Raw genomic sequence first — 53439 nt, 5'->3', positions numbered from 1 at the left:
TTTCTGCTTTGTCGCTGTCTCCCGCGTTTGCGAGGTAGCGCAAGGAAACAGACGAAAGAAATGGCCCAACCCACCCCCATACACATGCATATACACACGCCCACACACGCAAATATACACACCTACACAGCTTTCCATGGTTTACCCCAGACGCTTCACATGCCCTGATTCAATCCACTGACAACACGTCAACCCCGGTATACCACATCGATCCAATTCACTCTATTCCTTGCCCTCCTTTCACCCTCCTGCATGTTCAGGCCCCGATCACACAAAATCTTTTTCACTCCATCTTTCCACCTCCAATTTGGTCTTCCACTTCTCCTCGTTCCCTCCACCTCCGACACATATATCCTCTTGGTCAATCTTTCCTCACTCATTCTCTCCATGTGCCCAAACCATTTCAAAACACCCTCTTCTGCTCTCTCAACCACGCTCTTTTTATTTCCACACATCTCTCTTACCCTTACGTTACTTACTCGATCAAACCACCTCACACCACACATTGTCCTCAAACATCTCATTTCCAGCAAATCCATCCTCCTGCACACAACTCTATCCATAGCCCACGCCTCGCAACCATACAATATATATATATATATATATTTATGTACATATATGTATATACATGTATTTATATATGTAAATGATAATAATCTTAACATTAAGAAATCCTTTTTTCTCTTACTCACCTTGGAACGTTATGTCCAAAAAGCTACTGCAGAGGTAAACGTCCAGTGCTTAATATCCTCGAAGAACCACACACACTCAAAGGATGCCTCTGCATTTTAATTCTGAACAATCATAATTCGTGTATTATGCAAGAAGGTAAGTTTTTGTATTTCAACCTTGAGTGTATTGCTTATCCCATGAATGATTGCATGTGAAAATGACATACAGATTTCAATAAGAGGATGTTAAATGACACAATATCAATGAACTGTGCACGTGGAATGATTGCCTGTGAAAATGACATACAGATTTTAATAAGAGGATATTAAATGACACAATATCAGTGAACTATGCTTGTGATTTTAACATTTGTGCTGATATCAGCCTCAACACACAATTCGAGTATGACGCAGAGTATGATGTCAATGAGTTGGAGCTTCAAATGCTTGAATCATTCACTTTCATTTTCAAGCCTTTGTAAATAATCATGGAAATGGTCATTTAGGGAAAATTCTGCGAGCATCAACCAGGACTGAATGTACAAAAAGGCATACAATGACTTAGGTTCATAAACACTCATTTTTCTTTATTTTTTTTACACAATTGCTTCTCCCAACTTAGCAAGGTAGTGTCAGAAACAGACGAGCATCAGCCTCATTTGCTGGCATCCCATTCACTGATTCAATAATTACCATAAAAATTGCATCCATGTACTTACATGTGAATGGAGCAAATATTTCCTAACAGTCACAGAACAAAAGGAGTGTTTACATATTTTCAGTAGAATTCTTTTCTTTTTCATTTTCTTTTCCTCTCTTTATGGATATAAAATATTCATATCAAAATGTATGAGGTGCCTGCTTGTGGGTTGGGGGCTCTATTTCATGTGGATGCGAGCAAACAAAAGTATTTCTTCGTCTGTTCCTGCCACTACCTCACTAAACAACACGGATGTGAAAAAAATATGCAATTTTATATTTTCAAAATTTAACGAGTTATCTGTGGACAAGACACCTGACAGTCAAGATTGTAATATATAAACGGTAAATATAAAAGTTCAAAATGTTACTTGGTACCGCCAATAGGGGCACTGACAATTGCTTGCATGGACTCCTTAACAAGACCAAGATTCGTCCTCCAGCTGGTGAGGGTGTCATGTAACGCCTGCCACTGGCTGCGACCAAATGTGCGGTGGACTCTTGATGAAACATAAACCTTGCGTTGACTTTGGTCCATACGAGCACTTACTAATTTAGTCTTCAGAGCTGCAATAATCAAATATCAACCAGTTAACATTTACAATTAAAGGCTCTATCTCAAATAAAACGGAGGAAATGTATACAGTAACAAAAAGGTTGACAACTACCCACATATATTAATCATGGACTTGTCAACAAACCTCAAATCTAAAATATTTCTAATCTACATATTAAAAGAGTATTACTATCTGCTGCTGACCAATGAAATGGAGACTTCATAATCTGATGAATAGACAGCTCTAGATTACACGTTCTATAATATGCAACCAAAGTTACACTAATTAGAGTAATTAGCCAGATTTTTAGATTTTGTCCACAAATCATTCTTCAGCATAATAAATAGCATCTATTCTGACATTTTCAGGAAATTGCATGGTTAAAAACCCGCTTAATATTACGAAATGCATTTTTATGATTGAAAATACGTAATCACCATAAAAATAACATAATTTAAATTTTTCATGATGATGACAATCCTCACCTGGTCCCCTTCTCTGTTCCTTCTTTTGAAAGAAATGGCCCAACCCACCCCCATACACATGTATATACATACGTCCACACGCGCAAATATACATACCTACACAGCTTTCCATGGTTTACCCCAGACGCTTCACATGCCTTGATTCAATCCACTGACAGCACGTCAACCCCGGTATACCACATCGCTCCAATTCACTCTATTCCTTGCCCTCCTTTCACCCTCCTGCATGTTCAGGCCCCGATCACACAAAATCTTTTTGACTCCATCTTTCCACCTCCAATTTGGTCTCCCTCTTCTCCTCGTTCCCTCCACCGCCGACACATATATCCTCTTGGTCAATCTTTCCTCCCTCATTCTCTCCATGTGCCCAAACCACTTCAAAACACCCTCTTCTGCTCTCTCAACCACGCTCTTTTTATTTCCACACATCTCTCTTACCCTTACCATTACTTACTCGATCAAACCACCTCACACCACATATTGTCCTCAAACATCTCATTTCCAGCACATCCATCCTCCTGCGCACAACTCTATCCATAGCCCACGCCTTGCAACCATACAACATTGTTGGAACCACTATTCCTTCAAACATACCCATTTTTGCTTTCCGAGATAATGTTCTCGACTTTCACACATTCTTCAAGGCTCCCAGAATTTTCGCCCCTTCCCCCACCCTATGATCCACTTCCGCTTCCATGGTTCCATCCGCTGCCAGATCCACTCCCAGATATCTAACACACTTTACTTCCTCCAGTTTTTCTCCATTCAAACTTACCTCCCAATTGACTTGACCCTCAACCCTACTGTATCTAATAACCTTGCTCTTATTCACATTTACTCTTAACTTTCTTCTTTCACACACTTTACCAAACTCAGTCACCAGCTTCTGCAGTTTCTCACATGAATCAGCCACCAGCGCTGTATCATCAGCGAACAACAACTGACTCACTTCCCAAGGGCTCTCATCCCCAATAGACTTCATACTTGCCCCTCTTTCCAAAACTCTTGCATTCACCTCCCTAACAACCCCATCCATAAACAAATTAAACAACCATGGAGACATCACACACCCCTGCCGCAAACCTATATTCACTGAGAACCAATCACTTTCCTCTCTTCCTACACGTACACATGCCTTACATCCTCGATAAAAACTTTTCACTGCTTCTAACAACTTGCCTCCCACACCATATATTCTTAATACCTTCCACAGAGCATCTCTATCACCTCTATCATATGCCTTCTCCAGATCCATAAATGCTACATACAAATCCATTTGCTTTTCTAAGTATTTCTCACATACATTCTTCAAAGCAAACACTTGATCCACACATCCTCTACCACTTCTGAAACCACACTGCTGTTCCCCAATCTGCTGCTCTGTACATGCCTTCACCCTCTCAATCAATACCCTCCCATATAATTTACCAGGAATACTCAACAAACTTATACCTCTGTAATTATATATATATATATATATATATATATATATATATATATATATATATAGATTGGTATACATGGGGTGTTCAGTGTTGTAAATGGAAATGGTGAAGAGCTTGTAGATTTATGTGCTGAAAAAGGACTGGTGATTGGGAATACCTGGTTTAAAAAGTGAGATATACATAAGTATACATATGTAAGTAGGAGAGATGGCCAGAGAGTGTTATTGGATTACGTGTTAATTGACAGGCGTGCGAAAGAGAGACTTTTGGATGTTAATGTGCTGAGAGGTGCAACTGGAGGGATGTCTGATCATTATCTTGTGGAGGCTAAGGTGAAGATTTGTATGGGTTTTCAGAAAAGAAGAGTGAATGTTGGGGTGAAGAGGGTGGTGAGAGTAAGTGAGCTTGGGAAGGAGACTTGTGAGAGGAAGTACCAGGAGAGACTGAGTACAGAATGGAAAAAGGTGAGAACAATGGAAGTAAGGGGAGTGGGGGAGGAATGGTATGTATTTAGGGAATCAGCAATGGATTGCGCAAAAGATGCTTGTGGCATGAGAAGAGTGGGAGGTGGGTTGATTAGAATGGGTAGTGAGTGGTGGGATGAAGAAGTAAGATTATTAGTGAAAGAGAAGAGAGAGGCATTTGGACGATTTTTGCAGGGAAAAAATGCAATTGAGTGGGAGATGTATAAAAGAAAGAGACAGGAGGTCAAGAGAAAGGTGCAAGAGGTGAAAAAGAGGGAAATGAGAGTTGGGGTGAGAGAGTATCATTAAATTTTTTGGAGAATAAAAAGATGTTCTAGGAGGTAAATAAGGTGCGTAAGACAAGGAAGCAAATGGGAACTTCAGTGAAGGGCGCAAATGGGGAGGTGGTAACAAGTAGTAGTGATGTGAGAAGGAGATGGAGTGAGTATTTTGAAGGTTTGTTGAATGTGTTTGATGATAGAGTGGCAGATATAGGGTGTTTTGGTTGAGGTGGTATGCAAAGTGAGAGGGTTAGGGAAAATGATTTGGTAAACAGAGAAGAGGTAGTAAAAGCTTTGCGGAAGATGAAAGCCGGCAAGGCAGCAGGTTTGGATGGTATTGCAGTGGAATTTATTAAAAAAGGGGGTGACTGTATTATTGACTGGTTGGTAAGGTTATTTAATGTATGTATGATTCATGGTGAGGTGCCTGAGGATTGGCAGAATGCGTGCATAGTGCCATTGTACAAAGGCAAAGGGGATAAGAGTGAGTGCTCAAATTACAGAGGTATAAGTTTGTTGAGTATTCCTGGTAAATTATATGGGAGGGTATTGATTGAGAGGGTGAAGGCATGTACAGAGCATCAGATTGGGGAAGAGCAGTGTGGTTTCAGAAGTGGTAGAGGATGTGTGGATCAGGTGTTTGCTTTGAAGAATGTATGTGAGAAATACTTAGAAAAGCAAATGGATTTGTATGTAGCATTTATGGATCTGGAGAAGGCATATGATAGAGTTGATAGAGATGCTCTGTGGAAGGTACTAAGAATATATGGTGTGGGAGGCAAGTTCTTAGAAGCAGTGAAAAGTTTTTATCGAGGATGTAAGGCATGTGTACGTGTAGGAAGAGAGGAAAGTGATTGGTTCTCAGTGAATGTAGGTTTGCGGCAGGGGTGTGTGATGTCTCCATGGTTGTTTAATTTGTTTATGGATGGGGTTGTTAGGGAGGTGAATGCAAGAGTTTTGGAAAGAGGGGCAAGTATGAAGTCTGTTGGGGATGAGAGAGCTTGGGAAGTGAGTCAGTTGTTGTTCGCTGATGATACAGCGCTGGTGGCTGATTCATGTGAGAAACTGCAGAAGCTGGTGACTGAGTTTGGTAAAGTGTGTGAAAAAAGAAAGTTAAGAGTAAATGTGAATAAGAGCAAGGTTATTAGGTACAGTAGGGTTGAGGATCAAGTCAATTGGGAGGTGAGTTTGAATGGAGAAAAACTGGAGGAAGTAAAGTGTTTTAGATATCTGGGAGTGGATCTGGCAGCGGATGGAACCATGGAAGCGGAAGTGGATCATAGGGTGGGGGAGGGGGCGAAAATTCTGGGAGCCTTGAAGAATGTGTGGAAGTCCAGAACATTATCTCGGAAAGCAAAAATGGGTATGTTTGAAGGAATAGTGGTTCCAACAATGTTGTATGGTTGCGAGGCGTAGGCTATGGATAGAGTTGTGCGCAGGAGGATGGATGTGCTGGAAATGAGATGTTTGAGGACAATGTGTGGTGTGAGGTGGTTTGATCGAGTAAGTAACGTAAGGGTAAGAGAAATGTGTGGAAATAAAAAGAGCGTGGTTGAGAGAGCAGAAGAGTGTGTTTTGAAATGGTTTGGGCACATGGAGAGAATGAGTGAGGAAAGATTGACCAAGAGGATATATGTGTCGGCGGTGGAGGGAACGAGGAGAAGTGGGAGACTAAATTGGAGGTGGAAAGATGGAGTGAAAAAGATTTTGTGTGATCGGGGCCTGAGACATGCAGGAGGGTGAAAGGGGGGGCACGGAACTACGAGTGAATTTGGGGATCGATGTGTGGGTATAACGGGGTTTGACGTGCTTCAGTGGGTTGAATAGGGCATGTGAAAGGGTTCTGGTGGTCAGACCCATGGACGGTGTTAGGTATGTGTTATTTGCGTGTGTGGATCGCTACGGTGTAATATACATGTGTTAAGTGAGTATTATATAATATGTGCTATATACGTTAGAATGTGTAGTGTGAATGGATTGGATGGTTCTTTAGAGAGGTCGAATGCAAGAGGAGGTTGCGACTAAGAGGGGCAACGTATGCTAGATTGTTGTGATGAGAGAGTTTGGGGAAGTGAGTCAGTGTAGTTCCTGATGATACAGCTGCTGGTGGCTGATATACTCGTGAGAAAACTCGAAGAAAGCTGGTGATGAGTCTTGGTAAAAGTATGTGTGAAAGAAGAGAGAATAGTTAAAAGTAACTGTGAATAAGAGGAAGGTATATAGATAGTTATATATGATATATTATTTCTGCGGTGTCGCGTCAATCCCGGTGTGGCCGACGGTAGCGGCAAGGAAACAGACGAAAGAAATGGCCCCCCAACCCCCCCCCATACACATGCATTTACTACCACGCCCAACGCACACTCAAATTTAGCATCCTACACAGCTTTCCATGGTTTCCCCCAGACGCTCAATGCCCTGATTCAATCCACTGACAACACGTCACACCGTGAGAATACCACATCGATCGCCACAATTCACTCAATTCCTGCCCTCCTTTCGCACACTCCTGCTTGTTCAGGCCCGGGAGCACACAAAATCTTAGAGAGTCCTCCATCTTTCGCACCTGCCAATATGTCTTCCACCTTTGTCCTCGTTGCTCCACCTCCGACATTATATCCTCGTTTGTCAATGTTTTCCGATTGCTCTCAATGTGCCCAAAACCTATTTCAGAAACAAGCACCTCCTCTATCTGCTCTCCAACTATCACGCTCATTTTTATTTCCACACCAATCTATCTTACACCCTTACGGTCTACTTACTCGATCAAAACCAATCCTACCACCAACTATAGATTGTCCTCAAACATCTTCCTTTCCAGCAAATCCATCCTCCCTCGGCACACAATCTATCCATAGACACGCCTCGCAACCATGTACAATAATTATATATATATATTTAGATATTTATGTACATCTATGTATATACCTGTATTTCATTATGTTAACATGATAATATCTTAAACACTAAGAACATCCCTTTTTTCTCATACTAGGCCTTGGAAGGTGATGTCCAAAAAAAAAAGCTGCTGCAGAGGGTAATATCGTCCAAATTTTGTTTTTATTATAGTGACATTATATCCTCGAGAGAACCAAACACACTCAAAGGATGCTCTGCATTTTGAATTTCTGAACAATCTTAATCTGTGTGTAGTAAGCCAGAAGGTAAGTTTTTTGTATGATTCAAGCCTTGAGTGTTTCATTGCTTATCCCGTGACATGATTGCATGTGAAAATGACATACAGATTTCAATAAGAGGATGTTAAATGACACAATATTCAATGAATGATGGTGCCCGGAATGACTTGGCCTGTGAGAAATGACATACAGATTTTAATAAAGCGAGGATGAAATGACACATTCTCAGTGAACTTGTGCTTGTGATTTTTAGACATTCCTGTGCTGCATATCTAGTAGCTCAACACACTTATTCGAGCGCATGAGATTGAGTATGATGTCAATGAGAGTTGTGCAAAGACTTCAAATGATGCTTGAATCATTCACTTCTTTTCATAAAGCCTTAGTAAATAATCATGGAACTGGTCATTTAGGGTAGTGATATTCTATAGCCTCGAGCGATCACTCCCATGACTGAATGTGTGTACAAAAAGGCATTCACTGCCTTACGCGCTTGCCATAAAACACTAATTTTTCTTTATTTTTGTCTTGCACAATTGCTTCTCCCGCAACTCATTACATGTGGTAGTTTTCTCTGATTTAGAGTGTCAAGAAAAACAGCCACGCAGCATCAGCAGGCCGTCTGTTTTCGCTGGCATCCCTTCAGGATTCAATAATTAATTAACATAAATATAGGCATCCATGTACTTTCATTGTATGGAGGCACATATTGCTGATAAGTCACTGAACAAAAGGGGGTTTTACATATTGTTCTGGTAGAATTCTTTTCCTTTTTACATTTGCTTTTCCTCTCTTTATGTATATAAATATTCATTTGAAGAATGTATGAGGTGCCTGCTGTGTGGGTTGGGGGCGCTATTTCATGTGGATATTGCGAGCAAACAAAAAGTTTACTTTCTTCGTCTGTTCCTGCCACTTGTCGCCTGACTAAACACACGGATGTGAAAAAAATAATATGCAGATTTTATTATTTTCAAAATGTAGAACGAGTATTATCTAGTGGAGACAAATGTACAGGTGCGCAGTCAAGATTTTTAATATATAACCGTGTATATATAAAAGTTCAAAATGTTTACTTTGTACCGCCAATAAGGGGCACTGACAATTGCTGTGAATGGACTCATTAACGATGACTCAAGTAGAGTGTCAGCGTCCAGCTGGTGAGCGTGTCATGTTAACGGGCTGCCACTGGCTGGAGACATTTGGAAGCGGTGGGAATATTGATGATGACATTAATGGCAACTGAGAACATCCCACCCCCTCAACTATTACTAGGCTCCACTGCGAACGTAGTGTGGTGGTGAACTTCTCTCCTGAGCGATCGGTTGCTTATAAGCGACGAAAGAAGAGTACCTGAACAAGTGGAGCGTGACTCCCTATTTCTTCTCATACCTTCGGGCAGCGCTGCAGGATCCGACTACGCCGAAGAAGGCGGGGCATTTTTCCTCGGACTTTGCTTTTTCATCCCTCCAGCGAAGCGGCAACGAACTGGTCGGGACTCTACTTCCTCGTACCCTTGCGCTTGACTATTGGTCCATACGGAAAAAAAGGGGGGAAGCACTTACTAATTTGAGTCTTGTCAGAGCTGCAATAATCTGACATTGATCAACCAGCGTAACATTTACATTAAAGGCTCTATCTCAAACTAAAACGGTGAGGATAGTTTATACTCAGTAACAAAAAAGGTTGACAACTCGCCACATATATCTAAATCACTGAACTTGTCAACCAGACTCAATCTAAAATATTCTATCTACATTTTTAAAAGAGATATTTGTCTATCTGCTGCTGACCATGAAATGGGAGCTTTCATAATCTGATGAATAGTCAGCTCTAGATTCCACGTTCCTATAATATGCAGAACCAAGTTACTAAACATTAGAGTAATTGGCCAGATTTTTAGGATTTTGTCCACAAATCATTCTTCAGCATAATAAATAGATCTATTCTGACATTTTCAGGGGAAAATTGCTATGGTTAGAAACCCGTTTTAATATTACGAAATGCATTAGAATGATTGAAAAATGTGCGTAATCTTATCCATGTCTAAAATAACATAATTTAAATTTTTCATGATGATCGAGGCAGATCCTGTCACCTAGGTCCCTTCTCTGTTCCTTCTTGTGAAAGTAAATGGCACAAAACCACAACCCCACATACACATGTATATACATAGTCCACAACGCGGCATAATATTACATACATACTCAGCTTTCCGTGGTATATACCCAGTCGTTCACATGCTTGACTTCAATCCACTGACAGCACGTCAACCCCCTGGTATACCACATTCGCTCGAATTCACTCTATTCCTTGCCTCCTAGTTCACCTCCTCTGCATGTTCAGGCCCCGATCACCAAAAGCTTTTTGACTCATACCTTTCACCTCCTAATTTGTTCCTCTTCTCGTTCGTTCCCTCCACCGCATCGGACCACATATATCCTCTTGGTCAATCTTTCCTCCCTCATTCTCTCCATGTGCCAAACCACTAGACAAAACACCGCTGCCTTCTGCTACTCTCAACCCCTCTTTTTATTTCCCCCACATCTGTGCCTCATTGCCCCTTAGCTATTAAACTTACCTCGATGTCAAACCACCGCACATCACACTATTGTCCTCAAACAAATCTCATTTCCGCACATCCACTCCTCCTTCGCGCACCAACTTATCTCTCCATTGCCCTCGCCTTGCAATACCCACATACAACATTTTTTGGAACCACTATTCTTTCAAAACATACCCATTTTTGCTTTCCGACCGATTGAATCGTTCTCGACTTTCAAACATTCTTCAAGGCTCCCAGAATTTTCGCCCTTCCCCACCCTATTGATGCCGCACGGTCCGCTTCCTGGTTCCATCCGCTGCCAGGATATCCAGCTCCAAGTAATCACTAACAGACACTTTTATCATTCCTCAGTTTTTCTCCATCAACTTTCCTCCCAATTGACTGGTGCCGAACTACTGTATCTAATAACCGTGCTCTATTCACATGGTTCTGCTTGAACTTTCTCTTTGACACCACAACTTTACCATAACTCTCAGTCACCAGTTCTGGCAGTTTCTCACATGAGAATCGCAGCACTGAGCTGCTGTATCACATCACGCGAACAAACAACTGACTCCTGTCTTCCCAAGGGTCTCTAAACCATATGGATCGCTTAAGACCCTTCTCAACTCTCTCCTTCATTCTTCCTCCTTGAGGCCATAACCTTCCTACTTTTGAAGTGCATCCCCAATAGACTTCATACATTGTCTTTCCAAAGACTCTTGCATTACCCTCCTAACAAACCCCATCCATAAACAAATAGTAAACAACCATGGCAGACAGTCAACACCCCTGCACCGCAAACTCTTATATTCACTGAGTACCAATTACTTTCCTCTCTTCCTGTAATCCCGTAAGTACACATGCCTGCTCATCGCTCTTCCATTGAGTTAAAAACTTTTCACTGCTTCTCTAAAACTTGGCCTCCCACCTCCTATATTCTTAATACCTGTCCATCAGAGCATCTCCTCATCACCTTATCATATGTCCTTTTCCCAGATCCATAAATGCTACATAACAATCAAAACAATAAATTTTTACCATTTGTGTGCTAAGTATTTCTTCACATACGCGTTCGTTCAAAGCAATCACACTTGATCCACAATCCTCTACCACTGCTGAAACCACACTGCTTTCCGTTCCCCAATCCTGCTGCTCTGTACATTGCATTCACCCTCTCAATCAATACACCTCCCATATAATTACAGGAATAATCAACAAACTCTATACCTCTGTAATTATATTATATATATTATATTATATAATATATATTATATATATATATATATTTAGACTTGGCTATAACATGGGGTGTTCAGTGTTGTAAATGGAAATGGTGTGAGAGCTTAGTTAGCATTTATGTGCTGAAAAGGACTGGTGATTGGGAAATACCTGGTTTTTAAAAAGCTGAGGATATAACATAAGTATACATATGTAAGTAGGAGAGATGGCCAGAGAGTGTTATTGGAATACGTGTTAATTGACAGGCGTGCGAAAGAGTGACTTTTGGATGTTAATGTACTGAGAGGTGCAACTGGAGGGATGTCTGATCATTATCTTGTGGAGGCTAAGGTGAAGATTTGTATGGGTTTTCAGAAAAGAAGAGTGAATGTTGGGGTGAAGAGGGTGGTGAGAGTAAGTGAGCTTGGGAAGGAGACCTGTGTGAGGAAGTACCAGGAGAGACTGAGTACAGAATGGAAAAAGGTGAGAACAATGGAAGTAAGGGGAGTGGGGGAGGAATGGGATGTATTTAGGGAATCAGTGATGGATTGCGCAAAAGATGCTTGTGGCATGAGAAGAGTGGGAGGTGGGTTGATTAGAAAGGGTAGTGAGTGGTGGGATGAAGAAGTAAGAGTATTAGTGAAAGAGAAGAGAGAGGCATTTGGACGATTTTTGCAGGGAAAAAATGCAATTGAGCGGGAGATGTATAAAAGAAAGACAGGAGGTCAAGAGAAAGGTGCAAGAGGTGAAAAAAAAGGGCTAATGAGAGTTGGGGTGAGAGAGTATCATTAAATTTTAGGGAGAATAAAAAGATGTTCTGGAAGGAGGTAAATAAAGTGCGTAAGACAAGGGAGCAAATGGGAACTTCAGTGAAGGGCGCAAATGGGAAGGTGATAAGTAGTGGTGATGTGAGAAGGAGATGGAGTGAGTATTTCGAAGGTTTGTTGAATGTGTTTGATGATAGAGTGGCAGATATAGGGTGTTTTGGTCGAGGTGGTGTGCAAAGTGAGAGGGTTAGGGAAAATGATTTGGTAAACAGAGAAGAGGTAGTGAAAGCTTTGCGGAAGATGAAAGCCGGCAAGGCAGCAGGTTTGGATGGTATTGCAGTGGAATTTATTAAAAAAGGGGGTGACTGTATTGTTGACTGGTTGGTAAGCTTATTTAATGTATGTATGACTCATGGTGAGGTGCCTGAGGATTGGCGGAATGCGTGCATAGTGCCATTGTACAAAGGCAAAGGGATAAGAGTGAGTACTCAAATTACAGAGGTATAAGTTTGTTGAGTATTCCTGGTAAATTATATGGGAGGGTATTGATTGAGAGGGTGAAGGCATGTACAGAGCATCAGATTGGGGAAGAGCAGTGTGGTTTCAGAAGTGGTAGAGGATGTGTGGATCAGGTGTTTGCTTTGAAGAATGTATGTGAGAAATATTTAGAAAAGCAAATGGATTTGTATGTAGCATTTATGGATCTGGAGAAGGCATATGATAGAGTTGATAGAGATGCTCTGTGGAAGGTATTAAGAATATATGGTGTGGGAGGAAAGTTGTTAGAAGCAGTGAAAAGTTTTTATCGAGGATGTAAGGCATGTGTACGTGTAGGAAGAGAGGAAAGTGATTGGTTCTCAGTGAATGTAGGTTTGCGGCAGGGGTGTGTGATGTCTCCATGGTTGTTTAATTTGTTTATGGATGGGGTTGTTAGGGAGGTAAATGCAAGAGTTTTGGAAAGAGGGGCAAGTATGAAGTCTGTTGGGGATGAGAGAGCTTGGGAAGTGAGTCAGTTGTTGTTCGCTGATGATACAGCACTGGTGGCTGATTCATGTGAGAAACTACAGAAGCTGGTGACTGAGTTTGGTAAAGTGTGTGGAAGAAGAAAGTTAAGAGTAAATGTGAATAAGAGCAAGGTTATTAGGTACAGAAGGGTTGAGGGTCAAGTCAATTGGGAGGTGAGTTTGAATGGAGAAAAACTGGAGGAAGTGAAGTGTTTTAGATATCTGGGAGTGGATCTGGTAGCGGATGGAACCATGGAAGCGGAAGTGGATCATAGGGTGGGGGAAGGGGCGAAAATTCTGGGGGCCTTGAAGAATGTGTGGAAGTCAAGAACATTATCTCGGAAAGCAAAAATGGCTATGTTTGAAGGAATAGTGGTTCCAACAATGTTGTATGGTTGCGAGGCGTGGGCTATGGATAGAGTTGTGCGCAGAAGGATGGATGTGCTGGAAATGAGATGTTTGAGGACAATGTGTGGTGTGAGGTGGTTTGATCGAGTGAGTAACATAAGGGTAAGAGAGATGTGTGGAAATAAAAAGAGCGTGGTTGAGAGAGCAGAAGAGGGTGTTTTGAAGTGGTTTGGGCACATGGAGAGAATGAGTGAGGAAAGATTGACCAAGAGGATATATGTGTCGGAGGTGGAGGGAACGAGGAGAAGAGGGAGACCAAATTGGAGGTGGAAAGATGGAGTGAAAAAGATTTTGTGTGATTGGGGCCTGAACATGCAGGAGGGTGAAAGGAGGGCAAGGAATAGAGTGAATTGGAGCGATGTGGTATACCGGGGTTGACGTGCTGTCAGTGGATTGAATCAAGGCATGTGAAGCGTCTGGGGTAAACCATGGAAAGCTGTGTAGGTATGTATATTTGCGTGTGTGGACGTATGTATATACATGTGTTGGGGGGGGGGGGGTGGGGCCATTTCTTTCGTCTGTTTCCTTGCGCTACCTCGCAAACGCGGGAGACAGCGACAAAGTATAATAAAATATATAAATAAATATATATATATAAATATATATATATATATATATATATATATATATATATATATATATATATATATATATATATATATATTGCTTTGTCACTGCCTCCCGTGTTAGCGAGGTAGCGCAAGGAAACAGACGAAAGAATGGCACAACCCGCCCACATACACATGTATATACATACACATCCACACACGCACATATACACACCTATACATCTCAACGTATACATATATATATACACACCCACAGAGATATACATATATACACATGTACAAAATTCATACTGTCTGCTTTTATTCATTCCCATCGCCACCCCGCCACACATGAAATAACAACCCCCTCCCCCCGCATGTGCGCGAGGTAGCGCTAGGAAAGGACAACAAAGGCCATATTCGTTCACACTCAGTCTCTAGTTGTCATGTAATAATGCACCAAAACCACAGCTCCCTTTCCACATCCAGGTCCCACAGAACTTTCTATGGTTTACCCCAGACGCTTCACATGCCCTGGTTCAATCCATCGACTGTATGTCGGCCCTGGTATACCACAACGTTCCAATTCACTCTATTCCTTGCACGCCTTTCACCCTCCTGCATGTTCAGGCCCCCATCACTCAAAATCTTTTCACGCCATCTTTCCACCTCCAATTTGGTCTCCCACTTCTCCGCGTTCCCTCCAGCTCTGACACACATATTCCCTTGGTCAATCTTTCCTCACTCATTTTCTCCATGTGACCAAAACATTTCAAAACACCCTCTTCTGCTTTCTCAACCATGTTCTTTTTATTACCACACATCTCTCTTACACTTACATTACTTACTCGATCAAACCACCTCACACCACATATTGTCCTCAAACATCTCATTTCCAGCACATCCACCCTCCTGCACACAACTCTATCCATAGCCCATGCCTCGCAACCATACAACATTGTTGGAACCACTATTCCTTCAAACATACCCATTTTTGCTTTCCAAGATAATGTTCTCGACTTCCACACATTCTTCAATGCTCCCAGAACTTTCACCCCCTTCCCCACCGTATGATTCACTTCCGCTTCCATGGTTCCATTCGCTGCCAAATCCACTCCCAGATATCTAAAACACTTTACTTCCTCCAGTTTTTCTCCATTCAAACTTACCTCCAAGTTGACTTGACCCTCAACCCTACTGTACCTAATAACCTTGCTCTTTTTCACATTTACTCTCAGCTTTCTTCTTTCACACACTTTACCAAACTCAGTCACCAGCTTCTGCAGTTTCTCACGTGAATCAGCCACCAGCGCTGTATCATCAGCAAACAACAACTGATTCACTTCCCAAGCTCTTTCATCCACAACAGACTTCATACTTGCCCCTCTTTCCAAAACTCTTGCATTCACCTCCCTAACAACCCCATCCATAAACAAATTAATCAACAATGGAGACATCACACACCCCTGCTGCAAACCTACATTCACTGAGAACCAATCACTTTCCTCTCTTCCTACACGTACACATGCCTTGCATCCTCGATAAAAACTTTTCACTGCTTCTAACAACTTTCCTCCCACACCATATATTCTTAATGCCTTCCACAGAGCACCTCTATCAACTCTATCATATGCCTTCTCCAGATCCATAAATGCTACATACAAATCCATTTGCTTTTCTAAGTATTTCTCACATACATTCTTCAAAGCAAACACCTGATCCACACATCCTCTACCACTTCTGAAACCACACTGCTCTTCCCCAATCTGATGCTCTGTACATGCCTTCACCCTCTCAATCAATACCCTCCCATATAATTTACCAGGAATACTCAACAAACTTATACCTCTGTAATTTGAGCACTCACTCTTATCCCTTTGCCTTTGTACAATGGCACTATGCACGCATTCCGCCAATCCTCAGGCACCTCACCATGAATCATACATACATTAAATAACCTTACCAACCAGTCAACAATACAGTCACCCCCTTTTTTTTTATAAATTCCACTGCAATACCATCCAAACCTGCTGCCTTGCCGGCTTTCATCTTCCACAAAGCTTTTACTACCTCTTCTCTGTTTACCAAATCATTTTCCCTAACCCTCTCACTTTGCACACCACCTCGACCAAAACACCCTATATCTGCCACTCTATCATCAAACACATTCAACAAACCTTCAAAATACTCACTCCATCTCCTTCTCACATCACTACTACTTGTTACCACCTCCCCATTTGCCCCCTTCACTGAAGTTCCCATTTGCTCCCTTGTCTTACGCACTTTATTTACCTCCTTCCAAAACATCTTTTTATTCTCCCTAAAATTTAATGATACTCTCTCACCCCAACTCTCATTTGCCCTCTTTTTCACCTCTTGCACCTTTCTCTTGACCTCCTGCCTCTTTTTTTTATATGCCTCTCTCTTCTCTTTCACTAATGCTCCTACTTCATCCCACCACTCACTACCCTTTCTAATCTGCCCACCTCCCATGCTTCTCATGCCACAATCATCTTTTGCGCAAACCATCACTGCTTCCCTAAATACATCCCATTCCTCCCCCACTCCCCTTACATCCTTTGTTCTCACCTTTTTCCATTCTGTACTCAGTCTCTCCTGATACTTCCTCACACAAGTCTTCTTCCCAAGCTCACTTACTCTCACCACTCTTTTCACCCCAACATTCTCTCTTCTTTTTCTGAAAACCTCTACAAATCTTCACCTTCGCCTACACAAGATAATGATCAGACATCTCTCCAGTTGCACCTCTCAGCACATTAACATCCAAACATACATATCTGAGCAAAATCCAAGGATAGCGTGCATTTTTTCGTGATTTTTTCAATATCACCGATTTTCTTGAAAATTTCAGAATATATGCTAAAAACTATGCTGAATAAGAATCTGTGGTCAAAAGCTAAAAATTAAATTCAATAGTCGAGTAATTAGCACATGATTAATAAAATTAATTAAAACTTTTAATAACACGTTTAATGTTACGAAATGCAGTTTTTTATTGAAAATAAGTAATCACCATGAAGAATAACATCTTTACACAGATTTTTATCAAAATCGGAAGAACTTGAAAATCAGCAAAATGCAAGGCTATAGCCTTGCATTTTTCGTGATTTTTTCAATATCACCGATTTTCATGAAAATTTCAGAATATATGCATATTCACCATAAAGAATATCATCTATACACAGATTTTCGTGAAAATCAGAAGATCCTGAATATATGAGCAAAATATATTTCCGGAATCTTAGACTTTCTTAAAAATTTCTGAATATGAGATATAGGGTATGCAGAACAAGAATCTGTGGTCAATGTCTAAAAATTGGACTTGTTAGTCAAATAATTAGCACACGAATATTAATATAGTTAATTCAAGTGTTAACACGCTTCATATTAGGAAATGCAGTCTTTTGCTTCAAAATACAATCTTCTACCATAATTCCTATCCTATTTCCATACATTTCATTCAAAAATACTCTACCTTCAATTATGAAGCCTTCTACTTCCTCTGGTGCTAGCTGAAGTTCTTGCATGATGAGCTCAAAAGACATTTCAGACTGATTCTCAGCCATCTGCATAAAGGTCAACAATCTCATCTTCCTTACATTGGCCTCATGATCCAGACCTTGGTGCAGAGTCACGGATATAAATACAAGCAGTTCTTCAAACATCAAATGATCATTCATTTCCCTCTTCAAAGAACTCTTCTAGCTATCACCTATTTCACTAAATTCTTTTTTTTCTTAATCTCATGACTAGTAAAATTCACAATGTGGTATAGTGAATGCAGGAAAAACAAAAAATCATCAATAAAAGCACATAAATAAATACTATTTGGACTTTCTTTTCTAAGCACCACCTTTACATACCAACTGAAGAGATGAATTCTTTGTGGTTATTGTAGAAGTGAATATAACCTGGCAACTTCTCCGATACGAATATAGTCAGCAAGTCATGGATAAGTTCTCCTTCCAAGAATTTTACGGGCTGAGAAATGAAAATAAAAGCTATTTAAAAAGGAGGAGAAGAAACAGTAGGATGTCTATATGCAGAAGAGAGAATTACATTTCTGTTTAATACCTTCATTCCCATTCACAAAGAGTAAACTAAGAGCATTCAACATAAGACATTCAGGGACTTTAATTTCTGCAATAACAGGGTTCCCAAACCCAGCATCACAGACTGGCAAAGGTAGGAACACCTGTTATAAGGGCGGCAGTTTATTTTCTCCAAAAAAAAAAAAAAAAAGGTTAGGCAGGGATTGAAAAATTACAGTCCAGAAAAACTGGGTACAACTACTCTTATCTTAGAGCAACATGAGTGTTCCCACCGCCAAATAAACTGATATCAGACGGCATAATTAAGATTTAACATAATTCAGCAGTGCAACAGAAAAGAAACTACAGACTGGGATGCCTCAACATACATGCAAATGAGCATTCTAACTCCATTTGTATGCCTGAGTTGATGATCAATTATCTAACATGACTGAGCAAAGGAATGGTATTATATTCAAACCTGACGAAAAGATTATCAAAATGGGCAATTGCAATAAATCTGACTGTAATTAAACATGACAACTGGAAATTACAGTCCATGTGATCTCCATCTTCAAACTTGAAAAGACCCTTTTCTCTTTAAAACAGCATTCCATAAGCATGAGATATATTCCCTGGGAATATATGGGTCAGGGAAATTCCAACTCTCATAATTCCAGTGAGAAGGAACCAGCCTTCACATACCTTTTGCGAATGACCATGTTACTTACCCTTTGCAAACTACTGACCCTCTCACTTCCAGCCACTCAGATCTTACAATTCGCAGATCACAGGTGCCAACTCATGGTGGTCAGAGAAAATACCAAGGAAAGATTTTAAGAAAGGGAAGGGAAAGCAGGCCAAGGTAGAAGCCATCTTTCTCATACCATGCGCTGTGGCTTACAGCCCAAGTTGAGCCAATAAAAAATGCCTCCTAGTCTACGTAATAAGATGAAAGAAAATTATATTAATCCATAAAAAGCTGGTTGAAAGAAGCGACAGCATGCTACAAATCTTAACAGTGCTTAATCCTAGAGAAATTCCATTAGTAAATTTCAAAATCCAGGACTTAAGGTCAGGGTTCTGCAAAAGGGCTGGGGTGGTCTAGTGGTATCAATCAAGGAGGAAGAATGACATCACAGAAGGAGTCTCAGGCACTAAGGTTGTTTGTCCCACTTTGGGTATACCAGCATAACTAAATCACAAAAAAAAGTTTTCACTTGAAATCGTCCTTCAGTTTTACAATTTTGTTGATTATTTATTTATTTATTTTATTATACTTTGTCGCTGTCTCCCGCGTTTGCGAGGTAGCGCAAGGAAACAGACGAAAGAAATGGCCCAACCCCCCCCATACACATGTATATACATACGTCCACACACGCAAATATACATACCTACACAGCTTTCCATGGTTTACCCCAGACGCTTCACATGCCCTGCTTCAATCCACTGACAGCACGTCAACCCCGGTATACCACATCGCTCCAATTCACTCTATTCCTTGCCCTCCTTTCACCCTCCTGCATGTTCAGGCCCCGATCACACAAAATCTTTTCCACTCTATCTTTCCACCTCCAATTTGGTCTCCCTCTTCTCTTTGTTCCCTCCACCTCCGACACATATATCCTCTTGGTCAATCTTTCCTCACTCATCCTCTCCATGTGCCCAAACCACTTCAAAACACCCTCTTCTGCTCTCTCAACCACGCTCTTTTTATTTCCACACATCTCTCTTACCCTTACGTTACTCACTCGATCAAACCACCTCACACCACACATTGTCCTCAAACATCTCATTTCCAGCACATCCATCCTCCTGCGCACAACTCTATCCATAGCCCACGCCTCGCACCCATACAACATTGTTGGAACCACTATTCCTTCAAACATACCCATTTTTGCTTTCCGAGATAATGTTCTCGACTTCCACACATTCTTCAAGGCCCCCAGGATTTTCGCCCCCTCCCCCACCCTATGATCCACTTCCGCTTCCATGGTTCCATCCGCTGCCAAATCCACTCCCAGATATCTAAAACACTTCACTTCCTCCAGTTTTTCTCCATTCAAACTCACCTCCCAATTGACTTGACCCTCAACCCTACTGTACCTAATAACCTTGCTCTTATTCACATTTACTCTTAACTTTCTTCTTCCACACACTTTTCCAAACTCAGTCACCAGCTTCTGCAGTTTCTCACATGAATCAGCCACCAGCGCTGTATCATCAGCGAACAACAACTGACTCACTTCCCAAGCTCTCTCATCCCCAACAGACTTCATACTTGCCCCTCTTTCCAAAACTCTTGCATTTACCTCCCTAACAACCCCATCCATAAACAAATTAAACAACCATGGAGACATCACACACCCCTGCCGCAAACCTACATTCACTGAGAACCAATCACTTTCCTCTCTTCCTACACGTACACATGCCTTACATCCTCGATAAAAACTTTTCACTGCTTCTAACAACTTTCCTCCCACACCATATATTCTTAATACCTTCCACAGAGCATCTCTATCAACTCTATCATATGCCTTCTCCAGATCCATAAATGCTACATACAAATCCATTTGCTTTTCTAAGTATTTCTCACATACATTCTTCAAAGCAAACACCTGATCCACAATTTTGTTGATACATAAAGGAATCTACTACGACACTGCAAACTCTTTGGAGATATGAGGCTTGGAGAGGAAAAGGCCTCTAAAAGAGACAGGGATTTGCAAGAGCCTTTATTCATCACACAACAAACAGCTAAAATACTATCATGAATAAAATCCCACAACCAAGTCTCAGTACATTCTGGGGGGAAAAAGGAGGGGGGTTGGAAAATAAAACTGTGGTGTATGAATAACTTGAAGTGAGTGGGATAATGAAATTAGCCACATGGAAGGCGCCGACTTTCCAAGGGTGGGCCTGTAACACGATAGTGGCTGTGATCACACTAAAAGGTTTGGAATAAAAGCTGGTGTCTCCTCACCCAAATCATGAGGGATGGAAGGGGCCCAACTCAAACAGTCCTAAAAAATATATTTCATGCCCACATAACTGATCACAGTAAAACATGTTTTGAAGTCTAAGAAAGGATTAAGTAGATGCTTATGATAGTAATCTGTATGTTGAACAGGTTTTGAAAGACATACGGCAGCATTAAAAAGAAGTCCCATACCAGTGATTAGCAGACAGTACCTTTTCTGCTAAGTAAAGGTATATATTTATTTCATATTTACTCATTTTATTATACTTTGACGCGTCAGTGAGGTAGCACAAGGAAACAGACGAAAGAATGGCCCAACCCACCCACACACACATGTATATACATAAATGCCCACACACACACACACACACACATATACATACCTATACATTTCAACATACACATACACAGACATATACATATATACACATGGACATATTCATACATGCAGCCTTCATCCATTCTGCTGCCACCCTGCCACACATGAAATGACACTCCCCCTCCCCCTGCACGTGCGCAAGGTAGTGCATAAAGGTAAATGTATAAAGATAAATGGCACAAATGTGACATACAGAATTACAAGTCTCCTAAGCAGAGATGGCAAAGTTGTAGCTTTGACTGATCAATTTACATCTTAACAATGCTTGCTGGGGATGCCAGATGATCCAAAGGAGGCAGTGACTGCCCCGCTGTCTAAAGGTAATGGGCACGAATTACAAAGCCTTCTTGAGGAACTAAAGCAACATCATAAACCTCACCTTAAAGTCAAGTAAGGAGCAAAATCACACATATTTATATCGTCCATATATGCCCCAAACTTGACTTTCAGATTACTAGCTCTATTAATTTTGATTTTGTTGACTTAAAATCACATGCATGCTCTTCCATCCTTAGCTCATTTTTTGGGATTGAACCCAATCCTGCAGCCCTATGTATATCTGGGACTTCACTTTCCAGTCAGAAGCACTGCCAAATTATGAATGAGGCCACAGCTACATGGGTGGTAAGAGCAAGAAACTGGCCTCCCCTTTTGACTTATGGCCATGGCCTTCCACTGATCATTTATGTTAAGTGAGATGGCACTAGCAACTGAATGCCCTTATCGAAGCCATCATTTTAGTGTATACATTACCCCTGCCCAAGCCAGGTGTACTTAATATATTTGCCAGCTTCTCCACAATACAGTAGTCTTCAAAGTTTCTCTAGTTATAGTCGTCTGATCACTGTCTATTTTGTCATAGGAAGTGTATCTAACTTTGACCCTAAAATACTAACTGAAACTAAAACATACAGTACATCCATATTTCTCTCTGATCTATAAATCCATAGAGTCTAACTATCTCTTCATCTCTGTACTTGTGTACACCTGTAGGCATACTCTGCATGGACGAGTACTTAACAAATTACCACGAAAGTAAAAAAAATATTGGACAATTCAAAGCTCTATCACACTTTCCAGCACACATCTAGTATTGTTTAATAATCCAACAGTCCATATGTCTCTTAATGTGCTGTACCCAAGGATGTACCAAGGATATCACTTTGTTTTACCTGTGGATGTACATACCTTTAATGTAAGGAGATGATCCATGATGTAGGTGGTAGGGTCAGCAAGGGAAGCAATGATGCATCGATGAGCATCTTCTCGGGCTTGTGATGCATTTTCTGTTGTATATGTTCCAAGCAATTCAATCATCACTTTACTTGCATCCTCACTGGAATATGGAAATTCAACAACAATCACTTTCTAATAAACAATTCTTTTTCTTTCTTTCATACTGCTGTAAGGTAGTACCAGGAACAGACGAAGGAAAGGCCCATTCACCCACATATCAATCAAGGATTTTCAAGATAAAGTATGAAAAGAAGCTTAGTTCATGAAATCACTCAAGCCAATTCTTAAACTGGTTTCATCAAACTGTTCACATCACTTCTTCAAATCCATGGAAGATTTAATGTTAAAAATGATCAATATTTATAATGGTAAGACATCAACAGTAAAATATAATTACCTTAGTTTGTTGGCAAGAAGAGTCTGATGCAACAAGCGAAGCAGCTGTTGCATCTGCTCGGTGGAGGGTGGTGGTTGCGCTGTGTTTAACATAGAACGCATCTTTTCTGCAGATTGATATACAGCCTGTATCTGTCCAATCTGGCCAGACACTTGAACCATTGTATAAAATACATGGTACCGAACTCCTAGATTCTCTGGCAGAGCATGAAACAACAGATTCAGTCTGTAGAAAATATTAAAAGTGAAAAACATTTTGTAAGGGATACTACAAGTGCTTGGGGTGTTACAAATATGATGGAGTAAAAATACCAATAATGAAATTTGTAAGAAATGTGTGGCATCAAACAAAAGGAAAAGACTTAGGGTGTGTTGTCACAAAATTAGTTAAGATGTTTTGTCATGTGGAAAGGTTAAATAGTGACAGGTTGGTAAAGAAAATATATGAAAGACAGGTAGAAACTACGACAAGAAGCCAACTGGTACCCTCAAGTGGGAAGGTGAAAGAACAGACTGCGGAGAGGATCCAGGAAGGTAGCTACCAAAATGTACCTATGACAAGATAATGCCATGATACTAGTTTCAATGGGTGGTGCTCACTGCACTGCCTGCTTGATGAGGGAAATGGAGGATGCTAGACATTGTGACTGGATAGGGACATCCCTCCCCCAGATGGTAATTTCAAGGGATAGCAATACACAAAAGAGATATAAAGACACAGATGCTACTGGTAGCGATTTACTTTATCAAAATTATATCATAAACCTGTAATTCCATAAATTTCCAGTGGTATTGTTGCATATACTGTAATAAAAATCATGTGATTTTGCAAAAAAAAACCTAAATAAGAGTGCTTTATGAATAAAAAGTAACCTTTAGAATTCTAGAAGGCTTAACATTTTCCTATACTACTTCTATATTCATCCATAAACCATACTTGAAGCCACTGCCATCAAGAATTCCTCATCCCCTGTCTCTGATGAAGCCAAAAAAATGTTTTTAATCCCTGCCATAAGTTTATTTTGTGAGGATGTTGTGAATAAAGTCAATCTAACTTGACTAGCCCAAGTCAAATGTGGAGAAAGTCATGCGCAATTAATAATCAAGAGGTCATTATTTTCGTGTAAGCCTTTGCTTTCTTTACCACACTAGACTTAACTTGAGAATATGCATGGAACAACACATGCAAATGGGAATGGAGATTTAGATAACAAACAGTTACTGTTATTCATGACAGAGAGTTAAGAATGAAAATGAAAAATATTTCAAGAGTGCCGAAAGTCTTGAGTATCATACGTTAGGATACCACGAAATGACTACTGAAAGCAGAGTTGGGACAATTTGTGCATATAGGAGGTACTTTCAATGGAAACCACAGTCTCTGAGGGTAATCAAGTGTGTGACGTCTAGAATTTGAACAGGACTGACTGATTATTCAAAATTATCTGCTGTGTCAACTGCTACAATCATCATCAGTACTGTGACAAGTGATTCCTGCTTATGCAACCAATCTGTACACATGGTAATGGTGTACTGTTATTAATAATCAGAATCTACAATATTCATTACAGTATTAATGAGCAAAAGAACAGCTTTGGCATCAGAAATTCAACTTACACTCTGAGGCACACGTTGCCTAATCGGTTGGACGGTGCCTTGGCCAGCTTCTCGCAAAATGCTAGAATAAGACTCTCAGTTTTTTCCCCAACCGGTACCTGTTGAAAAAAATGCAAACTGAATGGTTACTTACACACAAACAACTGTATCCAAATACTTGATGCTGATACCTTTATAACATCCAAATGACAAGTTATTCATAAGGGCCGCATCATTACAATGACTGGTCATCATGTCCACCAACAAATGTCCAAATTTTTTTTTTAACTACTCACCACAATCAAGACAGAAACAATAGAGTTCAGCAGGGCCTCCACCTCAGCTTCTGTTGCCTCAGATGAAAAAGCTGTGTCGCAAACACCAATGATTTTGTGTAGGTCATCCTCTAAACCCTTAGGGCTCCGTTCCATTGATATCTCAGCACCCACCTCCTTTAGATAGGCCCTAAGCTCTTCCACCTATAATAATACATGCATCTTTGTAATGGAAATCAGGAAAACCTCTAAAGTACTTATTTCCTAGAATATGCAGTAAAACTATTAGTCACCGCAGCATTACACTATTCATATGCAGTACGAAAAAAAAATCTAGTAAATATACCTTTTCACTGGTATAATGAGCCTGAAGTTTCCCATGACCTATTAGACAAATCTCCCCTAAAAATCTCTAGGCATTCTAATACTTGAGAGATACTTTGCCTTCGAGCGGAAAAGGTATGGCTTATGAAAAGGCGCTCAATAGCTAACGCAGACTATTGAAATGAGACAAAGAGGCGAGCTTTTCAATTCAGCATAAAGGGTTGGTGCTTCATTAAGGGTTTCATGCTGTTGCAAAGAACTGTTTGTCCAGGATTCTAATTTAAGACTCCCTCTCTCTCTCTCTTCAGAGTTTATACAATTTCTCAATAAATCAACAAGGCTTATTATGTACATGAAGATACGAGGTTATTAAGTCTAACCACACTGCTACGAGGAAAATGAGCAATTTCCAAAATATTTTATGGAACTTACGTAACACTATAAAACTGAGGGCATAAGGGACGTACTTAAAAACCATCTGAATTTATGATATCTGATCTTTAACCGTCTATTCTCATCGGTAAGAAACAAATTGACTTCAAGAAATAAATAAAAGTAGTGCAATGTTTTGAGAATGGAAGGAAAAGCTAGAATATGCAATTTGCAGCATAACATAAATAATCATTGAGGCTAGTGTAGTACGGGAACACATGCAGGAAAACATGAAGTTAACCTAAACCTGTTCAACATGTATGACAAAAATGTGTCATATTTACGTAAACTTTTCTGAAAATCCTCACCTAAAAGCTGAAATAATAGGGGGTATGTGTTGGGGTGTTTTAATGGCTAGTAACCCCATACTGGAGCTTGTTAAGACCTTGTTCGTACTAAATAAACCAGTATTAATACAATCACCTGATGAAGACCAACTGTGAGGCTGGTTGCTGGTGTACATGGCCACTCACGTATGTTGTCTGCTCACTACCAGTCGTCATGAGCTCATGCGCCGCCAGCCCGCGCATGACTGCACACGCCATATTCCACCAACCCATATTGGAAGTCACGTTCAACAGGTTCGATTATGGTGTTCATGATGTGCATGTTCATCGACCTTCATGTTCATCACTTCAGGTGAATTACAGGCTCTTAAATGACCCCGAATAGGCTTAAGCCTGAGGTGTCTTAAGCCTTATTCTAGAATGTTCGAAAAGTCTGACGGCCGAAAATCTACACCTGTCAGCGTCACCACAAAATCTTATTTTCCCTGACATATACCACGATATTCGGCAATATTTGGCGATCTACAAACACTCTACATCGTAAGCAACGTAGTGAAATGGGTGAAATCATTACCATACCTGTGCATTGACATCTATCTCTAAAAATGTGTAGACGCTCATGTTGAGACCGTGTTGTGTTGTCGGACATGGAAGGCAAGCGGTGAAATAACTCCGCATGAAACAAAATGAATTTATTTTATATTTTTCGATCATAGTCGTCAAAAAACATACGATGGATATAAAAATATATTTATAGATTAGCCAAAAATATCTATTTACTTTAAGAAAGGTTGTATATGAATAATTTTGATAATTTATGCTCCTCTGAATGCGATTCCACTGTGATTCTAATGTCTGAGGGGTAACGTTGTATGGAGAATTTCTACATATACTTTTACCCATCCTAATATAAAGTCCTTACCACAAATTGTCAAATTTCCTTCATTCCTTAATAATAATTGTCTGAAATCACGATAAGTGTGAGCCATACGACGCAACATGTTCTCGAGCCTTCAACATAATTACCTTCTAAGAGTAATAAATTTCTTCAGATAAATTCAATATACAGTCCGCGTTGTACAGTTAGGTTCGGTAAAATGCTATTAGCTGGCTATATGCGCCTGTTGGGAAATAACCGGTATAGACTCCGTTGCTCACCAATGCGTGACGAAGGGTATTCGACTAATTAGTATTCTGATAGTTTTCAATTATCAATAATGATTATAGCCATACGCTTCGCGCTCAAAGGTCCCGGGTTCGATCCTAGCTCATTCGAGTTTTTTGTTCTATGAGGGTGCGCGTTTCTATGCACTTTATTCGTGTGTGTGTGTGTGTGTGTATATATATATATATATATATATATATATATATATATATATATATATATATATATATGGAGAGAATGAGTGAGGAAAGATTGACCAAGAGGATATATGTGTCGGAGGTGGAGGGAACGAGGAGAAGAGGGAGACCAAATTGGAGGTGGAAAGATGGAGTGAAAAAGATTTTGTGTGATCGGGGCCTGAACATGCAGGAGGGTGAAAGGAGGGCAAGGAATAGAGTGAATTGGAGCGATGTGGTATACCGGGGTTGACGTGCTGTCAGTGGATTGAATCGGGGCATGTGAAGCGTCTGGGGTAAACCATGGAAAGCTGTGTAGGTATGTACATTCTGCGTGTGTGGAAGTATGTATATACATGTGTATGGGGGTGGGTTGGGCCATTTCTTTCGTCTGTTTCCTTGCGCTACCTCGCAAACGCGGGAGACAGCGACAAAGCAAAATATATATATATATATATATATATATATATATATATATATATATATATATACATATATATATATATTTTAAACGTCCATATACATAACATACATACAGACATATACACACGCCTTCATTCCCGTCGACACCACGCCACAGGGTATAGCAACAACCCCCCCCCCCTCCCGCCCCTCTAGGGAGGCTAGTAATTACTTACTCATTTTGTGATTATGTTTGTTTTCCCCAGGCTCCTTATGGTTCCCCTTCGAGGATACAAATCTATATTTCAATCTACTCCGTCACATCCGGTTATAATAATTTTTGCTTTGAAGTTATACAGCAACACTTGACCAGCATTTATTGAACGTGGCTTTTAAGAAAACAAGTAATTGTGTAGTCACTAAGTGGAGGGGGAGATGGTTCCATGTCTTTGTAATGAATGTGCTACATCTACTAAACTAAATATCTTTTGAACACTTTCTTCAAAAGTTTATGAATAATTGTAAAACCATTGTTTTCTTACCATGCATGTGGGACCACCAATATATCTGGTGGGAGTGCCTTGGTCTGCGGAGTATGCCATCACCTAGCTCTTGGTAGCTTTTTTTTTTTTTTTTTTGTAACATCCTTTTTAATCCTCCTTGCTATAGCTTCTGGTTACTTTGGCAGCCCATCTTGAAGACCAGTTCTCTACCATCAGGTAATGATGGGGGTCTAGTCTTGGTAGATAATACAAGATGACCAACATGTACCTCAACACTATCACTGTTCTTCACTTGTTCCTGATACAGCTTCTCTCTGGTAAGAAATGGCAACTGACAAGTATCTTTAATATGGGAAATATGACTGATTTCATTTTTTAAAATAAAGCTATCTTGCCTAGAGAGGCAGTTAGTGGGATGTCTAATCATCACTGACATACAGTAATATGCTTGCACACAGTAATACTGTTCCTGCATCTAGGTCAGCACTCTTATGAAAGAAATTATGCCATCAATTAGAATTAGAATTTACCATGTATTTCAGCTTTGTTCAAATGTATCTTAAAGGTGCACCTTTACATATGGACATATCAGTAAGACCATGCCATGTGTTCCTGTTTGCACATGACATAGCTCTGGTGGCAGAGTCAGGAAACTCCTGACGCTGGTGTCTTGGTATATGTAAGTGTGTGAAATGAGGAACTCTGAAGTTAATGTGAGCAAAGGCAAAGTAACATGGCGTAGGAGGGGAGAAACAGGATGGCTTGTGAGTGTTTCAATGAGGACAATCTGAAGGAAATGGAGTGCTACTGGTAACAGTGAATGGGCAAGGCAATAGATGGAACCATAGCAAATGAAATGAATCACAAGGTAGAAGTGCTAAGGTCCTGAGTGAACTGAGAAGAGTTTGGAAGAAGTCAAAGTCTGTTTGGGTACAGATGATGGGCATTTGAAGTTGTATTCCAAACTGAGTTGTATGGATATGAAGCTCAGGTCTAGAATGCAAAAGAACAGCAGGGGGTGAATTTGTTGGATATGAAATCCCTTATGACAATATATATGAAGCAAGGTTACTAAGTGAGAAATGTCAGTATAGAAGTTAGGTGTGGCAGTAAGTGCAGCCTGGCAGAAAGAATGAATCAAGGTCTGCTGAAATTATTCAGAATATGGAGAGAATGAGAAAGGAAAGACTGACAGTGAACTGTGTCACAAATGGAGTTATGGGTAGGGGAATGGGAAATGGAAAGATGGAGAGAAAATGGCTTTGAGGCATTGTGGGTTAATCAATCCCCAAGGAGAGAGGCAGTAGGGTATAGAATCAAGTGGAACAATGTGGGCAGAGTCAGTGCATATTCTGTGATCAAGGAACAGTCTTGAAAGTGTGCCTGTGGATGGTGTATTCTTTTGGCACATTACACGTAACACCTAGAGAGTGACTATGAGCAAATGAGGCTATTGTATATTTGCTCCTAGTACTACCTCACTAAGATAGGACATGGAATATAATAACAAAAAAGAATCATATAAAATAATTTTTTACATTTTCACTCGTAATCTCATTTCTCTATTTTCATCTCAGCTTTCAAAAAGTTGTTGCATTATGATTCATTTACAACTAGGGATAGAAATGGTTTCAAAATATTTTCATGTGGGGGTTATGTGCTAAACCAGGGTATATGGAGCAATTACAGGAAACTGGTAAAGTCTGTGGAGTTTTAATGGAAATGTAAGGCTCCGGTTTCATTACATTATACATGAAAACAGCCTCATTTGGATTAAATATGTCCAATGAGGCAGTTGTTCATTTATAACTAATGCTACCTTATCAAGATAAAAAAATAAACCATTTAATAAATGATGAGTCTATACAAAACTGACTCCCTCTAAATACTCTTGAGATTAGAGCACTGCTAAATATTCTAGGGATGATCCCAGCAAAGTAAAGCACACTAAATTTCATAAACATTACCAGGAAACAATTCTATTGCTATCCATAAAGACAGATTGATAAAAGGTATCACACAAAACTGAATGCAAGAGCAAGAAATGCTTCTCAACTAATTTCAACAAAGTCTTTCTCAGGTAAGTAGTGATACATTTAGACCAGTAAACAAGCTTACATACACAACTGGCTGCTCAAGGAATGAGATGACGATGAGCATCACTACCTGATTGATCTGTTACAGACATTCACCTGCAAATGGACCAATAACTGGGCAAAATTCTGCTGCCACTTTAGTCCAGGCAAAGTGCGAACTTTAGTGTTGTTGGGCCATTCTCTTAGCCACTAGGGAACGTGTTTCCAAAGCCTCTCACTCCAACAGCTGGAATAAAAGGCCTCAAAAATGCTTTCAAGAAACGCATTACATCATTCACTAGCTACCATTCGAATAAAAAAATAGCCCATTGTGTCTTTTAATGGGACTATAACAGGAAACAACTGCAACACCTGGTATAAAGCATCAGCAAAAATGGTACTTTGTGATAGGCCATTTCACTGGAGATGAACTCCAGTATCAAATCAATCAGGCAATGACACTAATCAGCTTCCAGTTCCTTGATCAATCAGTTTTGTATAAGAGCTTGATTATGTCCTGATGAATGATTACTCTTTCGGAGAACACTGGCAAAACTTGCTGAGAAGAATAAATTCTTGGGCTCATGCATTCAATTTTCCTTGCTACTTTTCATTTCTAGTGCTGTACGTTCATGAAATAGTTCAACCACAGTAATAACCTCCAACAATAACTGCTTCTGGAAAGGTTGGGTCCTTTTCAAAACTGAATGAGACAAATCACTTCAATTTCAACACCTTGAAAACAGATGGCACTTGTCACATAAAATAATGCTATCTATATATATATATATATTTTTTTTTTTTTTTTTTTTTTTTTTTATACTTTGTCGCTGTCTCCCGCGTTTGCGAGGTAGCGCAAGGAAACAGACGAAAGAAATGGCCCAACCCCCCCCCCCCCTACACATGTACATACACACGTCCACACACGCAAATATTCATACCTACACAGCTTTCCATGGTTTACCCCAGACGCTTCACATGCCTTGATTCAATCCACTGACAGCACGTCAACCCCTGTATACCACATCGCTCCAATTCACTCTATTCCTTGCCCTCCTTTCACCCTCCTGCATGTTCAGGCCCCGATCACACAAAATCCTTTTCACTCCATCTTTCCACCTCCAATTTGGTCTCCCTCTTCTCCTCGTTCCCTCCACCTCCGACACATATATCCTCTTGGTCAATCTTTCCTCACTCATTCTCTCCATGTGCCCAAACCACTTCAAAACACCCTCTTCTGCTCTCTCAACCACGCTCTTTTTATTTCCACACATCTCTCTTACCCTTACGTTACTTACTCGATCAAACCACCTCACACCACACATTGTCCTCAAACATCTCATTTCCAGCACATCCATCCTCCTACGCACAACTCTATCCATAGCCCACGCCTCGCAACCATACAACATTGTTGGAACTACTATTCCTTCAAACATACCCATTTTTGCTTTCCGGGATAATGTTCTCGACTTCCACACATTTTTCAAGGCTCCCAAAATTTTCGCCCCCTCCCCCACCCTATGATCCACTTCCGCTTCCATGGTTCCATCCGCTGACAGATATATATATATATATATATATATATATATATATATATATATATATATATATATATATATATATATATATAATATATATATATATATATATTTCTTCTGTTTCCTTGCGCTACCTCGCAAATGCGGGAGACAGCGACAAAGCAAAATATAAGAGAAAGGTGCAAGAGGTGAAAAAAAGGGCAAATGAGAGTTGGGGTGAGAGAGTATCATTAAATTTTAGGGAGAACAAAAAGATGTTCTGGAAGGAGGTAAATAAAGTGCGTAAGACAAGGGAGCAAATGGGAACTTCAGTGAAGGGCGCAAATGGGGAGGTGATAACAAGTAGTGGTGATGTGAGAAGGAGATGGAGTGAGTATTTTGAAGGTTTGTTGAATGTGTTTGATGATAGAGTGGCAGATATAGGGTGTTTTGGTTGAGGTGGTGTGCAAAGTGAGAGGGTTAGGGAAAATGATTTGGTAAACAGAGAAAAGGTAGTAAAAGCTTTGCGGAAGATGAAAGCCGGCAAGGCAGCAGGTTTGGATGGTATTGCAGTGGAATTTATTAAAAAAGGGGGTGACTGTATTGTTGACTGGTTGGTAAGGTTATTTAATGTATGTATGACTCATGGTGAGGTGCCTGAGGATTGGCAGAATGCGTGCATAGTGCCATTGTACAAAGGCAAAGGGGATAAGAGTGAGTGCTCAAATTACAGAGGTATAAGTTTGTTGAGTATTCCTAGTAAATTATATGGGAGGGTATTGATTGAGAGGGTGAAGGCATGTACAGAGCATCAGATTGGGGAAGAGCAGTGTGGTTTCAGAAGTGGTAGAGGATGTGTGGATCAGGTGTTTGCTTTGAAGAATGTATGTGAGAAATACTTAGAAAAGCAAATGGATTTGTATGTAGCATTTATGGATCTGGAGAAGGCATATGATAGAGTTGATAGAGATGCTCTGTGGAAGGTATTAAGAATATATGGTGTGGGAGGCAAGTTGTTAGAAGCAGTGAAAAGTTTTTATCGAGGATGTAAGGCATGTGTACGTGTAAGAAGAGAGGAAAGTGATTGGTTCTCAGTGAATGTAGGTTTGCGGCAGGGGTGTGTGATGTCTCCATGGTTGTTTAATTTGTTTATGGATGGGGTTGTTAGGGAGGTGAATGCAAGAGTTTTGGAAAGAGGGGCAAGTATGAAGTCTGTTGGGGATGAGAGAGCTTGGGAAGTGAGTCAGTTGTTGTTCGCTGATGATACAGCGCTGGTGGCTGATTCATGTGAGAAACTGCAGAAGCTGGTGACTGAATTTGGTAAAGTGTGTGAAAGAAGAAAGTTAAGAGTAAATGTGAATAAGAGCAAGGTTATTAGGTACAGTAGGGTTGAGGGTCAAGTCAATTGGGAGGTGAGTTTGAATGGAGAAAAACTGGAGGAAGTAAAGTGTTTTAGATATCTGGGAGTGGATCTGGCAGCGGATGGAACCATGGAAGCGGACGTGGATCATAGGGTGGGGGAGGGGGCGAAAATTCTGGGGGCCTTGAAGAATGTGTGGAAGTCGAGAACATTATCTCGGAAAGCAAAAATGGGTATGTTTGAAGGAATAGTGGTTCCAACAATGTTGTATGGTTGCGAGGCGTGGGCTATGGATAGAGTTGTGCGCAGGAGGATGGATGTACCCTAATAATAGGGTAAGAGAGATGTGTGGAAATAAAAAGAGCGTGGTTGAGAGAGCAGAAGAGGGTGTTTTGAAGTGGTTTGGGCACATGGAGAGAATGAGTGAGGAAAGATTGACCAAGAGGATATATGTGTCGGAGGTGGAGGGAACGAGGAGAAGAGGGAGACCAAATTGGAGGTGGAAAGATGGAGTGAAAAAGATTTTGTGTGATCGGGGCCTGAACATGCAGGAGGGTGAAAGGAGGGCAAGGAATAGAGTGAATTGGAGCGGTGTGGTATACCGGGGTTGACGTGCTGTCAGTGGATTGAATCAAGGCATGTGAAGCGTCTGGGGTAAACCATGGAAAGCTGTGTAGGTATGTATATTTGCGTGTGTGGACGTATGTATGTACATGTGTATGGGGGGGGGTTGGGCCATTTCTTTCGTCTGTTTCCTTGCGCTACCTCGCAAACGCGGGAGACAGCGACAAAGTATAATAAAAAAAAAATAATATATATATATATATATATATATATATATATATATATATATATATATATATATATATATATATATGTGGAATTTTATCACCTAAAACATAAGGGATTGAATATATGAAAGATTATGACTCCTTAGGTACCATGTTATTTGGTTCCTGACAGATATTGGAATGAATCAGAGTAACTTATTCATAATACAATATGGTGGAGTAACTGAAATCCTTTGATATAACTGTGATGCAAAGAAAAGACAGATCTAATAAATGTTTATATTCAATCTAAAACACCTTCACAAATGTCTCCATTCACGCATCATTAAATACACCATGTAATTCATCTCAACCATACCAGATATGATAACAAGAGATACTTCTTATGACTCATCATTTTACACCTCACAGACAACAAAATATGAAATAAATATATCTTTATGAAAACAGTAATGAAAACAATACAACCTAAAAAAAGCACACAAAGGAGCTGCAGATGTTGGGAGCTGAACAGCTGAGAATCAAAATCCTATACATGCTAAATATGGCTAAATATGCAAATATTCAAGTTTGTCAAATTAAATGAGACAGTATCATAAATGTGAAACTGCTTCACAGCTCCAACATTCTATGCATTATGCCAAAATTGATGTTTACAATGTGAACCTTGCCTATTCATGTGAAAAAAGGCACATGAAATATAGGCAGGAAGCAGCAATATTTACAATCACTTACTCTTTTCATTATTAGCATTTACATAGAATTATTAATGAGTGCTAAAAAAATCCCTGCAATCTCTTGGCACAACATACTCCTTATATATTTGATTTCATACATCCTAGCAAATATGTACAGCAATATGAATGAAGATTATGAAGTCTGGGGAGATATGAACATTATTAAAGCAGCATCTGCCGACAGATGGCCAGTAAGGAATTTGTACTTGAAATTGATGCTACTAGCCATGCAAGCCATGCACACTTCACATACATTTTGTTAAAAGAATTAACTCTTATGTGTCGTACTTTATGACATATTCCGTAATAATTCTTCGGTCAAACAAATATAATTTTAAAATGTTCATGTGCAAACATCATATACCAATCAAAATGGGATTCCATTTCACCATAATCAAAAGATGTCTCTTACACATAAACATGGTGGTGAATGCAGAACTTCTTCCAGACATTTTAGTCACTTCATTTTCACATTAAAAAACTTATCAATGCCACTCAAAACAAAAGGATAATCTAATCAATGATTTGGCTAAAATCAAAGTAAAGCAGTTGTTATCTGCCTTTCCCTTACTGTAAGTTAGGAGGCAAGAATAGTAAAATAAATACCAAAGAGCAGTGACTGAGTTTGTGTATCAGATCACTAAATATATTGCAGTTAATCAGTGATGAAAGCCTGTCAGTCATATACAGCAAAAAGTTAAAGAAACGATGGAAAAATGGGAAAATCTTGCCAGCATACATTTATCTTCTTCCTCTTCCTAGGTCTCTTCTTTCTTGGTTAATTATACAATAAAATAATTTACCTGGAAACTAGTATTCTAGTAACATCAAAAGGAATGAAACCAAAACATCTTAAAGTTCAATGGACATAACTCAGCAACAGTTTCATAATTTGAGTTCATCATGATTTTCTAAATCTAAACACAATGTGAGCGCTTGACCAATCATGAATGACTGATGTACAGTATAAAAGTACTCTGACCAGAACTTCTTTAGAATACTTGAAGCAAAGCTCAAGAAACTTCTTAAAGATCCATAACATTTATTTTGGTTTCGATTCCAAGACTGAAGAGGAGATTCTCCTGTGGATATTGATTCATTATCAAATAACTATAAATTTCCTACAGTGGGATTATGTCTAGAGATACAGTATAGTCAATCATTACATTTACTGTACCCCTACATGCTATATACTTAAGAGACATGAGACATTCAGTCAACTTATGCTTAGTGTATGTACACATTCATCTAAAAAAAATATTCAGTATAAATACAAACATAGTAGTCATCTGAGTAGTTCACACATAAAGAGGGGCTACATTTCTCTGACACAACTATGGCACACCATACACGTGTATATCTATGGCATCAACACACTTTCCATAACATTTTTCTCTCTGGAATACAGCTAGTAAACCCTTTCACTTCACAATTTTGGTTTCAAGGGTACCTCAACATAACCATAATTTTCTGCAAAACAGAGTCCTTATTTGGTATTTTTTTCCTATCTTAAAAATATGACATTAAAAACATCTTCAAAATATATAAAAACATAAAAATTGCAGCTTTATGTAAAAATAAATTTTTTCTACCAATAATCAATACTCATTATACTGAACTAAACAATGGAACTAATGAAACATATCAAGACAGTCTACAAATATAGGAAATGCACTACACTTTTGGAATTTTACCAAATATCTCAAACAAACATACCTCTATCTATCTTGGGGAAAAAAAAAACTTAATTCACTCTGCTATAGGGGGATAGTCTGTAACACACTGGTCCCTTGGAGTTCACCAATGATTCATCAATATAAAGTTATTTGTTGCTCACTTACACCGCAGCACATTCATCACTCACCATATGGGCATAACTTCATCCAACCATGTATCTTTATTGGCAACATTTTCACTAGAAGAAAAACAAAAATGCACAGTTCAGTTGGTAATGATTTTGAGAAAACACTTGCAATGGTAAGCCAGTATGAATCCTTTAAGTATAACTCTAGTGTCAATTTATGGACCATCCCTATTCCAATTTCTATGGGCAAAATAACTAATGACATATAAAAGTCATTTTCAACAGCACATTACAACACATAAAAACTTATTCAAAATGCTGTAAAACAGGTGGAGATCTAAAGGGACTCTCATGAGATATGAGTTACCTGTGTGTTTTAATTCATAGTGTTAGAGATTACTCATATATGGTAGCCCTCACGGTAACCTGACAAGAGTTTCAAGGTTTCTGCAATGTTCTCAATCTATCTATCTATATCTCTTGATGCCTGTTCCATTCTGGAACTCCCTGAAGAGGATGGCCATGGCAATAAAGTCTTGCAGTAAAGGATAAGTGGGTTTGAAAGGTGTTAAGTATGTCCAAATGTCACATACTCATTGATGGTTGCACACATACAAGTCAGACAAGAGTTTCAAGGTATCCGCAGTGTTCTCAAATCTAGCAGTAAAGGAGAATGGTTTTTGAAAGGTGAGGGGTAAGTCTGAATGTCATACAAGGAAGAATAATTCATTAAAAAAATATCTCAAAATGTTGTGGTAAAAAGTGTTAACTATGTCAGGGAATGACAGTAAAATGAGCTCCTACAAGAATGGGCAATTCCCTTGCCTAGCCAATGGAATCTAGTGATCTTGACATTTGACCTGATAGCATAAATTAGGGTTTCATCCTATTTACCCACCATTCAAGTTTCATTTGTCTATGGATTATGCAAAATGAAGTCTGTCTAAGAGATGGTTGGACGGATGCACATATTAACGGACAAAAAGATAGATGGACGGCCGGACGGACGGACAGATTAACATACAAGAAGAGAGACAGATGGACAGACATCTCCACTAATAATAATTTAGACAAAAAAAAATTGATTGAGGAAAATCAACCCATTCAACAAAACTATGCGTTTTATGTAATATTAAAATCACTCTTTTGTAATATCTGATTCATATGTATACTTTTAGTCTATCTATCTCTCTATTCCTGATGCCCATTCCCTCTGGGAACTCCCATCAACAGGGTAGCCATGACAAAAGAGTCTCCAATTATCTCTGTCCTTACAAACACCATTCCAAGCTTCATTCACCCATATCTCTCCCTCCAGTACTCTTCCACTCTATTTCCCTAAGTTAGAAGTGGTCTTCCTATCACACCAACCCCCTTTAATCATACTATCATATACTCCACGTAAACTTCCACTCTTTCTACCTCAAAGTATTACATTCTACCCACTACCACTCCACGTCGTCGTTCCCTGCCATACCAAATCTCTCATATGCCCCCTCATTACTTTTTCACTTCATCTACACATACCACCTGCTCCTCACAAATAATTAATTTCCTCAAACTGGATTCCTGACCTTTAGAAAAAAAATAAAACATAAGTATTCCAGTATCAAAACAGAACTGTTAGAGACAACTACTTTGCATGCAGTTACACATCTACCACACACACCACTTCAATTGTACACACCATTTCAATTGTGTTAATTTTCTACGTTTAAAATACAGCAAAATGTATAATATTATCCCTCAAGTGTGATCCACAGAATCTATAAAATCTAATGAAAAACAGCTCTTCAATCATGTCTATCTTGATGTAACTCATGCTCAGTCGAATACAGCCAATTAACTATGGCACTGCAAGCAAAAGTCTTATTTCAGTCTCTAAACTATCAAGATTCTAGGCCTTCATGCCATGAAAACTGCAGCATACTTTACTTATAAATCAATATTCACAGAAATATGACTAGCCCTCAGCCCAATATCCAACAATCTTGCTCAAATCTAATGTATCGAAATTGCAGTTACAGAGATATTTTGAAATAAGAAATGATGGCACGTAAAGCTGTTGTGTAATGACAGGTATTAAAGTACATAATATACCGTACATTAGTATGATGGTATTCACAGATGTTATAATTCTGACATGAATCATTACAGTTAACAGTTTGGACCAAAAGAATATCTCCATTTGATATTAGCACAATTCTGTAAAGATATTGTGGAGGAAGAGTCAACAAGAGAATGGTTGAAGAAATCTAACTGATTTTGAAAAAAAAATACATTTGGTACAATTCAATATGAGCTCAAAATGAAAGTAAATATATACTGTGAATGAAGAATAATGACAGAAATGTGTTGGAAACATGAAGCAGCAGCATATCAAATTTAATGTATACTATCAAAGCCTGATTATGCTGCAAGACAAAGTATGTGTAGTATTTAGAATCCCTAAAAGAAATTTTACAAGGACCACCTGGAACATGAAAAAAGTAACTGACAATATCAATTACTTCTTTGCAATCGATGCTTTAATAACTTTGGGTGTAAACATGGAATCTATAAAACACCCTGCATATACATATATATATATATATTTCTTTTTTATACTTTTTCACTGTTTTTTGCCTTAGTGATGTAGTGCCAGGACCAAATGAATGAGCCTCATTTGCTCACATTCACTCTCTAGACGTCAAGTATAATGCACAAAAACCAGAGCTTCCCATCCATAGACTAGTCCCACTGACTATTCTGTGGTTTCCCTTGAAAGATTTGTATATCCTAAATCAGTCCACTAATTGTATGTCATTCTCATACATCCTACTGGTCCAATTCATTCTATCTCATACACATCACTCATGCTTCTGAACCCTGAGGCTCTGAAACTTCAATACACCTTTCACTCCATTCTTCTGTTTCCTTATTGGTCTCCCTCCCCTTGTTCCTTTCAATTCTGACATTAAAATCTTATCAGTCAGTCATTCTTTGCCCATCCCTTCCACATGTCCAAAATCTGCACATGCTGGTTAATCTCAATCAATCTGTGTTCCCCACCATACCTCCCTCTTACACTGTCATTTCTGATGTTGACTAACACAACCCATATCATACATCATCCTCAGATATTTCACTGCCTGCTTGACCACCCTCTTTTGTTTGTTTGCATTTAAGTTCTAAGACTCTTATTCACCGTCATAACTTCTATATCTTCAAACAAGCTCATCTTTTCCCTAAAAGACACTGACCCCTCATTACTTGATTTTTGTTAACACTTACTCTCACCTTTCTCTTTTCACACAAGCTCCCAATCTCTGTCACCAGATTCTGGATTTTTCTCTGCAGTCTGCCACATAAGCCATGTCATTGGCAAACACCGAATGGTACTCCTCCCATGACCTCCCCAACCACCCAGAATACCACAAACCAGCCCCTCATCTTACTCTGTCCATAAACGGATCAAACAACCATTCTTTGCAAAGAACTATACATCTTCCTCCCTTCCTACACACCCACATGCCTTATTCTCCCAGTAAAACTTCCTTCCTGCAATCAGTAACTTTCTACTTATCAAACCCATATATTTGTAGTAACTGTCAAGGTTATCATGAACTTTCTCCAGATCCATAAATGCCACATACAATTAACTCTCCAAGTATTTCTTGCATAAATTTATCAAAAAAAATCCCTAGTCATGCAATCTTTACCTTTCCAGAAGCTACACTGTTCTTCTGCAATCTGACTGTCAGTGCATGCCATCAATCTCTCTATAACCACTGTCCCACACACCTCACTAAGTATACTCAACAGACTTATACTTCTATAATTCAAGCATTCTCCTTTGACCCCTTTCTTTTACTGCATTTTGCTCATCCTCAGGTACCTGACCTTAGGGCCAATTATATATACATAAACATAAAGGTGTTGTTGGACTCTTGCCTACAAGTGATCACACCATGTCAATTCAGGAAAGGCTGTATCATTTTCAAAAGAATAAAAGGAGTAGATTCTCACTCATCAAGGAACTTCTTGCTCTATGTGAATCCATCATATCCCCTGCTGCTTTGGGTGTAGCCTTGAAGCTGCAAGAGCCTGATAAAAGGGGTGATGCAGTGAAGATAACCCGAGGAATAGTCTATGAAGATTTGGTGTTGATGGTGGGCTCTGGTTTTGGTACATTAAAAATGACATCTAGAGACTTGATACGTGCAAATGAGGTTGATGTTCATTTGTGCTTAATGCTACCTTGCAAAAGTGATAAAAGTAATTAGGTATATATATATAAAAAAAAAATATATATATATACATATATATATATTTTCCAATGGAGAGCATTCTATCAAAGATGAAATGAAAGCTGCCAATATTTTAATATACAGCTTGGAACAATCTCATGGAAGTTGTGTGGATGAATTTCTTCAATTAAAAAAAATATATTTCCCATGTTCTGTTATTACCATACCTATGACAATAAAATATAATTACTCTGCTGGAAGATATGACGTCTGACTGTCCCACCCTGTGCTTATGGTGATGATTGTGAATATCTCTTTTTATCATTAAGGGGGAAAAACAATTGTGTGTCAAAATTAAGGTAATTCTGTTTGAGTAAATTATCCCAATCACAACTGTAAATAAGACAACCTTCAATATTCACTAATTTTTCGTCAAGTACCGTCTAGAGTTTTATACAATTGGTTTGCTTTAAACTTTATGATGACCAATGCTTCATGAGTCAGGTCTTCTTCAACAGCAGATTTTCAAGCGATCATCTTCACAACTTGGCATGGGGTTTACATGGAGAAAAGTCTTCGCCCAAGATCACCGGTGATGGAACCTGTCTCCCTCCTGTTTGGTAACTCGACGATAAATTTCCTCTGGGAGACTATCAGGGTCAGCTAGAACATTTGTGGTGGTGCTTAGCTTACGCATTGAGCTGGATACCACTGTGGAAGAAAAATACATAATAAAACAAAAGAATATACACAAATTTCTAATAATATAGTCTGTCTATGAAAACACATATCATATGACTGATCCCTACCTGTAATTGTTCTCACATTATTTGCATTATGCCTACATGCTAAATTTCTATAGATACTGTGATAACAATTTTCCAACAGCCAGCAATCTGAAAGTTTTCATAGTCAAATAAAACAACCACTCATGTCTATTTGCTACTAATTATATACTTCCTCTACAATTTTACTGTTTTAGTGGCATGAAGGAGAAAAAGCATTCGCTGACAATTCAACATTACATTTATCCACATCCTTCCATTCTGCTCCCTCTTCTCTCACTCGATCTGCATCTTGTCTTCACACAGCTTTCTCAATAAACTCAAGAGTAGGACAGGGTATCTCATTCGGGTACAACAAAATCTTGTTAAGTCTAATGCTTCCAAGATCCAATTTCTACCCATCTCTCTATCGAAAACTCCTCACAACTCTCGTCTCTCATTTGACGGTTCTGTAATTCCACTCTTTCTTGGAAACCCCACATTACAGGAATAGCTAAGTCTGCCTCTAAGAAACTGGGTGTCCTGTTTAGATGTTGAAACTTCCCTTTTGAACAGCTGCTCAATTTATACAAGTGATTGATTCATCCTTGTATGGAGTACTGCACTCACATATGGGGTGGTTCTAGCTTTACATCCTTACTTGACAGATTTGAGGTGAAAGTCCACCTTATAAACTGTCCCACACTAACTTCCAAACTTGACCCCTTGCCTTATGCTGCAGTGTTGGTTCACTTTCCTTCTTCTATAGGTATTACTTTGGTTTTGTTCCTGAGAGCTGGCTAATTGTGTGCCCACACCACTAGCTAGATCATGCAATAATCAACAAGCAGCTGCATCACAAGATTATTATGTGGCCATCAGCAACTCAAAGGTGGGTCATTTTGATACCCACTTCTTTCTTTACACGTTGAAGCTTTGGAACCTTCTATCTTTTCATGCCTTTCCCAATAACTATGACCTGGCACATTTCAAAAGACAGCTTTTCACTTTCTCAAAAATTCATAAATACTTTCCCTTGTCTTTTCTTTTTCTTTTTCACAATTCTCTCTATATTTCAATTATGGCCCAGCCTTGATGTGGACTTTTGTCCGTGACAGAAGCATAGAAAAAAAAAATTATTTCTGTTAAAGCTATATGTGGCTTTTTATGAAAACACTCCTAGATGGTACGGGTCAGATTAGTTACAGCAAGTGTCCTTGCAGCTGGGTATGGTAGCAAGTACAGAAAGAGAACATAAGGTTATGTGGATAAAATGAGTATCTAGATGTGCAATAATAGATATTTGAAAATGAACCTGATGAAACAACACTTTAAATGCAAAAAATTTACTAAATGATAATGGGACTCATATTGTTTGCATTTCTACTTTCTCATTTCCCTCTTCAATCTTTATATAACTGATTTACACTTCAAACTTTTCACACATTTTATACTAAAATTCATTTCAATTTCAAGCATATCTAAGAAGACTTGAAAAAAAGATTAAAACAGAAAAGTAAACATACACGGTCGAAGGACGTTGAGTGAACATTGCTGGTCAAGCCACGCAAGAGAAGATCGGCAAAGGTCATCTAAGCAGCTGGTGCTGACACTGTTGTTGTAAGACTCTAATAAGGGTTCTGTTATTAGAGAAAATAGCCAGAACTTCCAGTTGGCTAATGTGCGCTCATGAACATAGCTATTGAACATCTCCTTAAGCTTGCTGTAGCGAGCGTGCGTCATAGGTGCTCCAGTGGCTGGTAGCAAAGCCTGAGCATTGCTAGAATTAAAAATCAAATGATCTTTTTGCAAAATACATTTCATGAATAAAAGAAATTACTTTTAAAGCAGCAGTATTCTGTCTGTAAACCTATAATAAGTCATGATGGTAATATCATATGATGACAAGTTCTGAATAACAACATTAAGCAAATCTTATCTACCTGATCTCACAGCTAAGACTTTCTATCTGAGCCCGAAGCTTCTCTGCCTGCTCTGTCAACTGTTGCCTTTCTGATTTGAGTTGATGGATATACTCAGCTCCTTTCTGCAACATTACTGCCTTACTGATCTGTTCAGGAAAATCAAAATAAAAGAATAAAATCTTCCAATACATTCAACAGAAAGTTTCTGATATATAGTAAAAAGTACATCAAGCACAGAAAGGCAATCTTCTATTAACACTAAATAATACTTACATCTGAACAACTTTTAATCATTACAATCATTTGCTATTAAGAATTTTTTCATAATGCCCAGTGGCTATGTGCCCATGTGTTGGTGCATGACAAGACTTTGTGTATTCAAGGGAAAGAGTTTCACACTTTTGTGTACCCATCTCTAGCACTTGCATACAGAACATGCATTAACATACTATCCCTGGGGATAAGGGAAAAAGAACACTACCTATGTATTCCCTGCGTGTTGCAGATGGTAACTGAAAGGGGAAAGGGGACTGGAAATCCTCCCCTCCTGTTTTAACTTTCCCAAAAGAAGGAACAGAGAAGGGGTACAAGTGAGGATATTCCCTCTAAGGCTCAGTCCTCTGTTCTTAATGCTATCTCGCTAATGCGGGAAATGGCGAATATGTATGAAAAAAACAGCATTGCCACCTCCTGAGTCAGCGAGGTAGTGCCAGAAAAACAGACAAAAAGGTCACATCTATTCACACTCAGTCTCTAGCTGTCTTGTGTTATGCACCAAAACCACAACTCCCTATCCACATCAAGGCCCTACAGACCTTTCCATGGTTTACCCCAGATGTGTCATATGCTCTGGTTCAATCCAGTGACAGCATGTTGACCCTGGCATACCATATCATTCCAATGAACTCTATTACTTGCATGCCTCTCACCCTCTTGCATGTTCAGGCCCTGATCGCTCAAAATCTTTTTCACTCCATCTTCCACCTCCAATCTGATCTCCCACTTCTTGTTCTCTACACCTCTGACACATATATCCTCTTTGTCAACCTTTCCTCACTCATTCTCTCCATATGTCCAAACCATTTCAACACCCTCTTCTACTCTCTCTGCCACTCTTTTTATTACCACACATCTCTCTTACTCTTTCATTCCTTACTCAATCAAACCATCTCACACCACATGTCATCCTCAAACATTTCATTTCCAACACATCCACCCTCCTCCATGCCTCGCAACCAAATAATATTATTGGAACTACTATTTCTTCAAACTTACCCATGTTTGGGATGGGATACAGCAAACTGGAATAATGTGGCTTACAGGGTTGATGCACTGTCAGTGGAATGAAACCAGGCATGAGAAGTGGCCAAGGTAAACCCTGGAAAGGTCTGTGGGGCCTGGATGTGGAGAGAGATGTGGTTTTGGTGCATTCCACATGACAGCTAGAGAATGGAAGTGAGTGAATGTGGCCATTCTTTGTCTGTTCCTGGTGCTAACTTGCTAATGCAGGATACAATGATCAAAAATGAAACATACACATAGCTTGCCCTTCATTCTTTTCTTTTTCTTTCAAACTATTCGCCATTTCCCGCATTAGCGAGGTAGCGTTAAGAACAGAGAACTGGGCTTTTGAGGGAATATCCTCACCTGGACCCCTTCTCTATTCCTTCTTTTGGAAAAAAAAAAAAAAAAATGAGGGGAGGATTTCCAGCCCCCCGCTCCCTCCCCTTTTAGTCGCCTTCTACGACACGCAGGGAATACGTGGGAAGTATTCTTTCTCCCCTATCCCCAGGGATAAAATAGCTTGCCCTTCATATATGCTCTATACACTAAGAGTAGGACCCCAAGTGATAAGGGTCCCTTCATCTCAACCATTATAAGGATGCCTTCAGATAGCACAAAATGCTGCCCCAGACACCCAAAATTTTCAAATTTTTGCAGGTACATGCCCCTGAACCTTCTAGAGCTCATGATTTAGAGGGGAGTTTGAATGGGGGGGTCCCCAAAAGGGTGGGGCAGGTCCTCTGTATTTGCAGGTTAATAATCAAACAAAAACAAAAACATTTTAAAACGGAACAAAAGACTCACCTTGGCATTAGCATTCTGACTAATGGAAGGAATAAGCTGATGCATTATGTCAAAATTGTTTTTCAAATTTGAGCGGCGCTTCTGTTCTGCATTGATGTGACACACTCTGCGGTGCTCCTTATACTGGACTCGTTCTGAATCACTCTTAGCTCTGGAAAAACATGTCACTATCATCATAATAGTTCAAGACTCCATACTGAAAATATGTGTGAAGACTTTTTTTATAATTGTTCACTATTTCCCACACTAGTGAGGTACTGCCTAGAATAGCATCCATAACATGATCAGGATTATCATACCATCAAAACATACCCAGACAGAGAGACAATGCACCCACAACTTTTGCCTGCTCTCCCACCGTATGACTCACTTCAATCTCCACATTTTCATCTGCTGCTAAGTCCTCATAAGGTATCTAAAGCACTCCACTTCCTCCAACTCCTCCCCATTCAAACTTACTCTCAAAACATCCTGTCTCATCACCCTGCTGCATCTCATCACCTTACTTTGGGTCACATTCACTCCCAACTTTCTCCTTTCCCACACTCTCCCGAACTCCAGGAGTTTCTCTTGAGTCTGTCATCAGAGATAAGTCATCTGCAATCAACAACTGATTCACCTCCCAGGCCCCACAACCCAAGTAAGATTAAGACCTGCCCCCTTGCTCTAAGACCTTTATTTTCATCTCCCTCACCACTGCACCCATAAGCAAATAACAAAGAAAATGAAAACAATGGGACTCATCATTCATGAATTACCCTAGTTTTAAAACATTAAAGCTAATCTTACTTACTTAACTTGAATGAACTATAATATTATTCTGCTTTAACTGTTAATGACCTAACTGATTAAATCTTAAATTCTACTCACCTAAAGGACCTGCTGGGTGGTGAGGGAACATTCATCATGAGAGGGGAGGAGGGCTCTGGGTGTGGAGGGGACTGTTTGATTATCCCCTGCGGTGAACATGGACTCCATGGAGAAATCTGGCAGAAAATGACATAATTAAAAAAGCAAAGACCCCATTGTATTGCTAAGAGGAACTGAAGTAATGCACATGATAGAGGCTTGTAAGGATAAGCTTGTGAAGAAAATATGCAGTAACCAGAGTGCTTCAAGATTAAAAACAAACCATTCTACTATACTGTGGGTGATTTTACTGCACAGAAATATCAAGAAAACCACAATAAACTCTCAAATTCACCTAGTCATGGACTGAAACATATTTCTCAAGTGATAAATGTATTCTCGATACAGACGTTCAATAAGTTGAGAGTTCTGACCTGAGTCTTGAGCGTTGATGGTGTGACAGCAGAGAGGGTGATGGGAGGTACAAGTATGGCAGCAGTTACCACTGGCTTCATGTTGTTATTACTGCTGATACTGCTTATGCTGCTGTTACTGCTGGTGCAACTACTACTTGCAGTACCATTACCTGTGATAACACCTGGTATCACCAAAGATGCCTTAACATTGTTGCAGCTGTTGACTGTCATGCTGTTATTCTTCAAGTTATTCACATGACTGGCATTAGAGGTATTAGCCAAGTGACTGCCACTGACTGAATGACAACTGCTATTGATGGGGCAAGAGCCTAGAAAATATAGTTGGCATTAGAGACCTGCCCTTACTCAAAACATTTTTTATACACTATGGGTAAAACCAGCATTTTTCACAAAAATTTAGGTTGTGCTTATCCGATTACTGTACACAATGGTTAGATTTCAACTCTAAAAAGAATGGATTTCAAAATTTCTGCACGAAAAAAAGAACACTGACGATACAGAGATTTCTCATTAAAGAAAAAAATCAAAGTACCCGTACAGTGTTTTAAGATGAATAATGATCAGATGATGCTTTTACGTTCCCCACTTTAATTCTCCAAATAACTGTAACAATTAGTTTTGAATTTCTTCAGGGAATATTTCTCAGTCAGCTGCTTTGTGATGTTCCTGAAAACCTTTACTTTATAAACTCTTACTCTCTCAACTCTAATGGTAAACTAAGCAGGGCATACACACTTCTTTAAGTGCCAAATAAAAACAAATTATAGCAGAAGCTGGTATTTACATTAGAAAAAACTACAGAGAGGTGACAATTCTAAGAATCATTTGCCGAATACCCATTTCTGACAGTAATATTAATGACAATAACATAATCATGGTATTACGAATGGTAATACTTTACTAGTTATGAAGATAATACACAACTATACAGATATGCACATCATGTAGCAAAAACTGACACTTTGCATCAGAGAATTCTGTTACTGACCTTTGACAGGACCCATTTGAATTTACAACCAGTAAAAGAATACCATCACCTTAAGCAACTGTATCATACATCAGGCTGTCATTTACACAAGCAAAAGTAACCCTAGTGAATTATGAAAGGAAATGCAACAGAAATATAAATAATATGGACCACTTCTAATGATGCAGTAAATGATGAACCCTAAACTATGCTTAAATCTGGATAAGTTAATTCAAAAATTTTCTAAATCAAGGTAAATGGCCATGAATTATTCAAGAAAATTAGAAACGAATTTCATGGAGAAAAGACAGATATTTGCCAACTAAAATGAGGCTGGGAGAGGAGGGTGAGAGCTATTTCTAATCCAACTTAGAAAAAAACATCATACAGGAAAATGTAATAAAATGGACATGAGACAGAAGCATCAAGCAATGCAATATAAATGTACATAAAAAAAAATTGATGTCATCTTACTGAAAATTCCTGGAAGAAAAATATATTGTACAAACCAAAGCTACAAGTATAAAAGGCAAAACAGGTGCATAGCCATACTAAAAAAGAAAATAGGTACAATAGACATTAATGCAACCAATGGATCTATTATCACAGCATCAACATACCAACCAGAAGCCCTTCCTTACCCATAATAAAGATTATAACTCTAATAATGAGAAGAAATCTATCATATCTGATTGGGGATCTAAATGTAACAACTACTTGGCCATAACAACAACAACCAACATCATGATGATAGACAAAAGGAGACTTCAAATGATAGACAAAGGGAGACTTCAATATCGAGGACCAGATTAGCCAACTTATTACTAGAGAACAAGCATAAGAAACCCACACGTTACATAGTGTTCTTTAACATAATCTCAAACCAACCAGGAATGATGTACCAAATATCAGATTAACTTCCAAAATTACAGATTCAAATGCCCGTAACCCCAACATACAATTACAGGAACACAGAATGGGACAATAAAAAAAAACCATCTCATGCAGAAAATTTATCAACCTTCAAAGGAAGAATTCTAATGAATTAAATCACATTTTGTACGTATGGTATCAACAAATAAAAATAAAGCCAAATCAGGGACAAATCCTTGAAAATACTGTACTGAAGAATATCTACCACTTGGTTAAATATAAAAATTTAAAAAGGTCACATTTGTTCACACTCAGTCTCTAACTGTCATGTGTAATGCACTGAAACCACAGCTCCCTTTCCACATCCAGGCCCCACAGACCTTTCCATGGTTTATCCCAAATGCTTCACACGCCTGGTTCAATCCATTGACAGCATGTTGACTGTGGCATACCACAACATTCCAATTCACTCTATTCCTTGCTTGCCTTTCACCCTCCTGTGTGTTCAGGCCCCTATCACTCAAAATATTTTTCACTCCATCCTTCCACCTCCAACTTGATCTTCCACTTCTCCTTGTTCCCTCCACCTCTGTCAATCTTATAATCATGAGGACTAAATTTCAATGACCTTTACTTTCACCACTGCTAAATTTTTTTTGGTCTCAAACATGTACACTTCATTTACAATTTTGGCATTATCAGCAAATATATTCAGGTCTGATTTAATTCCATTTGGAGTCACAGTGTATGTTAGAAATGGCAGTGGACCTATACTGAGTCCTAAGGGACTCCAATTGTTATCCTTACCTAGTTAGAAATGGTTTCCCTGATACATTCACCACTCTCTCACTATAAGCTAGACAACTTTCAAAGCAATAAAGTAGCTTGCACTGATGCAAGCTGGATCTTTTTTCTTTATCAATCTTTTATGTATGACAGTATCAAAGGATTTTTGGTAATTCAATACACATCCACCCCTCCAGTTTTTTTCTAAAACTATGTTGTCTGTCACTTAGTAGTCTGTGCCAGCAAGTTTATATACACGTGTAAGTTATTACACATTTAACGTAATTCCCATCCAAAACTAACCTGAACTAAGTAGCTGAGCGAGGAGAGCTGAGCTTGCAGGAGAGTGAGCCGCTTGTACTGATGCTATCACAGGTCCAGGCATTAGGGATGATCCAGCTCCCTGCACAGTTACTGCCGATGGGGCTGGGGCAATTTGTGGAAGTGTTGTTGCTGTGGCTGAGCTAATGGCAAGACTTGAGTCGGGCAACAATGTAACTGGCACTGAACTTATCACCTGGTGAGGTGCTAGGGAAGGTGAACCAATCAACCCACCACTGCTATTGCTGCCACCAGAGCTATGGGACCTTCGCCTTGGTAGCGACTGAAGGAGAAAAACAATCTTAAGATACTTTAATCTCTTAAGCATACAAATTAGTAAGCACTAATATAACCAGACAATGATTCTAAAGTATATACCTCCTACGTGCCCTTCAGCAAACAATAAAAATTTTAACACAACATTCTCTGCACTCACAGGCTTTTAGTTTGATGCTGAAGAAAAAGGATTAGATACCTTCCTTATCACTTAGTATCCGTTTGTGCATGAACTAATTTGTTCTATCAAAACCCCCCGCAATTCAAATACTGAATTTATTCTTTGCCATCCATTCACATCTTCAAACCATTTCAATCTCTTCTCTTTAATATGATAAATGATTAGACTCTAAAACCTAATTTCCTAAATACTTTTCAAATCCCACACATAACGGCACAAATGGGACGGACTCTTTTTACTCACCAGCTTTTTGGAATCTCACACCTTTCAGCCAAGTATATGTGGCACCACAGCTTTCAGATCAGAAGTCATGGTTCCCCATCCTATTGTCTGAGAAACATACCTCTTCACCTATGCTCAGAAGACATTCTTTCCCATCTTTCTTTTACCTATTTCACTTAAAAGTTCCCCAGCTTTCCTGGGGCAAAAAAACATATAAACGTGAGACTGCATGCTTATTTCACCCTGTTGTAGATTCTACATTTGGTGACTATTGTGTTCACTGGCAATTGGGTAGCTGAGAGAGCTAGAATGGCAGAGGATTCCGTGGATGGAGAACATGGCCTATCTGAAGAAGAGATGTGGATATGATAGGGGCTCTTATCTCTTGGAAGGGGTAAATTGGCCTATTTACAGCAGTTACTACCAAGTATCACACAGTCCACAGAACATCATTATGAAGTTCACACAGTTCACAGAACAACATTATGAAGTAGAGAAATAACTTCTATGTCAACCTGAAAAACATGATCAATCATACTTAAGCCCTGAAAAATTCATTGCATATTTTTCCTCTTTACTCATAGGATTTTGTGTTGCCTCTAAAGTCTTTCCTTTACACATTGTGGCCTCCCCAATGACCATATACCAAACTCATATGCAGATTACAGCAACCTAAACAAAATTAAAATTTCTCTTATTTCTCTTTCCATTCGACACCAATTAATCTTCCTGCACATTCCACAAATCTCACCTCCAATCTATTTCCTGACCTTACAACTACTATGCGGTGAAGTACCCATCATCTTACATCTGATTCTTTAGAAACCTAAGCATTAACAAAATTGGGAGGAATAAGTCAGGTTTAACCACCTCATATTTCATTAACATTAGTCCTACATGATTATTCATGATTTTCTGCAAGTTCTTTCTCTTAAGATCATTGCATCTTTGAACCACTTATGACTGCTTCATGTCAATTTGGCTCTTTTCTCAAACAGTCATTGTCCTTCCTCCAAACTTCTCATCCTTTTTGCAAGAAGCAACTGTTCTCACACAAATTACTTCTTTGATTAAGGCTTGTAAATTTCTTCCTTCACCTCCCAAGACAAAGTCTTGTCTCAAGCTGAATACCTTGTTAATGATCAAGCTCTAATTTTAGCAACAGTCCAATTCAGGTCCATCATCAAGATATCATTCTATCTTATTCTCCTGTTATTTACACCGACGACTCTCTGATGAAATTCAGTACATTAACCTCCATCAGCTTAAACTCTGGGGCTCTGCTTTTAACTCCAAATTCTACCAACCCACACCCAGGAACATTTTCCTCCCTCCAACTCTGTATTCTTTGCATTACTTTTCCGGAAACCTGTTTCATCCTTCACGTAACCTAAAAAGTTTCCTTTTTTCCCTTTCCACTAAAGATTTAGTCCCTTTTCAGGATTCACTTACAACCTGGCCTGAAATGGCAACTTTAGCCAATGACTCAAGCATCTTTTAACATAACTACTAGTGTGGCAATTGCTCAGTAGGCCCTTCCTTCTCCCCTAATACTCAAGAGCAAAAAGCCAGTTTTGCCCATGGAAACTAGGTGCTAAAAGGCCCTTTTTGGTATAGCAATTTGGACTGTAATATTCCTTGCAAGCTTGCTATCCTCAAGATAGTTACCATCTCTTAATACATAAAAAAGAATTCTGAAATTTTGCCTTTGATGTGAAAATCCCTTAAGAGGTGACAGGAAGCTTCTACAATAACAAAAGGTACAAAAATTCTCCCAGCACTCTACTAAATATTAACCCAGTACGCAACAAAGTAAATGATGCGAGCCTATCTCCATAGCAAAACCACTTAACTCTAATATAAAAATGAGTATTATAATTAATGGTGGTGGTGTGGGCAGTGGTGAAGAAGGTCCCCTGGTGACCACGACTACTGGGAATGGTGGTGGAAGAAGCTATGGTGGTTGCTCAGCATGGTGGTGGTGGTGGGGGACTGGTAGTGATGGCCAAGTTGTAGAGATGATTGTTAGCCACTGAGATTGGTAGTGGTGATAATGGTGGCCACTGGTGTTGGGAATGGTGATGATGGTGTCCATTGGCGTTGGTAGCCACAAAGGTTATGGCCCATATTATTGGTATTCATGACAATGGTGGCCCCAAGGTGTTAGCCATGGTCACTGGTGTTGGCAGTGGTTATAATGGTCGTCACTGATGCTGATAGTGGAGATGATGGTTATGTGGTGGTAATGGCCAATGATGTTGGCATTGGCCACTAGTGATGGTACTAGCCACGGGCGTTGGAAGGGGTGATGGTAAAGTGATTACGGCAGTTGAGACAGCTGTGGCCAGTGGTACTGGTGGTAGCAGTGTTGTTGGCAGGAGCCACTAGTGTTGGAAGTGGTGATGGTGTAAATAATGGTGATTGTTGAAGCCACCACTACTGCTACTAGCGATGGTGGCCAACTCCCGCTGTTGCTGTTGTTGGCAGTGGTGGTTCCTAGTGGTCCCCACTGACAACAAAGGTTGGTAATCATAAATAACGGCGTGACAACGGCTGGGATAACACAGTAACGGTAGTGGGCACTGTAATACAACCAGGTACTAACGAGAGAAGAGAGAGAGACGAGAGAGAGAGAGAGAGAGAGAGAGAGAGAGAGAGAGAGAGAGAGAGAGAGAGAGAGAGAGAGAGAGAGAGAGAGAGAGAGAGAGATTCAAGTTGAAGCAATCGAGGACCTGGTCAGTCACAGGCCCGCCATAACAGAGCAGGAGGGTGCGAGGGATGGTCCGTGTGATAGGACCAGGT

At 39.4% G+C, this 53439-nt stretch overlaps 2 protein-coding genes across 9 annotated transcripts in view; both read right to left on the bottom strand.

Moving 5' to 3' along the window:
• Window positions 1-1010: 1010 nt before the first annotated feature.
• Window positions 1011-26850, bottom strand: eIF3m (eukaryotic translation initiation factor 3 subunit m). 2 transcript variants are annotated; one of them, XM_071685080.1, is made up of 8 exons: window positions 26769-26850; window positions 25168-25350; window positions 24893-24990; window positions 23277-23501; window positions 22832-22979; window positions 18117-18234; window positions 17729-17872; window positions 1011-1937 (listed from the first exon to the last, which is right to left on the bottom strand). In XM_071685080.1, exons 1-8 carry the CDS (start codon window positions 26808-26810, stop codon window positions 1738-1740), a joined length of 1158 nt encoding a protein of 385 aa, XP_071541181.1. In that variant the 5' UTR covers window positions 26811-26850; the 3' UTR covers window positions 1011-1737. The 2 variants fall into 2 exon arrangements, with proteins under 2 accessions (XP_071541181.1, XP_071541182.1); XM_071685081.1 differs by having other exon boundaries at window positions 26326-26829.
• A 7595-nt stretch (window positions 26851-34445) lies between these two features.
• The window catches only part of Mondo (MLX interacting protein mondo), a 137689-nt gene continuing 118695 nt past the window's right edge, over window positions 34446-53439 (bottom strand). For 5 of the 7 annotated variants that reach the window (XM_071685069.1, XM_071685072.1, XM_071685071.1 and 2 more), the window contains 7 exons: window positions 49941-50241; window positions 47009-47319; window positions 46596-46711; window positions 45726-45876; window positions 43656-43783; window positions 43239-43492; window positions 34446-41659 (listed from right to left, as the gene is read on the bottom strand). In XM_071685069.1, the coding sequence (XP_071541170.1) occupies window positions 41535-41659; window positions 43239-43492; window positions 43656-43783; window positions 45726-45876; window positions 46596-46711; window positions 47009-47319; window positions 49941-50241 (1386 nt within the window). In that variant the 3' untranslated portion in view covers window positions 34446-41534. The remainder of the gene's footprint in view (window positions 41660-43238; window positions 43493-43655; window positions 43784-45725; window positions 45877-46595; window positions 46712-47008; window positions 47320-49940; window positions 50242-53439) is intronic. The other 2 variants (XM_071685073.1, XM_071685075.1) reach the window with 1 other exon arrangement.

The sequence above is a fragment of the Panulirus ornatus genome, chromosome 39 (genome assembly GCF_036320965.1).
Source record: "Panulirus ornatus isolate Po-2019 chromosome 39, ASM3632096v1, whole genome shotgun sequence".
NCBI lineage: Eukaryota > Metazoa > Arthropoda > Malacostraca > Decapoda > Palinuridae > Panulirus > Panulirus ornatus.
Note: the sequence above shows the minus strand (reverse complement) of the source record. Positions and strands in the feature narration are given on the sequence as shown.

Excerpts from the sequence above, each read along its gene's own strand:
- eIF3m (XM_071685080.1), bottom strand. The coding sequence starts at position 26,810 with ATGAGCGTCTACACATTTTTAGAGATAGATGTCAATGCACAG. Across the intron at positions 18,235-22,831 it reads ATCATCTCCTTACATTAAAG|CCCGTAAAATTCTTGGAAGG; the intron begins GTATGTACATCC and ends TTCATTTCTCAG. Across the intron at positions 17,873-18,116 it reads AGAATTCATCTCTTCAGTTG|GTCTGGATCATGAGGCCAAT; the intron begins GTATGTAAAGGT and ends CTCTGCACCAAG.